The sequence below is a fragment of the Protopterus annectens genome, chromosome 3.part0 (genome assembly GCF_019279795.1).
Source record: "Protopterus annectens isolate FY-2018-M chromosome 3.part0, PAN1.0, whole genome shotgun sequence".
In the NCBI taxonomy this organism is placed as follows: domain Eukaryota; kingdom Metazoa; phylum Chordata; order Ceratodontiformes; family Protopteridae; genus Protopterus; species Protopterus annectens.
In genome coordinates this window covers 1,699,244,840-1,699,316,928 of record NC_056731.1, presented here as the reverse complement: position 1 = coordinate 1,699,316,928, position 72,089 = coordinate 1,699,244,840, and the positions used below count along the sequence as shown (strand labels likewise).

Sequence of the window (72,089 nt, the reverse complement as noted above, 5' to 3'; positions counted from 1 at the left end):
TTCATCATATGCACAGGGTGTAAACTTGGTATGCCTGAGTCTGCCACTGATACCACCAATTGACATGTATGTGTATGTGTGTTGGTGAGGGACAGCAGTACCAGGTGGGGCAATGTTGATGCAGTGTGTGCGTGTATGCGGTAGCCCTAGGTGTTGTCAATTCGCATGTGTGTATGGATGCACACAGTTCCACCTCATGGCTGCCGTATACCGGTGTTTGTGGACAGCCACAGACTGTACCTGCCAGGTCATACAGATCAGTGTCTCTGGCCACGGACACGGTACCTGTGCCTTGCAGGGGTGCTACGGACCGTATCCGGTACCAATCCAGACTGGGTACTGTCATCAGAAGCAGGTGTCCATTGACTGGACACAGATCCCTGTCCAGAGCCACGTGCACGTGGTCTCCTGGGGTGGTCTGATGACAGCACAGACCAAGCATTGCTGGGGCTGCTGCTGGCACTATGGGGGCGGCCGCGGCCCTGTTGTCATCTGCGACGACTGCCAGCTGCTGCTGTTGCTGGCATACACCCACGTTGACTCCTCAGCCATCCACCATTGCCCTGGCTCATTGACATGTAGTTGTGGAACTGATCTAATATGTCCCCACAACGTCTGTCTATGACATCGGTGAAATTACGGATGGCAGCCGCAATGTCACGCATACTGTCAGTCATGACTGTGCGACATGCTGTCAGCTCCCTCAGACCCTGTCTGGTGTACCATTCCAAATATGACTGTGCCTGCATGACAGCCCGAAACATAGCTGAGGTTGTAAGACCTCTGTGGGCACGTTTGACAGGGGCAGTACGCCCACGGATGCTCCCACGAGAACCCCTGGACATCTGTCTGTGTGGTACCATCTCAGGGCCATGCCCATCGCTGCTGTGTGGGGAAGCATGTGCCACAGATACCACATTACCCTGGTCAATGCCCACTATATCATGTCCATCACCTAGGGACATTGGTGACAAAGGATGTATTGGCAGGATGACTGTGCGCATTGATGGGGTTGACAGCTGTGTACTGTCAATTGGCTGACCAATGACGGACCCTGGCACACCTTCCTGTGCCATTACACAGATGTCATCATTATCAGTACCTGTGGCACCTGATTCAGGTTCCCTGCTGCATGACACCAGAGCAGCACCAGAACCTGTGGGAGGGAAACAGGAAACACAGTTTACAATGTCTACACAATGTTACCAGTGATGCACACATGCACACATGCACACGTGCACAGGTGCACACATGCACACATGCACAGGTGCACACATGCACACATGCACACATACACAGGTGCACATATACACACATGCACACATGCACACATGCACAGGTGCACACATGCACACATGCACACATGCACAGGTGCACACATGCACACATGCACAGGTGCACACATGCACACATGCACAAGTGCACACATGCACACATGCACACATGCACAGGTGCACACATGCACACAGTTGCACACAGTTGCACACTTGCACACAGTTGCACAGTTGCACACTACTCAGTATGTGAGATATCAACACACAGACACACCTGCATGCATACACAGAGCACTACTAAGTGAGCCTAATATTACTATTACTATCAAGACTATTAAAGGTATTGTTAATACACACTCACCAGCATGGATAGGCTGCATTGCTGTTACACCGGAGGGACCTGCAGAAGTGAGGAAATTAATGTCAGTGGGCACAACTGTGCCATTGTTACTGAGTATGATACAGGTCAGTAGTACAACAGTTGCCTTTCACAGGTCAGCTGCTGATATTGAGAATATCACACTTGCACATTAAATATTATGATGACAACTACAAACCAAGGACACACCACACACATGCATTAACTACCAGTGTACACAACAGTCAACTATACATATGGCATATTACCTGCACGCTCGTAGTCTTGGTGCTGTGTGGCTCCAGCCTCCATCATAATGCAGGTCTGCTGCTGTTGTTGTTGTTGGTGGGCAGGAGCCGCAACACTTATGAGTAGTCCCTCCAGTCTGGTGAGTGGGGGATGTGTAGCCACCCCACCACCTGTGGCAACCTGTTGCCTGTGTCTATCCGATGCACGCTGACGGACATTTCTGATTAAATCACTGCAGTGATGTCGTACCTGCTCATATGTCCTATTATGCGTGCCTATGTCATTTACCCGACGGACCAGGTCTTGCCACAGTGCAGCCCTCTCCTGCTGATTCTGGCTGGTGCGGGAAAAGAGTATTGCATAACCCCGCACCAGGCTCTGGTGTATTTCCTCATCCTCAGCTGCAGGGTATGCTGGATTGCGCTGGTAAGCCATGGTTCTGAAAAAGGAAATAAAATGATATCAGCAAAATATGTCAGCAGAATTTGGCACACATACTACACATGCTACTCGACTGTTGTGATACGACATATCTCACATATATAGCATTTGTCTGTCTATTGGTGGATACACATGTAAATGGCCAGGTATCAGTGCTCAGCCAACAACTGTGCAACAGTACCTGGCACACTCCATATGACATACTACCAAACCCCAGCAGTCAGAACACTGATTCAGGTCCAAAGCACCTCCAAACTCTGGGGGTTTGTATTGAGGTACTGTATGGGGTACATCATCAACTACTGTGATCTGACCACAAACTAATTGCCCTGGATATACATATCCCACCTCCACCACCAGCACAAATGACTACAGTGAATAACATTTCAAATCCAAACTTTACACTTCGTAAGACTGAGATGGTATCCTTTAAGCCCACTGGGCCAGTGGAAGCCACAACCCACAATGCTGACTCCTTCACAAATGATTTCTACGGACATCTCCGAGAATGCATGGATCATGCAATCCCATATAAGACCAAGACACTCTCCACAAAGGGAAAGCATCCTGTCTGGTGGACCCCAGCCATAGACAGATTGTATAACAAAAGATGGAAGCTACTGCAAGACAGGGCATAATTCCATAAAGGGAAGGCATGTCTGATCAGCACTAGTAAAGAGCTATGTTCTCTCATACAAACATCCATGGGCAACTTTGAGAGGGAAATCACCGGGGACACTACAGATAACCACAAGGCCTTCTTCAGTTATGTTAGAATCCTGGTCAGAAACCCTCCAATATGCTCATAGTTAGTACACAACAACAAATAATTCACTGAACCCACAGATACTGGCAACATTGTGGCAGACAGGTTCAGTGCAAGTTCCCCCCTCCCTCTCCCCCAAACTAAGACATACTTATCCCAGCTGAATGTAACCTCCCTGTCATCACAGATGTCCAGGTGAGAGCCGCCCTCAGAAAAGCTAAAAACACAGCGTTAATGGGACCTGATGGTATCCCCGGTTGCATGCTACATGAACTCCAAGAGGAGCTAAACACACATATAGAAGTGCTATGTAACACTAGCCTGAATACAGGATATGTACATGCACACTGGCGTACAGCAGCAGTGGTTCCACTCCACATAGGAGGCACCTCTACATACCAATACAATACAACACAATACAATACATTACAATACAATGCAATACAATATGCTATTGCCCCTGGGACTACAGCAGCATACTGTTCTGCTACCCTGACCATTGTGACACTTGTGATGTGATGGTACCTGCTCCTGTCAAACAGTTACACAGGGTGACTCATATGGCATATTACCTATCTGACTAACATTCAGCAGGGGTATGTGTGACATGTACTCATGGGGAGTCTTGCTTCTTAATGCTGTGTGGTTTATTGCAGGGTATGTCTTATCTGTGGGTAGGAACCTGTACCTCCGTCATGTGCTTTCTACTGCGGTGTCAAGGATGACACACAGTGGTCATTTAGGTTGTGGATGGTGTGAGGTGTTACTATGGTTTTTGGACATCTGTCATGGGTGTGCCTTAAGTATGTAAATCCAGGAGTGGTAACCTATATGTGGGTAGTATGTGTGTACTCTGTGGTGTTGTCAGTCACTGTGCATTGGTAATGTGTTTGAGTGCATTGTCACAGTGTTGTACATGTCACTGTGTCCTTCTCCATATCTGTAGCTGTCATGTGAGGTACATACAATGGCAGCCATTGTGTGGTGTGGAGGGGTACACTGACCTACATGTCCATAGCTGACACACCATGTCTGCTGACACATACCATGTGCAGGTATTCCAGGAATAGTGTGCCACTGTGACTATCATTGGGGGGACTATTGCACACATTTATGACCCTGTTCACCCCTAACACATGCAGTGGTGGGCAGCCAATCACATATCTGGTGGTTACTGGTGTAGGTGATTTGAAATGGGGTATGGTACTCCAGTTTCAACACTGGTGTTCACTCCATGCCTTTGTCACCAGGCACCTGTTGCAATACATCTGTACACATGTGCCTCACTCAGAATATATATACATCTCTCTCTTTCTATATATATATATATATATATATATATATATATATATATATATATATATATATATATATATATATATATATATATATATGTTTATATGTGTATATATATATATATATATATATATATATATATATATATATATATGTCTGTATACATATACACATATATATATATATCGATGTACATATATTGCTATAGATATGGAGGGGTGTGACAGAGAGGGGTGAGAGTGACAGAGGGGTGGGACAGGGGAGTGTGAGATTGTCATATACAGTCATATCTGTACATAGTCAGATCTGTCTCTCTATGTATATGTATCTACATATATCTATATCTGTATGTGTGTATTACATATATATGTTTCTACATATTCTATCTATCTACATCTGTCTATGTATTCCTACATCCCTCTCTATCTATGTATACATATATGCATATATATATATATATATATATATATATATATATATATATATATATATATATATATATATATATACATACATACATATATTGACATACATACGTATCCATATGATAGATAGGTATATCAACATGTTTGTTTACAAAACTGTATACACACACTAACATACTGCTAAACATACATAACTGTGAAACCTACTTTGTACATTGCACTACAACCTACATTCAACCTACATTGATATGTGCACATAGATGCCCTCACATACATATGTATGTACAGCCTTCACTGATAGTTCCTGTATGTCCCCTGCCCTATGCACATCTTCATATACATATGGATACAGACCAATGACACATATGGAGGGTTCACAGTATGTAGACTTTGAAAGTATTACTTTACATTACCTGTGTTTGTCACAGCTGCTTGCATTGCCTTTTGGTTTGGTGTCCTGCTGCTGCTCCAGTTGACAGATGTCAGCTTTCTAGTAGGTTTTGTTGAGTGTTTTTGTTTGTGTATGTTTTTTTTTTTCTCTCTCTCTCTCTCTCTCTCTCTCTCTCTCCCTAGCTCCAGAGGGTGCAATGAAAGTATTGCGTGTGTGGACTGGGAGTACAGCATGCTTTTGTAGGTATCTGCATATGTCCATGTGATGGCCTCTGCACCAATTGTTAGCCAGCATTTGCTAATTGCATGCAGCCAGTTGTGTACTGATTGCAGTTCTCACTGTGATTCCAGGACAGTGCTATAAAAAGGTATGTGAGATAGGCGTAGCCCTTTCAGAGTTTAAGGGCAGGGACCATGCTGGTATGCTGTGGACACTGTTCTGTGAGTGTAAAGGTTAGTATCTCTCTCATATGTCTGGCTGTGTTGTAGATTAACATTTCTCCATTCATTTCTCCAGTTTCCTGTACTAACTGTGTATGTACACTGACACCTAAGACTACTACTACTGTTAATGTGGGTGTGTGTGCTTTCCTGTGAGAGATGTGGTGTAACTGGTATATAGCAGTGGCTCTTGCATTTTGTTGCTATGGCTTCAATATTTGCCCTTTACATTCACTACTTGTATGCCTGCTAGGTGTCTTGACTGTAGTGTGTTGCTGTGGCTTTCCTATTTTTCATGTACATTCACACCTTGGAATGCTTGCTATATCTGCTAGGGTGTTACTGCATGCAGTGTGGTCTGGCCATGGTGTGGGCCTTGACATCTATTAGGGTATTTGAGTATGCTGCTGAGCAGGCCCCAGAGACTCTCAGGTGCATCTTTTATCTGCCTCATGGAATGGTACATATCAGTGGGGTACACCCATTAAATTGTCTGGTATTCTGCAGTTGTGACTGTGGGTTAGCATGAGCATATGTATTACTACACTATTTCTGACGTGCAAGTGGTGCATACTTTCAGTACTTCATAGTTACCATTGCATGTGTTGTAACACCTTTCTGCCTACTGTTTGTACATTTCACTGGGAGTCTGTGGGGCATCCCTGTAACTCAGTCACTGTTGCTATGTCTAGGCTCTTAACTATTCAAATATGGCAGTGTCAGACCTCTCAAGTGTACAGATATTTGCAGGATGTCCACATTTTTGCCTCATATTTTGGTCCATATCTCATAAACAGCTTTTTCTGGCAAATCACTCAGGGCTCAAGTCAGACTATAGTGACAAACATTTCAGTTTCAGACTTCATACCCTTCCAAACATCCAACATAATTGAAAACCTGTTACTCTCTCAACTGTCTAAGTTTGTTGGAGCAATATTTGGAATGTGTCCCTGTTTTTGGGCCTTTGCTCCACATTTTTTATTACTTAGTCCAGATGTGTTGCTGTAAGAGGTTGTGGGGTATGGGCAGTGATTATCCTGCTGTGAGTATGTGTGTGGCTTGCAAGGTGCTACAGTGACATTATTACCTAATAGCTACCAACTAGCATGGCTGTTTCTGTTCACACACTACTATTATAGAAATCCACTACATTTGACAGTAAATATACATGACATGCTTTGTGTACTACACATCCTATATTCCCTTTACATTCATTCCTTCTATTGCATGATATATTTATTGTAGCACAATGTTCTTATATAACAGTCATGGCTTAGTGGTAAGTCATGCAGACTACTGTTTCCAAGGTCCTGGGTTCGGGACTGACAGTGGGATTTTATTTTGCTTTTGAGCAGACTACAGGCCTTGTCATTCAGAGTGACTAAGGCACTTTTAAGCAGTTGTAACCGGGTTAGTGCTGGTTTGCGCAGAGCTCACGCATGCGCACTGGCGTTCAGCTCCGCGCACACCCGCTTACAACCGCTTACTCTTGCGGACACCCGCGCTAATTTCTTTGAAAGAAATGAAAATGGGGAGACAGGAAAGTGGTGAAAAAGGGGTCACAAAGAGGGTAAGACAGTAGGGAAACAAGCTCGGGTTTTGCAGGAGGGATGTAGGTAAGGCCCATAGCTGCCCATTTCTTCATCAGCAACAGCTGTACATATGTTTGTAATTTGGTGTGACATTTGAAACCTTCCACCCCTGAGAGAGGTGTAAGGACAACAATAATACTTGTTGTACAGCCAATTGTAATTGACAGTTTCCATGTCCAGCAGACATGTGTGCAAAATGGGCAGCTATGTATGGGCGTAATTTTTTTGTGGGTACAGAGTGCCCTTTTTTTTTTTTCAGGTGAGAGTGGTATGTCAGGTACAGGAAGTTGGTATAGCTGGGGAGGTAGGTTGGGTAGGTTAACAGACAAGACAAACAAGACGCATACAGGGGCGGTGTATGACACATGTGGGGGGGGTTACACAATTGACGGGGATGGATGTTTGGATATCTAGAGCCCATGAGCCCACAGATGGCAACAGTGGAACTGATATCCCCACCCATGGGCAGTTGCCACTGTGCCTTCACTGCCCAGGACGGGGCTGTGCTGGGGGCTGTGTAGGCTGGGCAGCAGGCACGCTCGTTAGTTGTGCCACCCGTGCCTCAAGCTGGCGTAGGGGCCCAAGAACAGCATCCCGGATCTCCCTACGCACCACAGTCTGGACATTACGGAGGGTGAGTGGATGTTCTCCTCCGGCCACACTTGCAGAGGGGGGGTGAGCCCCATCCCCTGCAGCGCTTCCACCTGCAGGTGGCACAGGGCCACCGGAGGAGGGTCCAGCCTGGGCACTACTGCCAGGTGCACTCGCCAGCTGAGGAGGGAGAGGTGGGTCCGCTGGAACCCGCCTTCCCTGTCATCCTATGTTTTGCATTATGTTATGACAGTTTGGGTTAGTAACGTACAATACCATTCACAATTAGTTGTAACAGCATGCATTAGTATTCCCATTAACCAAACACCCAGATATTCAAACCATTGAACAGCAAGCATAACACATGCATAATTTGAACAGCAATATACAGTCCAACAACATGCAGGGTTGATTGATGGCAACAGGCCATCAGGTTTGGATGTATGAACAGGGCAGATGCATCAACATACATGCAAATATGTATGAACCAACAGGACAAATGTCCAGGGGTGTTAACTGTGATTGCACATACCAGTTTCACGTGGAATGGATTATATGTGGTTATAGGGTAGGGTGAAGAAAATTTAATTAACAACTTCAAATACCAATACATATGCTGTACATTTCTAATAGCTGCAGATATATACACACTACAGTTCTGCCTACAGTTTCCTATGTGATAACTACTTCAGGTTGGTGATAGGAATGTTACTGCTACATCAATATACATTTTCATTTTTATTCATGCACATTCATATCTGGCTCTGTTCAGCTACATCATCCTGCTACATTTGCTTTATATAGCTATAGACAACTGTGGATGTTTGGTATTTTAGACAACCATACTATCTGCATATTGCAGACTGAGAGCAACATATCCAGATTTTGGGACACACATTCCAGCTGCAGTACCATTTTCAACACATGTTACTGTTTGGTTCTGCCTGTCACATTCATTTCATTCTGTACTGACTGCAGTATACTTTATTCAGGAGTTATTACTACTTTATTGGTAGATTCATAACTCTTTCTCACACTCTCTCACTTGTTTTATTTTTACAATTCAGGATGGTACTTAATTCTAGGCTTTATTGACATGTTTTACCTGTAGTTATAACAATCCTTTCCAACAGTCTCACTTCTGTCATGTTTCTGTATTTCAACAGGGATATATTTCACACTTGTTTAATTTTTATGTTTGGATTACAGGCTGCATCACACTTTTGTAATCAAGCAATACTTGCAAACCCTCTTACACTGTTACTTGCACATTTTATTAATTAGTGACTACACTGCACTCTTTTGCTAACTGTTATTCTTATATATTTATTTACAGTTACAGGGAGAGAATTACTGACCTGCCTGGTGGCGCAACCGTGCCAGCCTATCGCCATAGGCTCTACGGTTCGCAGAACGGACACCTGCAGCTGTAATATAAATAAAGTAATATTGCAATACACATCTCCATAATATCAGCTAGGTTAATTTCTTACATAAATAATTACATGTAACTTACTCAGTAGTGGGGCGTTGGGCATTTGCCGGGCCTCCTGGATCCAACGGTTCAGTTGGTCCTGCTTCGGTCTCTTCAGGACCGCATGGTGGTGACGGACCTGCTCACCAGTCCTTGGTATCCCTGTGGCACTGGTGAGATCATGAGCCAACTGGTCCCACGCCTCAGCCCTATATGCTCCCCACAGGACCTGGCCCTGCATGAGTTGGGCCTCATGATTGTGGACAAGAAGCCAAACCCTATTTTTGGACTCCTCAATGCCCCACCTCTGTGCTCGGAAGCAACTACCCTCACCTACACCTGACATTCTGGCTGCAAGTCGGTTCTACAATCGGTTATGCTGTGTATTCCTGCCTATGGGGCTTATATATGCTGTTTTTCCCACATTTATCTGTGACTGGCCACCTGGCCCTGCATGAGTTGGGCCTCATGATTGTGGACAAGAAGCCAAACCCTATTTTTGGACTCCTCAATGCCCCACCTCTGTGCTCGGAAGCAACTACCCTCACCTACACCTGACATTCTGGCTGCAAGTCGGTTCTACAATCGGTTATGCTGTGTATTCCTGCCTATGGGGCTTATATATGCTGTTTTTCCCACACTTATCTGTGACTGGCCATTTTGGAATTGTATCAGCTTCACAAAACCTGCTTTGTCATGCTCCTCTTTCTATTCATTCCTATATATATGCTATTACTGCATTTTTAAGTGCAACTGTCATGGCTTAGTGGTTCAGTACCTTGACTATGGTGCATGGTGTCCTGCGTTCGAACCTGGCCATTGCTTTTTATATTTTATGACTGTCTACACAGGCTAGGAGGTGTGTCTGTGTAAAGGCAGTTTTGATACAGCTTGCTCAACATTGCCCGTCGGTTAGCTTGTTGGCACGGTGCGCAGCTCCGCGCAAACGGATCACGCTGGTTTACGCGTGGTTTGGCTGTCAGCACGCATATTATGCTCACCTCAGCTATGGGCACACAGTTTCAGCGTGTTAAAACACTGCTCAACCCCGGGCACTCATTTTACACCTGTTAAACCACTGCTCACCTACGCGCACTCATTTTATACCTGTTAAAACACTGCTTACCTACAGGCAGATGTACTCAACTTGTTAGACTGTTGCTCAGCTATAGGCACATCTGACATTTTTTTTTTTTTTATTATCTCACATTTCTTCAAAATACATGGCCCATTTCATTACATTTTACATAAAATATAATTTTATATGTGTACATATATGTCAGGGACTTGTTTCGTGCTAATTTCACTAAAAATAAAAATTGATGTTGTGGGGGCTCGAACCATGACTGCCTGCTCTTCAGCCGACGTCTCTACTGCTACACTATTGCTTCTTGGCTTACTTTGCCTATTTAGTTCTTATATGCTTTTCTACTGACTGCTAACTGTGGCTAAGCTACGGGCACACCCACGCAAACGAGCGCACTCACGGGCAAACATCTTTACAATTTAAAAAAAAATTATAAGATGTTCATTTCTACATTTTATGTTCGTAGTCTGTGGGGGCACGTGTTGTGTTGTGTTTATTCACATTTACACGGGTTCTGCCGTGGGGGTTTACTTTCGGGACTTGTACTCTTCTGGGGGCGTGTCTGTTTGCAGGGCTCGGCCTATGGACACGCCCCCTACTGTCTTCCATGGACCGTGTTAGCCTTAGGTGTGATTCAGCATGCCCTCATGCATATGCATGACATGCTGACGTCACACCGTTTAACTGCAGCCTCCGTGTAAGTCTTGTAACTCTTACACGGAGGCTTCGTGAATCCTGCCCTGAGTCTTTTATTAAGTGTTATGATGTGTCTGAGGAAGTAATTTTTACGAAAACGCTTACACAGTACATTTTTGTGGAATTGGAATAATAAACAGACTTGTGGAATATTTAATAGTGTGCCTGTCTCCATACCTTGGGATTTTTTCTGATTTATATCTTTGGATTTTGCTCACTTTGGTTTGGGACTTTTTTGTATATATATATATATATATATATATATATATATAGTGTATAATAGCAAACAGTGAAATGTTTGAAGCAGAAAATATTGATCTTATAAGACCAAAGCATCAAGACATCGAACAACCAAAGAAAAAAATAAAATCATATTTTATTCAGAGGGGCAAGTCCTTGCACCCCATATACCCCCTGCAACTTATACATGCCTACTTGAAAATCATACTACAGTGGGAAAAAAACAAATTCCCACCCTCTGCTGTACTATAACCCCCCCCCCCCCCCCCAGACAGACACTGGCACTGTTCAATATTATGAAATTTATATCTCCTATGCCAGCAACAAACATGTACTATATTATGAACCTTCTACAAAACAAATAATTCTAGCACACACAGGCACATACAAACACAAACTTTAAGTATGCTTTGTTGTAGTAAGTTTTAAGTAATGTGCAATATTTTTTTGGCTATTTAGAAAGTATTTGGACTTTTTCCAGAGATCCCAGTTTTGCAATTATGATGGAAGGGTAGAGTATGTGTTATGTATAGGTTTTACATGTGTGTAAATGTGGCTAGGACATGCTGTTTTGTCCTTATGAGCATCAACAGATGTGTAAGGAACCTTTCTGTAATCTAGAGTATACTTGTATTTCCTTGTCCAACAGATTCCCTACACTTCACTGAGGAATCAAGAGACTGCCATGGCATTCATGACTGGACTGATTTCAGCACAGTGCCTGCACCTGTGAAATAATGTGATTATGAACAACTAACTACTTGCTGCGTAACAAAGGTGAAATTAATGCAAATATTAAATAGCAATTGATAACAGCAGTTGGACACATAATGAATCTATCCTGAAATAATCAAACTTTACACGGTTGCTATGATGAAGATTTAGAAAATCACAAAGTAACAATGATGTAGTTCTGCTAAATATTTTATTAGAAAGTGTTTTTTGCTCTTCTCACACAAAATGAACTGCTTTGCTTTATGGCTATGTTTTTTTTGTTTCATTACCAGGCTCTACCACACTGAACTCAGCTTTTTAGCAATAGGGCACACTAAGTGCTTTAAAATGCTGAACACTTTGCTTCCTTTGTTCTGTCCATGTGATTTATAAGCATTTTCTAATGTTTCACTTAACCCATAGCACACAGGCAGATGTAATTGGTTGAGGCATTTTTCAGTCTGTTGGCCTTCTGCCAACTTTATGTACTCTCCCAGCAGCAATCTGAGCTTCCAGTATTGCAGTATTCAAAGGTCAAATCAGCTAAGGCATCCTGTCACTGACATTTATATATTTCAGTTACGCAGCTCAGCTATACTATATTAAGAAAGAGAAGCCTAACCTGAATCAAGTTGCCCCATGTGAAAAATAGAAGTCATGACTGCGGATCAGAAATATTTCACTTCATAAAGATTCACTAGTCATTTTTTGTGTTCTTCATTTTGTATGTTTTTATACTGAGGCTAATATTCTATAATCATTTTGTGTGTCATGAGTAATAGTCTCATTTCTTTTCTAAAATCAAGTAACGTTTGCTAGAAGTTATGATGTATCTATATTATACTTGTTTTTATTCAGAGGAAATGATTTGCACAAGCGTTACTCACCTAACATTTTATCCACCAAATTGAAGGGTTATAATTAGGAGTGAGGGTGTGAAACCCATTTATGGCCTGAGTGTGTATTAATAAAGAAAAACTTCACAAAAAACAAGCAAGATGCAAAATAAGTGAGAATATTATTTATACTCTGTAAAGAAACATCAGACCAACAAGGCATCTGAAACATTTCCATATATACGTCACAGAATAGTAATGAGAAAAATAATAGCGATAAAGTTGTTGGTGGAGGGCTAGTGGTCACATTCTGTGGCAAATATTGAGCAGCTCTCAGATGACGTCCAAGCACTTACACAAAATGTGCTGTAGTGAAAAAATGTCTGACACAAATACCTTTAGAACATAAGATTCAAGCCAAATAAACTACTAGCATTATGCATTTAATCTGCCCCATCTCTTCAGTGGTTGAATAGCTCCTAAATGAAGTTTGGCAACAAACTAAGTTGTCCCGGGACATCTTCATTGGGGGAGTTAGGTTAATATTAAGGGCAGTTAAGTGGGTTGGGGAGGTGAAAGGGTTAAGTGGAGGCAGGGATAGTTGGGAGGAAGAGAGATACTGATGGGGAAGGGCTTAAGAGGTTTAGGCTAGTGTAGATGGGTTAAGCAGTCACATTTTGGTGTGAACTTTGCTTACTGGGGCAGGGTGAGTAGGTACACTGCCCTGATTAACATTACAAGGATGTTATGCTGTATTTAGTATGAATTATATCATGAATAGTTGTAATTAATAAAGTTGGTGATCTAATAAAGGTCATCAAATGTCATTTGGTATGATGTGTGTTATTGAAGGGGATCGGGACAAATTATCTTATTCTTTTTAATACATTTGGGTAATTCTTCATTGCATTTACAGTCAATAATCACACCTGTGCATGGCTTCATCTCATCTACCAGTGCTAATGTCCATCAGTTGCCCTATTGTGACCACAAGAGCATATTTTACTAGCAACGACACACACACACACACACACACACACACACACACACACACACACACACACACACACACACATAAAAAGGTAGAATGGCTACTTTATGAGTTGGCAACTGTTGTAATGTACAGACATATAGTTGTGCACAAACATGATTTTCTGGTAGAGTGTGTGATGTGGCCACATGGTAGGAGCATTTCTTATGACATCAGAATTTAATTAGTAGCTTAGCAATGCCAGAAAAAAGATGTCATAGTGAAACACAGTGCAATGATAACAGATATAGAGGTCTTGACATGTTTATTTATTTTATTTACATTTTGTTGTCCTGGTTAGACCCAGAAAGCCAATGGCCTCTTTTCAGATGAAAACCAAAATGGTATTCATAACGACCAGGAGAAATTTGGCCAGGGCACTAGGGAGCTTCCCCTACTCTTTTCAGTAAGTGTCATGGGATCTTTCACATCCACCTGGGCCACCACCAACTTAGACAGATAGAGCTTCAATTTAACATCTCATCTGAAGGTCAGCACACTCAGGATTGTGGCACCCCCCCCCCCTTATGCTGCACTGCAGTGGCAGTACTGGAAAATTTACCCAACTACCTAATGTGAGAAGAGAGTGAACAGCCTTCTGCAAAAAAGGTGAATGTGCTACCTCTTGAGCTACTGAGATGCATGGGAATAGAATCTTGGAAAGGATGATGTCTGTGTGATATGTAGTATGGTGACATAGCACAGAGATTTACAAATAACTGGCACCAAAGGAATGGAAAGAGAAAGCATGGGATGAATTCAGTATTATGCGCTGCCTTAACAACAGTACACTATTACATACCTAGCCATGTATAATGCATAATAAAAAGGCACAAAAAAGATGCATGCAAATTCCACAGCACAGTCATAAACAGGAAATATGCTTATAGATTCATAGGTGTATACTAGGCTAATGGCCACTAGGGCGCTTATAAGATTAGCTGTGTAGCCCAAGTCTGACCCACAAATCTGGTTTATATAGTGGGTGATTACTGACTCACTGTCCATCAGAGAGACATAGGCACCAGACCAGGGGCAAATTTCCAGTTACCCATCCATTGGTCAAAGTTGTGCCTAAATAGAGCTAATGAGAAAGTCTGCTTCAGATCGATGGGGAGCCTGTTCCAGAGAATAGGAATTATCTGACAAACATATCTGTCTTGCCAACATGTCCTATTTATGTCACAAGTGAAACTTAGGTCATCTGATCTAGTAGTACTGATGCTGTTTATTTTGCAGATGCACAAAAGGTTCATCAAAACAGGGTAACAGGATGTCTTGAACACTAGACAAAGGTCACCTCTCAGAAGTCTGTATGATACCAAGTGAAGAGACAGGGATTTGAAGCGAACAATGTAGGGCATTGTGTTTATTCCCTGTATTCCTTTTGTAAGAAACCTTTGCGGACATTCTATTTGCTGCATGTGTCTGTTCAGGTACGTACCAGTGGGGGCAATATACTCTGTGATGGATCTGATAAGGGCCAAATAGAATGGTTACATGTCCTCTCTTGACCTAGATGCTATGCACATCAAGGCTTTTGAAAACTTTCTTTCATGCATTGCATGATATGGGAATGACAAAATATAATGTGAAAGGTGAAATAAAAGCATTGGAAGATTCTTATTCCCATGTCATTTCCTCCATTAAATGTACCCCTGTGTAGTTGGGCATAGTGAGTGTAATTTGTTCCATTGTTTAGACATATGGAACCTGCAACTGCACATTGACCCATGACTATGACTTTAGACCAATGAGCTAAATCCTACTAATGAAGAAAGTGTGCAGATACCAAAAATGTATTTTGTGCTATAACTGTTCTATGGCTATGCAGAGGTAATGCTCATAGGTTCATAGGCAGGTACTAGGCTATTGGCCCTCAGGCCTATATAAGCCTAGCCAAAAAGATACCCTGGCTTTTGCCACCCAAGAAAATTATTTTCCTATGCCCCTGTCCAGCAGAGCCACAGAGGTGATCCCCGATGTGAATTTCCTATTTCCCATCCAGTGATCAAGATTTTTCTTGAAGAGTGCTAATGAGGAGCTTTGTTTGTTATAGATAGGTAGTTTGTTCCAGAATATGGGAAGTCTCTGGGACAGGAAGCTATCCCTCCAGCATTTTCTGTTTATTGTGGTGACAAGGTTTAGGTCCCTAGAGCATGTAGCTCAGAGGGATTGGGATTTCTTTAAGTGGAGCATGTCCAACAGCTCTGGGTTTGACATAGCTTTGTATGTTAGGCAGAGATCGCCTCTGAGAAGGCGATATGTGACAGAGTAAAGCTGGAGTTTTTTTAGATGGTCTGCGTAGGGCATCTGTTTGAGGCCAGTAATCCTCTTTGTGAGGTATTTCTGCGGTCTTTCCAGTTGTAGTAGATGTCTTGTGAGGTACATACCAAAAGGGGCATTGTACTCTATAATGGGTGTAATGAGTGACGAGTAGAGGGGAACAATGACCTCTTTTTTCCTGGATGAGAAACCTTTTGTGATTAGGTGTGCCACATAGAAGGATTTCCTAACTACTATGGCGATGTGATTATCAAAGGAGAGACTACTGTCCACCTGTGTCCCAAGGTCTCTTATCACACTTTTGGTGTTAAGTAGACTACCACCTATGTGGTAGCTCATGGGTACAGAGATTTTACCAAAGGGATGGCAATGCACTTTTTGGTATTGTGCTTGAGGCCATGGCTTTGACACCAGGCATCTGACTCAGTGAGGCACTTTTGTAGGATGTCCACATTGTTAGGAGTTTCGATTATGGCTCCTAGTTTGCAGTCATCTGTGAACTTTGTTAGCCAAAGACCTTCTGTGTTATCCTGTACTTCAGAAAAGTAGATACCAAACAGGAGAGGACCCAGGACTGAACCCTGCGGTACTCCACTTGTCACTGGTCTGAAGTCAGATTTAGAGTCTGCTACATTCACAGTCTGGGTTTTGTCAGTGAGCCAGTTGGCAGCCCATCTTGTGACATAGAATTTATACCTAGTTTAGTGAGTTTATCTATAATTCCAGAGTGGGGGATGGTGTCAAAAGCCTTGGTGAGATCTAGATAGGCTGTGTGAACCACCTTACCCTTGTCTATGGCTTTGGTGACTGCTTCAAAGAAGTCTATCAGGTTTAGGAGAAATGATCACCCTTTTACAAACCCGAACTGGGTGGGGTCCAGAGTTTGGAGATTACCAATGTCTTTGTTTATAAGTTCCATGATGAAACATTCCATGACCTTGCAGACCAGGCTCATTAGGCTAATGGGGCAGTAGTTCCCAGGGTCCGTGGTGGCTCCCCCTTTGTAGAGTGGGATAACTGTCGCTGTGCGCCATTCAGTGGGCACAAAGCCTGAGGTGAGGCTATGAGTGAACATGGTGCTTATCTGAGTGTTGCCATTGAGATTCTTGACATAGCTGTAGAATGCTTTGTGGTTGTCTTTAGAATCAGTGGAGATTTTGTTTTCATAACTAGCTTTGGAGGATTTTATGAGGGATCTCAGTTTCTTACTGAGGCTGACCTGGGAGTTCTTCCCGTCATGGGATTTTCCTCTTTTTGCAACAGTTTCTTTCTTCTGTTGTAGAGTTTGTTTATGACAGGGGATCACCAGATTGGCTTCCTTTTTTTGGAGGACAGCATCTTGGTTCTGTTAGGGATAGCACAATCCATGCACTCGTGTAAGTGCTTATAAAGTATATTTGTGTAGGATTCAGCAGTTGTACCTCTATTGTCCATCTGCATGGGTGTCATGAAGTTTGCCACTTCTGTCTTAAGAAGCATGAAGTTGGCTTTGGAGAAATGTTTTACGGTGGTTTCCCTAATGGGGTGTGGCGGCGGGATGTGGATGTCTAGGGTGATTAGCTTGTGGTTGGATCTGACCAATGAGGAATTGACCTCTGGTGTGGAACACCGGTCACCCATGTTGGTAATGACCAGGTCTAGGATATTGCTGCTCCTGGTGGGGATGTGGATAAGTTGATCCAAGGCGTTGGAATTTATGAATTCCAGAAAACGTTGAGCAAAAGAGTTGGTACATTAATAGTTTTCCCAGTTAATGGTGGGGTAGTTGAAATTGCCCATTATTAGCATGTTGGGTTGTACCCTAATATTTTCCAGTGTATCAAGAAATGAGGAGTGGGAATCCAGGGGCATGGTGGGGGATCTATAGCAAGTTACAATTTGGATTGTGGTCTTGCCCAGAGTTGGTTGCACTTGGATAATCTCGGATGCATTATGCTGAGCAACTAACCTGGAGGTGTGGATATCCTTAACGAATATGGACACGCCTCCATCTTTAGTGTTTCGGTCCAGGTTAGGTGGCCGAAAGGTGTGGCATAAATTATTGCCTGGTAATGCAGGGGTGCTCTCTGGAGCCTTGAACCAGGTCTCTGTCACTGCACAGATGTCGATTTTACCCATTTTAAGGAGTGCCTCGAGTGAATGCATTTTGAGGTTTAGACTTCTAGCATTGAGTAGCATTACCCTCAGATTTTGCTTGCTTGTACCTGTTACGGTGGTGAATTTGTCATTTGAAACTTGCCTAAAAAAGGCACTATAGGGGTGGAAAGAGCCTTAGCCAGTACTCGGAATCCCAAGGGTGACAGGTGCAGGCCATCTCTGGCAAAGCATTGTGGTCTGTCAATCATGTCATCATAGGCAGACAGATACTGGATCCCCTTAGAATGACACCAGAAGCTTAGCCAATTGTTGAAGTCCATCATTTTGTGGTATAATTCTGGGTGATGGCAGGATGCTACTCAGTGCTAGGGTCATACCTGCCTGGGCTACAAGATCTGACAGCTCCTCCATGTCTCTTTTCATGCAGTCCAGGGAGGTACATCTTAGGTTATTTACACCAACATGGACAATGGCAGAGTCATATTTGTACTTGTCGTGGAGTGACCTGAGTGCATGTGTTATGTGGCTTAAGCATATTAGTCATTTCTTTTTCATAGGAGATCTTCATTTTGCAGATTCCAAACAGATTGCTATAAGAACCATTTTGCTTCAAAGAGGGGAATAGTAACTCTGAAAGTATTATATTACATCATGACAAGACTGCCTGAACACAAATCCAAGCCAGTGGTGAGAATTCAATGTAGTATAGATTGAATGAATAGGAATTATTGATTGGATAATCAGTGACTGTAAAGTGCAAGTCTGAGTTGTAGCAGCTACTTTTTGCGACCAGCTCAAACCTGAGGAGAAAAATTATTTTTCTATCAAAGGTAGGAACTTTCCTGGGATAGTGGATGCTATGAAGGATTTATGGCCACTTTGCTTTCCTCTAGACTGATTTTTGACATACAAGAACCAGTCCTAATTTTGGTTTGTGTCTTCCTGGTATATTTCCATATTAGAATAATCTAGAAAAAGGGTGTTAACATGAAATTAACCACCGTCTTTACTCAAAGGGGAAAAGAAGACATGCAGTATTTTAGTTTGGCAGTAAGTGAGCAAAGAAGGAAGATACAGGAAAATTCCACTGGTCATGAACATGAATGTAATTCATAATTTCAGTTCACAATTCTTCAGCATTCCACTAGAGCATATTCTGTAACATTCTCCTGAGAAAAAATGAACTACAATAAAAATGCAAAATCTATTGTGTAAAGGGAAAATGTCACAAAGATATGGTCATGCATGCCCCAGTAGTTGCACTTGCAGCCAATGCATGTGACTTAGCCATGTCAGTGCATGGTATTTAAAACAGCACTGGTCATTTGAGTATCTACATGGCCTATTGTTTCAGTATTTTATACCAAACTTGCATGCTGCTGGAAATGGACAGTATTGAAGTATACCTTGCAGGTGACATGGCTGAGTTCTCCTCTTTATGTTGCAAGTAATCCAAAGTTTTATATAGTGCCTGCACAAAGAAAAATAACCTAACCATGTGATCTGCACAGCATACTGCACTATCACCCCCCCCCCCACACACACACACACACACACACACACACACACACATATATATATATACACGTGTGAGTTGGCGTTACTGATGTACACCTTGAAACTGTTCTCAGGAGTGTGAAACACCCATATCACTTACATGCATGCTCCAGTTGTGTAATGTCTACATGAATATCAGCTTTATCACAGCAAATGAGGCACCTACGGCACTGGTGAGTTGACCCTTGGGAACTTTAATTAGCCATCCTGTCATTTGGTCACAACAGGGGATTGATCTGCTTTTCAAAAATGAAAGTAAATCTAGGAGGAACACGTAATTAAATATCATATGTACAGTGTTGCATTTTTCCCAATCTGTAAGATATTATTAAATACCCTGATAGACAGGTCCATAGGGATTTGACCAGATCTTTGTGTTTTCTTTAAATTTTATAAGCATGGCCAGTATAGTTTCACTATTACGGTCAGATGAATCATTGAGGGTTTTATCTACTTGTACTGAAACAATTAAGTCAGCATTTGGAAGCAGATCACATTCCAGTAGCCAGCATTAGTAAGCCTGATATTGAAGCCGATGCCCACAATAAGTCTTATTACATTTGCACCATCTAATGGAAAATCACAACCACAACTGGTTAATTGTATCCATCACAAATGTGAATGGAAATACTCATAATTGTAATTCCAGTAAAACTTCCTCTGTTAATAGATATTTGGAAAATATGTTTTATTTTAATTGCATTGATACTCTTGCTCAATACAACAGTTTCTTACCTGATCAATTAAAACTTTGGAGGAAAGCAAATGACCAGACTTAAAACACTCCAGTCTGACTATTTCAAAGAGTGTATATGGTGTCAGAGAGCTATAAGGGACACGGAGTCACCTTCATACCTTCAGCTCATGTAATTTTTTTTTGATCTTTGCAGGTATAAATTTCTATCCTGAAGGATTTATTATTTGATACTTATAAAATAAAGTAAAAATTCCATGTTTGATAATCTCCCTGCATTGTGAGCTTAATAAAAACAGAAGAAAATGAAACTTGTAAGACATAAGAAGGAATATGATAATGGGACTGCATATCTACATCCTAAGAATAATTTGAACAAGTGAACATCTTCTTGGATGAACTAGTTAACAGAAACAGTTATAATGATTCACTTATTAATGGAAGTAGTATTCACAATGAAAAAAATATTTTTTTTAAACGGGGATTTTCTGCCTTTACAATAATCCAAGCAGAGGTTCCTCACAAGGAGGACTAAAGAGGTTGCTCACCAGGAGAATCCAGGGCCTCAAGCATCTACCCGACACAGACAGGCTAAAGGCCCTGTCCCTCTACTCAGTCTCATACAGATTTGTCAGAAGTGACCTCTGTGTGACATACTAAGCAGTCTCAGATCCTGCCTTGATTGGACTGCTGCAAATTTGCAAGTCAAGCTCCTCTTGAGTAACCCACAAGCGTGACCTCAACCTGGTCTATGACATCAATAAGACTTGTTAATGGGACAGATTTGTGTCCCAGAGACTCCCCCTTCTGTGGAATAGACTCTCTCTCCACGTCAAGCAGAGTACCTCATTAACCCTTTATAAGCACAACCTGGATAACTGGATGGGGAACAGAAAATACACCCCTGGGATCGAGTGTTGACTTGTCGGAACATGGGCTAAATTCTTGGCTAGCCTTGTAAGGGCATCAGGACCAATAGCCTAGTATCTTCCTATGATCCTATAATCCTATAGAGAATCAGTGCTGGCAAATTCCACCGACTGGATGCTGAATTCCAGTCATGTAACATAGAATATTGTACACAACAGGAATCAAAAGGTTTATTAGAACCAGCGAGCCTGATGGAGGTAGGATTAATTGTAAAGGAACTGCTGTTTATGAAAAAATGTTTTATTATTTTTTTTTAATTATTCATCTGAACATAGTTCTGATGTTCATTTGATATATTTAATAAAATAAAATTATTCAATAAATATTTTTTTATTTTGAAAAACTGGTCAATACATCATGAAACCAGATAAGGGAAGAGTGGTAGTCATAATGGTCAATTTTAATTGTATTAGTTAGTTGTTTGAATTAATTATGTCTGATGAATTTCATGTTGTTTCTCAGAATGAATGAATTACTTTATATACACATGTGGATTCTATTTTGTATGACATTTTGGATTATTGTATTTCCAGTCACAGATACAATCTTTAGTGGTTTAACACCCTTGGATGCCATATATTTTTGTTATCCCAAAGGTGCACAAGGATGTATATGACCCACTTTCCATGGGCAAATCCAGGACAGAGTCATTAGCAATATTTGTAGATGGTATGCTTAAAGGCATTTTGGATGTTCTCCCCTGAGTTCTTTATGATTATTGGTATTTTTGGATAAAATGCAAACTATTTAATTTGAGAAAATTATGATTATGATTACTGCATGCATTCATGATCATTTTATCTTTATACCCTGAGATATTGGTATGTCTTGGTCTGTTGAGATGTTACATTTTTTGAGAAAATAGATAACAGAATTGTGAATAACATTTCCACATTCATGGAACTGATTCTTCATAATAACTTCAGTTTAAATGGAGAAGAAGGAATAGCTTTTTTAGATGTTATAAAAGATAAAATGTCAGATTGGACCAGCTTTTCGAAACAATAATTAGATATTGAAACGGCATTGTCTTTGTCTGCTTCAAACAGGGCTACACAAAATCCACAAGTGAGACTGGCACAATCTGTGTCATGGTATGAGAAGTGGTAAATGCTCTGGTAAATATGGAAACAGGAAAAAATGTATCATGGAAGGTATTCTGGTGAATTTTAATCATGATTTTTGTGAGAACAGTCTTATGCGATAATCGGTTTACTGGCATTATTATGAATGCTGTCATAAACAACTTAAATATAAATAGACTTTTACTGCTGCATTAGTGGCGCTTTTCCAAAGTGGACTACTGTTGTTTATTAAATTACAGTAAGCTACAAACAGGGAAAGAGTTTTTTTTTTTTTTTCCTGGACTGAACTGAGTTATCAAGATGGGATACACAAGTTACATCAGTATTGTGTCACAATTAGTGACAGGCTACTATGGGTCTGTACATTTCTGTGAATTGTGAACAAGAAGTCAAAAGGTTTCAGGTTTTAAAATGTGGTTGCAGGGCTTTGCAGTGGAAAATGAAATATATCTACATGAGAACTTCTGTGGTCAATATGGTCCTTGATAAATTTGCAGTTTTGTGTCTGTATATTATCAAGTTGCTTCAAGCGGCTTTAGATGTGGAATACGAACATATATTAGAGACTGCAACAGTCTTTGACTGATTTTTGTTTTGCTTATATAAACAAGGATTGTTCTTTCTATAGCTCCCTTTGATGTTATACACTTTTGTTGGTTTATGTATACAGTTGTGTTAGCAGTTATCCAATATGCTCCTGGACATGTTATTTGCTGTTTGCCTGCTTGAAATGTTGTATGTGATTTCATATTTTTTTATAAAACTGTTGATGTTAGCAAGTGTTTAGCATGCTGTCTGATTTTTTCCTCAAATAATATTATTATTAATACTTGTATTACTTGCTGTGTGTAATAACTATAAAGTGAGGATTTTGTAATGGTACTATTTTAACATTTCTTGGAACATTTTATATAGCTATTTTTGATGATTATTATTAGTTTTTGGAAGTTACTGATTATAGAATGGATACCTGTATTAATTGCAGAGTAAATAAAAGGGATATGGATGTTTAGTTTTCAATAATATTTATTAGTTTGCTATTGACCTAGTTCTTCAGGATTTAGGGTGGTTATATATGGGGGTGGTCTTTGACTACCTTTAAGAGATGTGGGAATGGATGCCTGGGATAAAATGGAAGATTATAAAGCACTTGATTTCTAGAATATAGATTGTTTCTAGAATTTAGAGCCTATGACTCAAGATGCAGTATGTGGTGTTGAAGACTGTGTGAACTAATTACAATCACTATAGGGGCAGGTTTACCTTGAATGAAATGCAGGCAGGTCCAATGTATTATACATTTGGCATGGAATTCATGCTCTTCACTTCTCTGGGGTTATTTTGATGCAAAATTTGGATGTCTGTTTGCTTGATAATTATGACTTCGTTGACTGGGCTTCTATATAATTAGATTGAGCTATTGGAAGTGATGGTCAACAATTCTGAGCCCAGCACTGAGTTGTCTGTGGACAGCAGATCAGACATTGGCTTGTTTGTTAGATGGTGTATGGGACTTGGGAGCTAATGATAAAGGTATTAAATTACACTAAGATTCAACTTTAGTTTTACATGTAGGCTAAAACCAGTGACCTGTGTTTGAAATCATGCTTACTTTTATTGGTGTAAGAGTTTTATATGTCATTATGTTTTATTTATTTATTTTATTTTACATTTGTTGACCGGGATAGTCCGACTGGAACAAAGTCCATTTACAGCAGAGGCCCGGGGAGATAAGCTCCAAACATAAACAAGAAAAAATAGCAATTGAAATAAAACATAGATATATAACTGATATAAAATATAAAATAGAATTGCAGATAAAAGAGCAGATTGCAGATAAGAGTACGTTCAGACTAAAAATGGTACAATTATATAAGTAGGATATTTCATAAGGTTACACAGGTTCACATTGAATAGACATGTATACATGATAGAAATTACCCTTGGTATAGTCAGGAGACATTAACAACATCTAATAGATAAGTAAATAACATAAATGTTGTTGGTTTAGCCAGGCTTGTCACAGTGGCATAGCCAGTTTAATGCCAGATGTTGTTTAATTGTGGCTTTAAACTGGCATGTAGAGGAGAGCAAGGTCATGGCAACTGGTAGTATGTTCCAGATTCTACTTACAGAATTTGCAAATAGGGCCATGCCAGCAGCATTGTTAATTTTAGTTGTCTGTATTTGTAGCTTATTAGATGAGCAGAGCAGTCTTGTGTTATTATGGGGGAGGATAGAGTTTCTAAGGGCTGGAGTATTGTCCTGGTTATAGAGGATTTTGTTAGCTATTATCAGGAGGTTGTACTTGACAAGATTAGGAAATTCCAGCCAACCAAGCTGTTTGAGGTAGATACAGTGGTGGCTTCTGAATGGCAGGCCTGTAGCAAACCTGGCAATGTGATTATAACAGGTTGTTAGTCTATTAAGTTCAGATTTACTTATATTTGCTAGAAGGGGGGAGGCATATAGGAGTGTCGAAAGTAGGTGCGAGTGAGCAATGGCTATTTTAGCTGGGGGGGTGAGGAAGGCTTTGATTCTATAGAGTGACCCAAGTTTTTTATTGATGGTCTTGATTATCTGACTTACATGGATGTCAAAGTTTAGGTTATTGTCTATAGTGACACCCAGTAATTTTGTATTGGGGTCAGGGGAAATGACTGTCCTGTCTTTTGCATTTATGGTGAAGGAGAAGGGTACAGACCTCTGGGTTGGTGGGAATACGAACATTTTGTTTTTTTTTGGTATTAAGTAGCAGGCGACACTTGGAGAGCCAGTTTTCTATGGCAGTGAATGTAGACTGGGTATCCTTCTTTATATCAGTGGGAGATACGGCTGAGCAGATCAGAGTGGAGTCATTGGTGTATTGGATACAGCTGATGTTTGGTATGATAGTAGGCAGGTCATTAATAAAGATGGAAAACAGTAGTGGTCCTAATATGGAGCCTTGTGGTACTCCAGTAGTGTCTGGTAATAGATTAGAAAGCTTATTCTGCCAGAGGACAGTCTGTTGTCTGTTATTAAGATAGGATGTAAACCAAAGAAGGGCTTTGGGGTCTAGGCAGATGGTTTGCAGGGTCCTAATCATAAGATGATGATCAACCATATCAAATGCCTTGGAAAGATCCAAGAAGAGGGCAGACAAAGTGTGATTATTGCTGCGGTTATTGTTAATGGTGTTAGTGAAGGACAAAAGGGCTGTGGTAGTACTATGGTGTGGTTGAAAGCCATGCTAGGTATCAGCCATAAGGTGATTCTGGGTTAGGTGTTGCATGAATTGTTTATGTATACATTTCTCCATAATCTTGGCAAGTGGAGAAAGGATGGCTATGGGCCTGTAATTAGAGTATTCAGTAGAGGGACCTCCTTTATGTAAAGGAATAACATAAGATGTTTTCCAGATGTTAGGAATTTTCGCTTCGGATATGGTGTGGTTGATTAGAATCGAGATTGGATAGGCAATGACATCTGCTGACATTTGCAGATATTCAGCTGGGAGTTGGTCAGCAGAGAGTGTGGTGGGTTTTAGTTTTTTGATCAGTCTACAAATAAAGGAAGTTGACACAGGCTTAAAGCAAAATATGTACTCTTGATTATTATGTGTATTCCGAAGAGACATGGTTCAAGAACATTGTAAATATTTCTTCAGATGCTGCAGTGAATTGTATGATTGGATACAAAATTGTGAGGTTGTATTATGTTCAATTTAGAAACAAGTTGGCAATAAAGGTCATTTACAAAAGGTAAGATATTTACAAAGTAAAGTGGAGTGAATGGGCTACAGTCATACTGTCAGTACATAAGAAAGGTAGACTAGAGGATGCGTCATCATGGAGATGTTTCATAATTACTGTTAATTTTATATGAAAGACTGTGTAGTATTACCAACAAGGGGTTTGGGGTTGGCATAATGGTTAAGGTGTTTATCTCACTGTCACAAGGTACAGGTTTTGATTATCCACTTTGAAAGGGAAATTGGCTAGGCTTAAAATGGCCCACAAGGTCAGCTAGCCTAACACTTATCTCTGAACCTATGATTAATCAAATATATTTCATCCCTGACAGAGATTGGTGAAATTCACTAAAAGTGGTTTAGTACAAGCCTACTTATAAATTAAAATGGAAGAAGTTTCTATGAACAATTCAAGAAGTAAGACACATAAAGGATAATCCCAGTATAATCAGCTGATTCAGGGGCTGGTATCTGCATGTGGTATTTGGAAATAATGCAAAAGGAATGCTCCAGGTTTGAATGACTCCAGAGGAAGGAACTTAAAAACACACTTTTGAGTACTTTTGTCCAAAGCAAAGCATATGACATCATCAGAATAAAACATACACAAAATGCCCCATATTTAATACATGATAGTCACATGACATCTGGCAACATGAAACTGAAAAGGTACTACAATAATTGTTTACTTACACAGATGCAGATGTATAGTTCTTAAAACATGAAATTCCATTTTTATGAAATAAAAGGTGGAAAATATACCCATGAGTTTTAAGAGTAATTTCTGGTCATTACTGTGATTCCATTATCAATTTATATATATATATATATATATATATATATATATTATGCAGTATATATATATATATATATATATATATATATATATATATATATATATATATTATGCAGTATATATATATATATATATATATATATATATATATAGATATATATATACACACACACACACACACACACACACACACACACACAAAGACACACACACGCATGCTCACACACACACACACACACACACACACACACACACACACACACACACACACACACATATATATATGTGTGTATTTTTTCAAAACAAAACTGAAATGCATTTCAGTTGTAGACACTCAATAAGCAAACTGACAGTATTATAGGCAGTAACTGTATAAGGAAGTGCAAGTTTTGGCAAATGCATGCAATTGCCTAAAATCTTAAATTCCAAGAAAATCTATTTTTCCCAGTACTCACATTGCGCAGATTTGAAATTTATCAAAATTTCTGTTGGACAAATGGAAAATTCATAATCCTAGTTATTTGCACTGCTACTTAGATGATATTCTAGTGAGAGGGAAGAATGAGGTATATGATCTAAGCAACCTAGAGTCATAGACAGGTTACAAGAGCACTGAAATAGAGCAAACCTAAATAACTACAGATTTTTCAAAGTAGAAAAAAGTGTGCTGTGGGCATGAAATTCACAAAAGGGATCTATATACCCCCAAGACAAAATGGTGGTTGTACCAGAGGCACCTAGGCCTCAGAATGACTTTTGAGAATGGAAACTATTTCTGCATAACATCTCAGCATCAAATCCAATTATTGCATTGTCATGCAATGCTACTGATTGGAAACGGATAGAGGACTGCAAGGGTACCTTCAAGTATAAAATGAAATTGATCATGCCAAATGAAGTGCTTGCCCAGTTTGATTTATTATGCCTATTGTTCTGGCATGAGATGATTTACTTTAATACTCTGCTACTGTTCAATCACATGAACTGCTGGATAGCAGAAAGGTATGTAATGCTTTTGCTTCAAAATTACTGATAAAAATGAACAGAACTATGCCAAGATAAAAAAAAAAGAATCCTCTAGTCAAATCTAAGAAGTTGAGACATCCAAACAGTACCTAGGTGGGGGTAAGACTTAAACAGGATTTGGATCACCAGTCACCACTATTCACTTTCACCTCAAGAAAATGATACCTGTGATGACTAGTTACAACACTGATCCCTGATTTCAGAAGGAGACTCTTAGGAAACTGAGTGAAAGAGAACAAAATAAGACATGCTGGCAAGTTATCACAACTGTAATATGAAAAGTTTGCAGACCCAGCAACCACAAAGCTAATAGAAATGTGCTGCACATCAGTTATTGAACACTTACACATGGCAAATGCTACTATACAGAAAGAAACCAGAACATTCCAGCATGATAACAATGGCATGACTATTACTAAAATCATATTGTGGAAGTGATCCTTTGCTATACTCTACATTTGCTGCTAGCAAGGAGCAGCTGTATGTATGTATGTCACTGAACTTTGACGTATGCCTTACTGTGTCCAGTGCAGGCCTCAGGGCCAGTAGCCTAGTAACTTCCTATGATCCTATGTCAAGTTGCCCAAAAAGCACCAGTACTAACAGCAGTGCACCATAGGAAATAGTTGTCTGTCCCTGGCAAACTATTCTAACTATTCTTGGGAATTCTCTTATGGAGTCAGTGTTCCTACCAGCAGTGGATGTTCTCTCAGAATTTGAAGTATACTGGATGGTGTTAACATCTGAAAAGCCAGTATCTAGAGTAAGGACAATATAGAACCATACTGCTTCAAACATACCTCTCAACTCTACAGATTTTCACAGAATGTCCAGATTTTTGCCTCATATTTTTGGTCTGTTCCTTATAGAAATTGTATTTTTTTTTTGATAAATCACTGGGATGATCTGAAGATTGAAGTCACTAAATAATGACATGTATTTGAGTTTCAGACTTTACAACCTTCAGAAAATGCATGCTCATTAAACAATTCCTGTTTCTTATATTCCCTATAGCATACTCCCCTGATTGCCTACATTCTTTCAACATCAATGCAATGCAAAGATTAAAGGAAAATAACTTGATATTCTGGCATCGGTTTATTGAAAATAAGAGTATTAAACCATGAAAGTCTCATTTATGTAGTTTTGATAATAGTCAAGACAGTTGTTTATGCACTCATTACGACAGTTTATAGAAAACAAAATGAGAGTATCAATCAACCTAGAGACTGAATCTATACCTAGTTTGATTCAACTTTTTATTAGGTGTCTTGAAAAGACAGATAATCCAAAATTAAGTATCTCACCTATCTATAAGATCCTAAGAGAAGACAGTCTAACGTTTGACTCAGATTTTTGGAATTGCTATGTAAAGATTAAGGGAGAACAAATATCTTATGACTCCAAAAAACTGTTATTGAAATCTATGTATGGTACCTCTTCGTCATTATATTGGAGACTGTATACATGGAAATTTATGAATAGGAGTTTCTATACTCCACATAAAATAAATCTTATACTCAAAAACAGTGAAAGTAAATGTTGGAAATGTGATGAATTAATAGAGGCCAACAGGTTTCACATGTTCATTGAATATAGAAATGTTATTCAATACTGAAAAGACTTCAGATATTTTGTAAAGGCTTTATGGTCTGATAATTGTCATATTTCTAACTCACTAATCCTATTCAGTGTTCCTAAATGTAATACCTAAATCTCAGATTCAGTTACTCTGGTCAATTCTTGCAATTGCCAGAAAAGTTATTACTTTGAACTGGAAAAGTAAACAAGATTTGATGTTTAAAAAATGTATTAATTTAGCAAAAGTTGTTTGTTAAAAAGAACTGCAAACCATTTGTTACATAACTCTTAACATTACTCATAAAAATAGCATGGCAAAAACTGCAAAAGCTTTGGAACAAATACTGATAACTTCTCATGGATAAAATGATTGTTTATCATGGATGAATGTAAATATTGTAAATAGTTTTGTTATTATTTTATTGTATTGATGATATGTACATTTGCTTATGTTTATAATGAAATCAAAATAAAAAATGTTTTTGGAAAGAAAAAGAAATTGCATGCCAACACAAATCCTTTATTCTTGCAACATTCTAAGTTTATTAGAGCAAAATTTAAAATGTGTCCCTATTTTTAGTCATTTGTCCCCCCATTATGTCAGGCATTGTCCAGACTTCTTGCACTAAGAGGTTGAGAGGTATGGCTTCAAAGAATGCATTCCTTATTTGCACTGCTGAAATGGAATATGGTGTAGTCGAAAAAACATATGCACAGGTCAAGATCTAACAGATGGCCCAGATCAAACAGATGAGCAATTCATTTACAAGAAACAGCTGCTTACCTGTTATGTTATTAGCCAAGTGACTGACACCAATTTCACAGCCTTTGACAGGCCATTTGAAACCCAAAGCCATACAGTAAGGTAGATATCTGACCAGACATTCTGTTGAAGAAAGGATGGATTATCAAAGAGTGTATTTCAAAAGTGACAGACCAGAGCATTGAGAATAAATGTTCCCAGAGTGAAGGCTAAACACATTTGTACGGCAAGAAAAGAATAGACAACATCTTTGACTAGAGGCAGATCACTGATCTAAGTAGGTGTCACCAACAAGTGACTTAGATGCTTGCACATTGTCAGTGGATGACTCTTCCAAAGGACCTACCTATCAAAGCTCAGTAGAGACATGAAGATAAGTTTAATGAGACTTTCTCACAAGATATTTATAGGGACAGAGAGCAATCAAAAAAATACTAATGAAAATTCTTCGTGGAACAACCTCAACATTTTAAGAAGTGGTGCAGCAGCAGTGTAATACAAACTATGCTACAAGAAGCTACTTATCAACATCCAGTGGTGAGTTCATAATAGCAAACCAACTATTAGTTCTTATCAAATCCCATGTTATGTTACTTAGTAATCAGCGATAACTGCTTGCCCCCTGACCATCAACATGTTCAACTATCAAGGCCATTCATTCTAAAATACCTAATAGTCTGTCTAGACCCTGAAAAATTCTTCATGCATTTGAAGTTATGCTACAAACTTATCAAACCAGAGTCACAGGACTTTAGACAAGTCATTGCAAAACATACAGTAATAATAATGCCAAAGCTAGAATGCATACTATAAGTTACTAAAGAAAGCTCAATAAGATATAATGAGCACAAGGTACAAAGAAATAGGTTTGCAGAACAAATAGCCATTCACCCGCATAAACATTGTCTCTCCATGATTTGGTACCACTGACTAACATTGATGTGACACCCCGACCCCATGTAGAAATGGGAAAAATGTGGGGTGATGAAGATGATAATGGTGATGTTAGATAAAAGTATAACAATTTGTTTAAATGTATCTATTTACAGGATAACGTTACACATGCATAAACTGAAGCAATAAGAGTTAAGCAGTGTTCCTTACTGTTTGTACTGTATTAAAATATTACTGGACATAATTTATTACATCTTTACTACAGTGTACAGTAATAAGATTTGCAGATAGTATTACAATGTAAAATAAGTGTTGTGGCACAAATTCAAACAAAAGTCCTATATACATATTTGCAGGAGAGAGGTTGCATTAAACATATTTACAAGTAATATGTGCTTAATGGTTGGTCTTTGGTCAAATTCCAGTGTTTAGATAGATTATCAAAATGGATTCCTTGTCGATAAAGCAGGGCCAACAGTAAGTTTGCATAAGTTGGTCCTGAAGATTTTTCTGAAATGAGTTCAAACTGTTTATTTTCTAAAGTTTGACAGAAGATGGTGTTGATTTGCTGGGTTCATTCTACGGAAGATCTGTTCTGTCAAGGTTTGGCCAAATGGAGCTCTATAAGGACTTTGAATACCATTGTGCTGGGATCTAAGATAGTAAAGGGGTGTTCTGATTTTTAGTTTATTTCTCAGTGGGGGGCAGCCTAAAAGTAATGATGGAGAGTAGTAATACTGACTGAGCAATTATGGGTAGTAAATTTTCCTTTTTCAGAAATGCTTAGTGGTTTTCAGTGCTGGGAGACAGGACAATGAATCAACATCTGCTTTTTGAATAATAAATGTGTTACATGAGGAATTAAGAGCCTTTATGGAGAAGGCATATTCAAGTCATGGGATGAGAATATCGACTCAAGGGCTTGTTGTACTTGATGAGTAAGATGACTCCCAAAGAAATAATAGGCCTTTTGTTGGGTGCTGACTTTGTCTGCTGTATTTTCAGAGTGGACTTTGAAGAAAATGATGAAGTCAAGCATTAGTCCAAGGTACTTATAGTAATGAAATTGCATTTGTTTCCTATTGTTAGGGTAGGAGATGCTTAAGAGGGTGGCATTTATTAGTATTTCATGGTTTATACATGGATTATGTGAGTGTTGTTGGCAGTAGAGATGGTTAAAAGAGTGTTTTTAGGTGTGTCAAAAAGTATATAGATATTTTAGAGATGCTGAGAGACAAGCAGGTTTTTGTAAACCACTAGTTAAGTTTAGTAAAATATGCATAGAGCTCTCTTTGACTCTGCATTGTTAAAGTACGGTTTACCTTCATATTGTCGATCACATATGATGGACCGGCCACATCGTCGAACTGTTTCCATGAAACCAGAACTGCAAAACTTTTACAATGTCGAATAAATGTAAAATTATGACATTTCCAGCCGCACCACACCTCCACACCAGTGCTACCATGAGTCAAAAAGGGGGTGAGATTTTGTAATTCAGATAAGTGGTGTTCGATGTTTTGAACGGTCACACTTCAGTATTCATGGTAGCAGGGTCAACCATATTGTGATCGGCTTTATGAAGGCAAACCTTAAAGTAACATCCCTGAGTTGGTAAAGTAATCTACATATACATTAATTATTTCTGCCAGCTACTATTCCAGTTATGTTCATTGTATAAAGAGGACAATATACATCTAAGAATAAATAGGTGTGTTAAACCATCATTAAAGGCCTCTTCATCTGTGATTTTGTTATGAAACTAGATTAGGAAGATTCTGTCTCTGATGCAGTTTGCATAGTTCATAGAATCTGGAGCAAATCATTGTAAGTTATGGTGCTCAACATGTTCAAACACTCTACCAAGGTGAATAAATATATTCCCACTTAAACAACCTTTTCTGTTGATGTGAAAATGTTATCATTAGCAATATTGATTGCTGTCAGATTATTGTGGCCTGTTCTAAACCCTTGTTGAGCATCAGTGAGTATACAATATTTGTTCGCATGGTCAAACGTTTGTTAAAGTATTTTTTTAAACAGCTGAGTAAAGAGGCAGAGTACTGGTACTGGTTTAAAGTCTTGTGGTGAAGAAGTTTTTTTTTTAATGTATACATCTGTTTGTTCGTTGTATGGAGATAATCATGGAATGTTTAAATTCTGAGGGATGCAGTACCTATGTTTGAAAAGAGGATGAAAATGAGGAATAGAGGTACACTGAGAATAGAAACAACTATATGGAAATAAACACACACTATTTTGGATGGAGTTTGATTTTTTATTCAGCTTTTTATAGAGGTTTTCTCACAGTACAGAAAGAGATCAAGCTGAAGAGGAAAGTGGGAAGAGTATTTGGAATAGTGAGCAGACTGGGAATGATTAGGTTATTGTGTTTTGAGTATTCTGGGGAACTTGATTCATATGTTTTAGGATCCCTTAGGGTAATGGTATGTTGTGTGTGTGTGTGTGTGTGTGTGTGTGTGTGTGTGTGTGTGTGTGTGTGTGTGTGTGTGTGTGTGTGTGTGTGTGTGTGTGTGTGTGTTCATAAAGGATGGAAGGACCAATGCAGGGAGTTGTCTTTTTTTTTTTTGGTTATTACAGATAATCAGAAATTGTTAGATATTTTAGTGCAAGTGTTGTTTTGATGAAAATGGAGAACTCTGAGTTTGTTAGACAGGCACATGATATTCATAAAGTTGTAAGGAAATAAATCTGGTAGAGTACTTTTTTTTGTTGATGAGTCGGGGCTATTAGGCTTATTAAACAGCTGTATTAGCTATGTCTGAATGAGCAGTACAAGTGCACTTGGGTCTTTTTATAGGGCTGAGAAAATCAATGTTAAATCTCCTAAAATTACTGGGTTTCCATTTTTGCTAGCTTTTAAAATATTTTGTATAATGGCTTCCTGAAGTTTTGGAATAGGGGCAAATATAAACTAAAGTAATCATCTGTTTTGTGTGGATACTTAAGGGAAAATGTACAATAATCTAATCTGTGGAATCTCCTTATCTATAGTTAATAAGGGCTAATGAGCATCATTGTATTTCTTTCTACTAAGGTACTCATCTGCCTGTCATCAACTCTGCAACAGTTTTGAACCCTTTATATTCAAACTAATAGTGTTTGACATATATCCATATCATGTTACAAACGTCACATAACCCAACAATCCCACCCTTTTAACTCAAGAGTATAAAGGAATCATCTCCCTTTCTGGACTGAAAATCAGAGTGCTTTCTTTAAATCACCACCGACAATTTATAGTCACATTCCTGTAAACATCAAAATTCTTGACTTCCACAGATTAAGTCTGTCAGAGGTTGCTCTACTGGTTATCCTAAAATATTGCTCACATACTGCTCACACTAGGAAGTTAACTGTAAATAAAACTATTCTTGTGGCTGTTTGTAATAGAAGACATTTATAGTTTATTAAAAATAAAAGATACTATAAAAACACATTAAAACTTTATAATTATACAAGCTTATGGTCAAATACTTCCATCCTGTAAGTGTCAGGACTTTATCAGAACCATAAAAATCTAACTCAGGGAATACTCGTTTAACAGTTTAGATAAAAGTGTTACATGATTCAAACTTTCAATCAAAAACAAATTAACACAGAGACTGTGCCAAAACCTTCTTATACCAGTACTATCAGTAACATCAGCAATGCACATGTTAAAAACATATTAAGTTTTATCAGTCTCTAGGGGTTGAAGCTTGAATGACCTTTCTGTATTGAGGAAGAACTAATACAACAGCTCTTTCTTGCTTCATTTCCCTTCCACCCCCATTTCCCTAGCCACTCCTCAGATCATCCAATTTATCTCTACCTCCCTTTCTCTATGCATTCTTTACAACTATACCCTTCTGTCTTAAAGGTATACACCTATCTTCATTAACCCACTACTTTACATACTACCAAATACAGACACCTCAATACATCTGTGATGTCCCCACTATAGGCCAGTAATCAAGGAGCCTGAATCCTCACTACTGACACTGGAGAGGGATGTTCACTTGGAACAAAAATGGATACACTCAGTATTTCCAATGCAGCTCACTGCATCATGCATAATTTCCCTTAACAGCTTACAGGCAACACACTCAGTCCGGGGTATGGATTTCTCTATCTGTCTCCCTCCAGGTCCACAGTAAGAGTCCCCACTGGCACAGCTATAGAGTTGAGAGGTCAGCTGAATGTCCAAGTCAAGTTCTCCAGCACCATCTGTGTGAAACTAGTGCTTCCTGTCCCTGCTCCAAACAGCTGACACACACATACTCTTTGAGATTTGATTTTCACACATACGTACCTGGAAGAGGCTGGCAGAGATTTCCCAGCTATGGCCCCTTCTGCCCAGACAATAATGTAGTTATACTACCACCAGACACTCAAAAGCTAGCTACTCTAAGGCTCTTACAAGGGTACCCAATTATACTGAGTGGAATTAATATTAATATTAATACAAATGATAATGTTGACCAAACATCAAAGCTTTCAGGAGTGGCTGCAGTGTCGCAGAATAAAAGTACTCTCAAAGGTTAAAATGTTCTCTAAAGGATGAGCCACAATGAAAAGTTTAAATATGTTTAATAATAAATAACATGAAAATACTAGATATCTATTTACAATAAACACCAGAGTTTCAGCCACAGGAAATATTAGAATAACACAGATGAATTGATTCACACAGATACAGAAAAACAGTACTTAATTAATCTCACTATATTTCCCTGACTGATCAAAAGAATTACTATTCCCTGGTCACTTACTAGAGCAAGGCAAGATGAGGTAGGTAAGGGGTCCTTTTCTGTCAGCTTCCAAAACCAGACTGCTCTAAGACTTCAGTCTCACCTACTGTTAAACATTATTTTAGTGATGGATTACAGAAGGACATCACATACATCTAATCATCTGAATTCTGGTTCCCATGCAACTCCCCATTGCTAGAAACTGCCAGGAGTTAGCACATATGTGTCAATAATACACACACACACAGAGCCTTGCTAAGATATGCTGCAGCTCCTGGAAGTCATAAAACAATTTCAAACATCCACCCTTCCAGAGTTGCAATTAGTTTACCTCAAAGACAATAAAGACAGTTTCCCTGTACAGACTTTTTGTCTCTGGCTGCACGGAGAACTCTAAAATACAATCTTTATGGCCTAGGCCCAGTAATTTAATTTCAGAACATTTGTCAAAGTTAGCTGTAGCTGGACTGTAATTAACCTCTTCTCTTCCAGCATCCTCTGTTAAAACATATACATTTAATTCAGTTACAATACATGTATATTTCTTTTTGTGTCACTAGGTCACACTGTTGGGACATTTTTAACACAAGCAGCTTTGCAAATGCATTTTCAACACAAGCCTCTGTACAAATCAGTTTGACATACAAATTACATATAATTCTTTACAAAATTCCCAGCTAGCTGTGCTGGCATATGTTACACATCCACTGCCCAATGTCTCCTAGCATAGCTGGCTATACCTCTCATAATCCCACCTCTCATCCCTTTGAAGACTCAAGCTAGTTTTTCAAGCGACCCTGGAGAAACATTGCTTGAGAGGAGTGGGCCTGTCTCAGAATACATTAACTCATACACCATCTTGAGACCCCATCTGCATTGAAATTGCCAACCCTACTATGGTGCTGCACTTTCAGGTCATATGTCTGCAACCCTAGGCTCCACCATAGTAACTTGGCATTTTGGTGACTGAGTTAATGTAGACTCCTCCAGCCTCCTACTACAAATACTTAGCACAAGGGCCTCCCTATCATGGGATGGTTTCATTACGTTAACATGGTACAATTTGTGCCCCTGCCTCCTGCCTAGCAGTTTTACCATGTAGTTAACATCACTGACCTTCCTTACCACTTTTAAGGGTTACATCCAGACTGCTCACAGCTTATTGTGTCTGACAGGAATGAGAACCATAACTTGCTAGCTACAGCATACTCTAGAGCTTAATCATTCCTGTCATACCAGACCTTTTTCTGCTGTTGGGCTCCTGCCAGGTTCTCTTGGGCTAAGCCCATGAGCTCCTTAAGCCTTGTTCTGAGATTTAGGACATATGCCATAACAGACTCCTTGTGGGAATCACACTCCCCCCACACTTATCATGAATCAAATCTAAAGGCCCCCTCACCCTATGCCCATACAGCAACTCAAAGTGTGAAAAACCTGCAGATTCCTAGGGTACCTCTCTGTATGCAAACACCAGATGGGGCAGATATTTGTCTCATTCTCTCTTAAAGTGGTCTGCAAATGCCTGTAGCATGGTCTTTACTGTAGGGTTTAACCTCTCCACAAGACCATTAGTCTGGGGATGGTAGAGGGGTGTTTTTTATGTGTTTAACCTCAAAGAACATCCACAGACACCCCAGCAAGTCTTACATGAAATTGGCACCTCTGTCAGTTAGTATTCCTCTTGGGAAAACTACCCTGCTGAAAATCTCTAACAAAGCATTTGCCACCTTCTCTGCCTCCATGGAGGACAAAGTCATTGACTCAGGGTATCTAGTATCATAATCTACTACCACCAGGATATACTTCTTCCCTGTGGAGCTTGGGGTATGCAGAGGCCCCACAATATCCTTAACTACCCTCTGAAATGGCTCCTCAAACACAGGGAAAGGCATCAAAGGAGTCTTGAACTTGTATCCTGCCTTGTTGACTTTTTGGCACTGCTCACAGGTCCTGCTTTCCTTGACTAAACTAAACTATCCCTTGCAATCCCAGGCCAGTAAAAGGTCTGCATACTACATCCCTTGGTACGCGTTATGCCCATATGACATGCAAAATGAATGTCATGGGCTATGACTAGAAGTGCCAGATGGTAGGCTTTAGGCACTACCAACTGTTGTATTACTTCACCCTCTATCTCTCCCTCAGGGTCCGCTCTCTATACAGTAACCCTTTGTTCCAGTATACAGACTCCCCTTTCCTTTGAGAATCAAGCACCTCCCTAGCTAACTCCCTCAAGCCTCTTAGTGTAGGGTCTCAGAGCTGAGCCTATCTCAACTCTATCTTTGTGCCCCTTCCCAGCTCCACTTCCAGAGGACGTCTGGTATCCTCTGACAATGGTGCCTCACTGTCAGCCAAGTACTACCACTCACCTCTGCCCTTGTCACTCTGTCCAAGGGAACATCAGTACCTACCAGCAGCTGTGGCTCACCTTCAGGATCACTGCTATTGGTTATCTCCCTCTCTGAAACAGCCACCTCACCAGCCCTGGCATCAGGTGTGTCCTCTGTCTGGGTCTCCCCAAGTCATCAGACTCACATGCCTGTCTCCAAGCCTGACTACATATAACTGTATGCACACAATGTACTGCATTATCAAAGTCATTCCCTATCAAGACATCTACAGGGATATCCTCAAACACACCTCCTTGCTTGCTTCCTTTTCCACCATCCCAGTCAGAGTGAATCCTGGCCAAAGGCATTTAGAATGGGGTCTTGCCTAAAGCTCTAACTGGAGTGGACTGCCCAAGCAAGTACTGCTTCTCTTTAACCACTGCAGGCTTTACAATGGTTATGCCAGAGGCTGTGTCTTTTTAGCAGTAGCCTGTTGTCCATCCACTAAGATCAAAAATAAATGCTGGTGATAGATTGATACCTCTGTTGTCTCCAGAAAACTTGCCGCTGGCATACTGTTATTCCCACTTGCTCCCCCACCTTTTGTTCCCCACCTTGCCTCCATGGACATCTATATGATACATGGCTCCACTGCTTAAATTTAAAACATTTAACCCTTGATCCTGGCTGTGTACCTGAACTAGTGGCTTCCCCTGTTACTGGTGGAATCTGTAGGGGTGATTTAGGCTGCCTGCCATGGCTTACCTTATATCCATGTGCAGAACTGGGTATCCCACTTCCTGTGCAGTGATGCCCTGCTTGCTAAGTAGAGATCCTGTGCAGTGATGCCTTACTTGCTAAGTAGAGATCCCCCTTTTTCCCCAGCTCATCTGCAGAGTTACACTCTCGGTCTGCCAACCAGATTCTCATGTGCTCAGCAAAGTGCTAAGGGCTTGTCCCTCACCAAAATGTCTGCCAGCCCTTCAAACATGGTAACCTGGCACCCACTCACCCACCTATTAAAATAAGTGCTTAACTTAACAATATAATCACACACACTTTCATCTGCCTTGCATCTGTGCTAATGAAACTTTTTTCTATAAGCTGCAGCTTTTAACGTAAAACATTCAAGTAAACATTTATTTACTTTATCATAGTTTAAACAATCAATATTAGACAGTTTAGATACAGCAGTTACAGCATTACCATGGAGTAAGGGGGTCAGGAACCATACCCAGACCCCTTGATTAACATTATACTGTTTACATACTCTTTCAAATATATGAATAAAACTATCAAAATTATCACCCTCTGTAAATTGTGGAAGACATTTACTGACCTTTATTGCTTCTGGGGTTCAGTTATTCCCTTCCACATTACATCTATGACACTGGCAAAGAGTCAGCATCTCCCTCTCATGTTGATGCCACTTCTCATTTTCTTCAGCCTCCAAACACCACAGGCCTCCAGGTCAAGTCTCTTTAACTCCAGATGGATGGTTTAGTCCTCTGAAGAAAAGGTGAACTGTCCTGTTTCTGAGGGATGCAAATTCCCATCACTACTCTGGTTATCCTCCTGGTTGCTTGTCTGAGCTGTGGCTAAGGCCGAAATCATTTCCTCTTTAGTCAGGTTTGCATACACCAGTCTTTTGCCTTTACACACCTTGGCCAACTGGTTCTCTGTCAGCTTGCCATAATCCTCTGCTGACATCTTTGCCTGCTTTCCCTGACTAAACTAAACTATCAAAAAATAAATAAAACTGCTGTGAAAATGAAACTCTGTATGTTTAACATGTGGATGCCGAGAATACACACACTTTTAGTGACAACTGCTTACAGGCTACAGAAGTTCAATTAATATCCACATCACTGCTCACCAATATGCGATGTCCCCTCTCTGGGCCAGTAATTAAGGAGCCTGAATCCTCACCACTGACACTGGAGAGGCACGTTCTCTTGGAACAAAAATGGATGCACCCAGTATTTCCAGTTGTGGCTCTGTACATCAAGCACAATTTCCCTTAAGAGCACACAGGGAACACACTCAGTCTAGGGTATGGATTTCTCTATCTCCCTCCAGGTCCCCCAGTAAGACTTCCCACTGGCACAGCTATAGAGTTGAGACCTCAGCCAAGTGTCCAAGACAAGTTCTCCAGCACCCTCTCTGTGAAACTCGTGCTTTGTGTCCCTACTCCAAACAGCTGACACACACACTCTTTGAGATCACACACACACACACACACACACACAGACACACATACACACACACACACACACACACACACACACACACACACTTGGGAAAGGCTAGCACATATTTACTAGCTATGCCCCTTCTACCCAGACTATACGGTAGTTACACTGCCACCAGACACTCCAAAGCCAGCTGCTCTAATGATCTTGTAAGGGTATGCAATTATACTAAATGAAATTAATATTAATACAAATGGTAATGTTGACCAAATAGCAAGGCTTTCAGGAGTGGTCGCAGTGTCACAGAAGAAATATACTCTCAAAGGTTAAAATATTCTCTCAAGGACAAGCCACAGTGAAAAGTTTAATTATATTTAATAATAGATAATAAAAGAACATGAAATTACTAAATATATATTTGCAATAAATACCAGAGTTTCAGCCACAGGAAATATTAAAATAACACAGATGAATAGATTCACACAGATACAGAAAAACTGATATAACACCACAACCGACCACAAACTTTTGAACAATAAAACCCAGTAGCACAATGACAAGTGCCGGACCACCGATAGATTGATATCCAAAGTTTTTATTACAAAAATGGTAAGCGCTTTCGGCTGTATAATACCAGCCTTCATCAGGCAATTTTAAAACACACATTGCATTACTTTTAAACCTTGTAGGTAATGAGCAATTAATTAATTAACCAATGATAGTATAGCTCATAATGGTCACAAGAATTGAATTCGATAAGCTACAGCAGTCGGTTCATAGTCTTGCTCAACTGATACAACAAATGTCTGGAAACAATGGTGGTCTAAGGTTACCAAATTTCAGTAATAATAGAACGAATAGTGTTGACAGTACTGATAGTATCCCCCCAGGGCAATTGCCACCACAGGAACGGGATGAGTTGCAAAATATTGATATGGTTTTCAATGCTAATGAATTGCAGCAATGGCTTAATCAAGTGAAATGTAATGGTGGTGATAGAAACTCTAGTACACCAAGTTTTTCATCAATGGTGGATGAGTTCCATGACCTTGTATGGTGGCATCGTAAATTGGTGCACAAAAATTCTTACTTTAAAGAATGTATCAAAAGACAACAAATTCCTAAGGGCCTGAGATACTGGAAGTATCCTACAGTCTTAAAGGAGAATAATGCACTTCACAAGGAGTTACTACAACTATTTGATTGGCAGGGGTGTGAGTTCTTTCAAGTGTTAATAAAAAACAATTCAATAGAAATGGATGATCTCAATGCGCAAATTCAGGTTTTGGATACTAAAATCAAACAACAGTCGGCATTTAATGCATGTCATAATCAATATTTAGAAGTGTTTACCCAAATAGACAAACACAGTAACATCATAGTGGAAAGAAAAACCCGGAAATTGGAAAGAGATAGAGTGGACTATTCCAAGGGGTTGGCTTATCCAAAACCATCGTGAGGGCAATGGCGCAAAGAAACTATGGGCAACACTTCTCAATTTGGGGATGATAATGGCGGGCAAACGCAAGATAAAGAAAATAGTAACAACCAACAACTCCCTTTAGAGAATGGCAGTTCGTGCCGCTCGGAGCGGCTTCGCAACAAAGACAATTACAGGATGAGGAACAGCAGTTCGTGAGTATGGAGGAAACAGAGGACAGGCTCACAGAGCAACTGCAATTAAATCCAACAAGTTTGGATAATTATCAAAATAGCATTAATGCATACCAGCTCATCTCCAATACGAAGGGTGATTTTCACATTTATAATTATAGTGAGGCTGTCATCACTACTGAGCAAGCAAATATATTCAGTAAAGGCATCACTTTTGTTCCAAAAAGAAGGGCAAAAGTGACTGATCTTATTACAGAGTTAAACCTTTTCACCAGAAAAATCAATCTAGCGGTTTTACACCAGCAAGCTCCATGTATGGAATATAATTTTTTACGTATACCTAGTATCACAAATCCACCTCTCCATCCTAAAATAAAACTATTTGAGGAAATATGTGAAATTGACTTCAGGTATCACATTCATTTTAATAACAAAAAAGATAAAACGACGCTCACTAATTTTATGAAGGTTCAAAGTGACATGTTAAATGAATTAAAAATCAATGGTAATATCCGGATTATGCAAGCGGATAAGGGAGGTGGACTTGCTATAATGAATTTGTTTGATTATAATCAACAACTAACACATATATTGTATGATGATGCATACATGGAAGTTTCAATTAATGAAATTAACATTTCTTATTCTAGAATCGATTATACTGTTGAAGACATGCTGTGGCAAGGGCAGATAACCAATCAAGCATTTTCGTACATGCAAGTGAATAATCCCAAGATTCCAATAATGTTTGGAGCACCTAAATTACATAAAGATCTGCAAAGCCCACCAATGCATCCTATAGTAGACGCAGGTGGTTCAAAAACTTACTACATAGCTAAATATATTGATATAACATTAAAAGAAAAAATAAAAAGTTTGGAATACATTTGCAGAGACTCTTGGGATTTTCTCACTAAGGTCAACAGCTTAAATATTAATAATGTTGGTAAAATCATGTTTATCACGGTGGATGTGAAAGATTTGTTCTCTTGTATGGTTTTCTGATTTTTTCTTTGAGATTATACCAATACCTCAAGATGAGCTTAATGCTTTGGTTGATTTATTAGAGTTATTAGAATTGGTATTAACCAACAGTTACATCTTCCATGATGGGCAATATTTTAAACAAATCAAGGGGGTAGCGATGGGCTCTCCTGTGGGTACATTGTATGCAAATGTTATTATGGCAGTCTAGGAAAAGAGATATTTATTCTCATCAGAATTCATGCAGCATGTAGAGTTATATAGTTGATTCTTAGATGATTTGTTTTTCATTTGGAAGGGACCAGCAGAATTGATTAAGGTATTTATAAAATATACAAATGACACTACTGAATTTCTGTCTTTCACTTATGAAGTAGGAAATGACAGCATAGCTTATTTGGATATTCACTTACAGAAGGGTATAACACATAACTCTCTAAAGGCTAACATATACCACAAAAAACTTACTCTAATAAATTTTTGCATTTTGATAGCAATCATCCTCGACATGTAAAAAAAGCAGTTTTGAAAGGCCAATTGGTCCGAGCCGCACGTATGGTCACCAAATTCGATGTATTTGTGGATGAATGTCAATTCATAGCAAACATGTTTTTAAATAGAGATTATCCACAACAGTTTGTTGATGGAATACTTAATGAAGTAATAATAAAAATAACTAACGGGTTTTATAAACCATTGCTAGCAAATACAGCAACTGAAAGCATTAGTCAGCAAGAATCTATAGTTTTTAACCAATATACAGTAATGGCACAAAATAATAATAGTAGCAATCTTAATAGTGCTAATAATGATAGGCATGTCACAAAAGGCAATTTGGCATTTATTACCACTTATACACAAGATTCTGAATATATTAAAGGTTTGGTCATGAAGAATTGGACATTATTTAGGGGTGATACCCAATTGGAAAACATATTGGGAATGCAGCCTTCAATTATATATAAAAGGGACAAAAATTTAAAGGATTGGTGCAATACCTGTTCAAATTTAGACAGCTTCAATAATGGAGGTATGAGAAAATGTAACTTGTGCAATTATTGTTCGTATATTATAGAAAGTGAACATACTTATATTAATGGAATTTTGATAAAAGTAAAAGGAAAATACAATTGTAATACTTCTGGAGTAGTATATGCTGCAATATGCGGACAGTGTGCAGCTTATTGCATAGGAAAAACTGAACGTAAATTAAAACAACGTATATATGAGCATGTCTGTGACATCAGCAGGAAGTCAACTAATAATGCTTTATTTAGGCATATAATGCATAATCATACGCACAAATTTGGTTTCATAATATTGGAACAAGTACGGCCATCCCCTAGAAGAGGTCCATGGAAATTAATATTAGAGTCAAAAGAATACTGGTGGCAGGTTCATTTGAATGCCACACAATTTCCAGGACTAAATGGTTCTATCTCCATTACTAGTATATTATAACTTAGAGCTCTCAATAATTGATGTTTTATCATCCTAGTTATTATTTATACATATAGGTTTAGTATAAAGTAAATCAAATTATAAGTTTGATTGCATATGTAAGTATGTTTACATTAAAAAAATTAGTCTCAAACAATCGCTACTTAGTAGTGATATTTTATGTTTATGTTTATATTTTATATTTTAGACTTTTATAGATTTATATCTTAGGTATGTTCTAATACATAATGTATTTACATAGTATTTATGTTGGTTTTAAATTATTAGTTCACAGGCATTTGAAATGTAAATAGATGGATACCTTATGGTGAAAAGGTATATACTAATGCTGAATATTAATGAGCTATACTATCATTGGTTAATTAATTAATTGCTCATTACCTATAAGGTTTAAAAGTAATGCAATGTGTGTTTTAAAACTGTATGATGAAGGCTGGTATTATACAGCCGAAAGCGCTTACCATTTTTATAATAAAAACTTTGGATATCAATCTATCGGTGGTCCGACACTTGTCATTGTGCTACTAGATACAGAAAAACACTACTTAACTAATCTCACTATATTTTCCTGAATGAGCTAAAGAATTACTATTCCCTGGTCACTTACTAGAGCAAGGAAAGATGAAGTAGGTGAGGGGTCTTTCTCTGTGAGGTTCCAAAAACAGACTGTTCTGAGACTTCAGTCTCACCTAGTGTTAAACATTATTTTAGTGATAGATTACAGAAGAACATCACATACATCTGGTCATCTGACTTCTGGTTCCCATGCAACCCCCCATTGCTAGAAACTGCCAGGATATAGCACATATGTGTTAATAATACTCACACACAGAGCCTTGCTAAGATGTGCTGCAACTCCTGGAAGTCATAAAATAATTTCAATCCTCCACCCTTCCAAAGTAGCAATTAGTTCACCCCAAATACAATGCAGACAGCTTCCTAGTACATACTTTTTGTCTCTGGCTGCATTGAGAACTGTAAGATATGATCTTTATGGCCTAGGCCCAGTAATTTAATTTCAGAACATTTTTCAAAGTTAGCTGTAGCTGGACTGTAATTAACCTCCTCTCTTCCAGCATCCTCTGTTAAAACATATACATTGAATTCAGTTACAATACATGTATATTTCAGTGTGCCCTGCTGGAACATTTTTAACACAAGCAGCTTTACAAATACAGTTTCAATGCTTACATCTGTACAAATAAGTTTAATATACAAATGACGTATAATTCTTTACAAAATTCCAGCTAGCTGTGCTGGCAGATCTTTCACATCCACTGCCCTACTTCTCCTAGCATAGCTGGCAATGCCTCATATTGTCACAGCATCAGCACTAAACAGTCCAATATGGTCAACATCAAAAATCCCAGTCCTTAGCCTAATCATTCTTTCCTTCAACTAGTACCCAGCAAACACCAAATCAATCACCACTTTTTAGCTTCATTAAACTGGCACAAATAACCTACTAAAACTGCTCTGAAAACATCTTACCTTTCCCCAACCTACCCTCCACCTGCTTACCTCCAGCACCCTGTCATTCATAATAACCACATTCAGATACATCCCATCTTCCTTCTACAATCTCCCACATATAAAGCTATCCTTTGGATTACTAAAAGTCATCATTACCCTCATAATCCTAATCCACACCCTGCCCCATAGAAGCTGCATAGAAACTAATCCCCCTAGTCACTACCAATCAACATTCAACTTACATTAACTTTGCTCTCCTAAATGCAGATAGAATTAAAACAAACTTGAACAAATTCATTCATTCATTCATTCATAGCTACTCACAGCTCTGATATCCTAGGAATCACTGAATCTTGGGTAAAGATTGATACTACAACCTATGTCTCCCCTTCCCAAACTACAACTACCTATGTAACTACAGGACTGAAAACAGTCTAAGAGGTGATCACTGTCTGATTAGAAACAACATAAAACCCACTCTAGTAGCCCCAAATGACCCTAATTATGACCATGGCCCGAACTGATTCTTAGTACAGCTGTGCCTATCCACAAGGAAAACACTCAATATAACCATAGCATACCACCTCCCAGCAAGCCCCTAAAAACTTGCTCATCTAATCACAAACATTTTCACACACACTCCAATTCCAGCTGAAGAAGACATCATAATAAAAGACGACTTTAACACAAGCCTTCTCTCTCTCCCTCAGGCACAGCAACTCCAGATCTTCTGTCTGACCACAGTCTCTCACAATTAATAACCAACCTTACCAGACCCAGTCTAGTTTCAGGCAGCCATTCTGTACTGGACATAATCATCACCAACAACCCCCTCATAATATCATCCCTTCAGATTCACTCTCCCATACATGAACATCCACTGCCCCATCACATTAAATCTCCCACTGTACAACTCTAAACCTCTTCCAGTATTTGTAAACTTCAGGAACATAGCAAAAGAAAATGCCTCAGCCCCTAAAAAAAATGAAATGTATCAGCTGGATACAATTCCTCTAAAGCTCGGCCCCCATCACACTTGTTTTGTCATTTAATACCACCCTTCTCTCCCTCTAAGACAGTTTCTTTTCTCTAAACTCTTGCCAGTTCTTGCCTTTGGGTAAGCAAAGAACAAAAAATCTCTCTGCAGATTCACAGGCAAAGTGTAGCAGACCTGAAAACAGGATCCCACTGAAAAAAAAGAGAGAAATTCAAAAATCTTAGAAACTTGCCCAAAAAAACCTAGTTGGAGACATAAATCAAATCTGTTACATTCTTCCGGTCAGTGTTTCCTCCACAAACTGACGAAATTCTTATCTTTAGTACACTACATTACTGAATGAAAATAATAAAAAAAAAATCCTCCCCTCACAAAAACACAGTTCCATCCAAATCTAGCCCCATTAACCTACTTGATTTTCTTAAAGAGTTATCTCATATCCCACACTGACCCCCACTCAAATTCTTCACCTTCTCTCCCAGATCCCCACTCAATATCCCTCATTTCATCTTCAAAAGGATTACTAAGAAAGAAACTGCCTTGAGTTTTCTTCAAACTCAGACAACTTAGTACCGTGATTTTTCCATCTATGCCAACAGCAAATACTCCTCCTCCTTCATTACGTATATGACCCTCTGTCTCTCAACTAATAGAAAGAAGGACATCTGAATAGAGACAGAAATTACTTCCATTGCCAAAATTCCCCAGACCTCCACTGCAAAAGGCTATTGGCCAAAGGGGGTCATGGCTCACATCCCAACATGGAGCACTGTCTGCTCTCACTAGTTATTTATCACCCTGTCAAAGCTCTGTTAAAATTATGAGCAAGAACATTGCATTCATTATCTGCAACTGGTTCTCCAACAGTCTTGGAGAGAAGCCCATGAGATCCTTTGGATAAGCACATAATGGCTCAAATGCTGGATAGGCTGCAGACCATTTCTTTGGAAATGAAAGGGCTGCAGGACAGGATCAGTAAGCAGCAAGATAGCATAATACATATTCACCAGGAACTCCTTCATTTAAGAAATTATATGAAGGAAAAAGATGAAAAAATTAACAGCAGACACAAAAACATTGCAACTGGATGTCAAGGTGTCTCTCCAATGAGCTAAAATGGATGAATTGGAGAATTGGCAAAGACAGGGAATGTCAGGCTTTCTGGGGTTCTAGAATCAGTGAAAAAACAAGACTCAATTTGCTTTTTCTATAATAAATTCCTCCCTGCTGTTAATGTCCCCAACATTTTAGACTGGGAGGTGGATCGAGTCCATCAGGTGGGAAAAGAAGTCAGACTCAGCAAAGCAACCAAGGCAGGTGATAGTCAAGCTGTATTCTTATTCAGCTAAAGAAAGGATTTTAAATAATACTTATGCACTTCTTAGGGTGTAGGTGGATGGCTAAGGTATCCAAGTATATCTCCAGAAATCTGTTCTTAAAGAGGGCAGCATGTGTGCAAATCCACAGAGGAACATGAAGAAAATGGCCTTGGTGTCATGGATTGTTTATCCAGATGATCTTATGGTAGTGGAGTATGACCAGAGAAAGCACTTCACCAGCCTTTCAGATGTCCAAAATTTTCTTTGCTTTTTTAAGGCACCTATATCCTGCCTGATTAAAGCCCAACAGTGTGGATCTAGAGGGGCAGAAGTGGATGATGGCCCACACAGTCCATCTTCTGGATATTTACTTTTGTGCCATTCACCTGCACCAAGTGAGACATCTCTATAGCCAGATCATACAGCCAATACAGAGCAACAGTTGTTAAGTAACTTTGGTGGAAGTGCAACAATTATTGATGGTATCTTGGCCAGATATAGGATCCCAGACAGAGGCAAGATATGTTAGTTTTCAAAGGCATACCTAATTAGTTTCAGGGCCTCCCAGATTTGGAAGTGAGCAATTTCAAAACAGATGCACTCACCATGAATCAAAAAAAGCAAGGGGTTCAAAATGAACACAGTTAGGTACAGTGATTAACCTTGCCTGATACTTCTCTGTAGAGTAAATGGCAAAGACATCAAATCATTAGTCTCTCTCTCTCTCTCTCTCTCTCTCTCTCTCTCTCCCCACACCCCTGTTAATTATATATTCTAACTCTGAAATCACACAGTCCCCTGGAAAAAAAGGTATATTCCCCTACCCAGGGATTGTTGATCTGACATGCCTGTCAACCATCTGTTTAGTCATCAAAATTGTGTTGATTAAACAGATGTCAGCCAAAGTACCATTTGACACTGTTACTGGAATGCACATACACAGTACATACATGGTGGTGCAGCGGTAGCATTGTTGCCTCACAGCAAGAGGTTCTCCCATTCGATTCCCGGCTGGAGTGCGGGGAGTGCCTTATGTGTGGAGTTTGCATGTCCTCCCCATGGTTGGGTGGGCATTCGAAAGACATGCGTAAATGGGCGTGCTTTCACTGAAGGTTGAACACTGAGCTGGCACCTTGGCATTCATCAAAATGTACTGCCAATCATTAGCGGACCGGAGTTCTGCTGTGGCAACCCCTAACAGGGAAAAGCCGAAAGACAACAACAACTGGAATGCACATACACATCTCTCTTTCTCTCTCTCTCTCTTTCTCTCCATATATAGTAATATGTAATTGTTTTATATATACCATAATGTCAAATGTATAACACAGACAAAATAAGTTCAATAATCCGCAATGCCTGAAACATAAAAAAAAAAAAAAAAAAAACACCTACCTGCATGTCTTTAAAGCTCACAGGGAGGACATGCAGACTCCAAACAAAAGACGTTCCAGCCAAGAATCAAACTGAAGAATATCTTGCTATGAGGTGACAACACTAACTGTTACACCACCGCAGCCAATCCCTTTCCTGGTAAACAAATGGAAAATAGGTAGATAGAGTTTTATACATATATATATATATATATATATATATATATATATATATATATATATATAAATCTTCTTCTTTTGGCTTTTTCCTGGTAAGGGGGTGCCACAGCGGATCACTTGTCCGCTCATGATTGGCAGTGGAGTTTTTACAGTGTTGAGTTGCCACCCCAGCGCCCAGGCACACACACGCACACACTCACACCTAGGGCCAATTTAGTGTCCAATCCACATACAGCATATTGAGAAATCAGTATAGATATATAACTATATATTTCTCTCTGTTTGCTGCTCTGTGTTAATTATTATATTCATGTTCTCATTCTCTGTTTTGTCTGTTGTGCTTTGCACAAGCACAATGATTAATACTGGTCCTGTTGGATTACTGCATTACCCCGGCTAACATATTTAGTTAAGTTCTATTGCACTTTCTTGTCATTTTAGTATTTTGTTTGTTTTAGTCTATTACATGCTATCAATTATATTCTACCTATATGTATTAGTTGCATGCATAATAATTCTTAAAATAATGCTTGTAACAAAAATAAGTCAGTGATCCTGATGGGGTTTTAATTTTCAAACACCAAACTCACATTTGCAGATGTGTTCTATTAATTAATATGGTCTTCATTTTTCTAAAAAAATATGTGCTTTGTCTTAGTACAAGGCATACGAATTATTTTACAAATATAAAAAATAAAATATAACAACATTACACTAATGATGCTGTTGTAAGTAATATTAACTTGTTGCTTCTCCTAGTCTCAGATTTTTTTCTTGCTCTGCTTGGCTGTGGTTGTTTGTGCATGATAAGTATTTAACCAGACAGACTTTTCAGCATATGACAATAATCGCAAGGGTGTGGCTAAGGACATCCTGTGGATGGAGCTTAACGACTGAGAAAGCATGCATTTGCAGTCTCTGCAAACAAAGCTCTTTCTACAGGGTGGAGTTTGCCTTATCTGCAGCAGTCATAGTAATCCGATCCTGGAGAACAGATTGTAGCCACTGCCAGCAGCCCAGAGAAGCTGGGTTAATCTCGGGTATTCAAGGATTTGTAATGATGTAGCCAGTGCTGTAAGAAAGAGAGTCACATAAAACTGCATTTTGATGGAAGGTGCGTATCATGACATGTTTGATTTGTTGCAACTTGAAACAGTAGTGGTACATTTCTGTAAGGAGTTTATTTATACATTTAGACGATTATCTGTTATAAGATGTTCTTCATTATGTTACATGAATAATAATAATAATTCTACAGCAGGTAATGAATTATCTTAAGACTATCTAGAGCTACATAGTTACTCAGACTTTCTCAGCACAAGGCATACATTGATTATTATTCATAAACCATGCAATTCAACAGGCCTTAAGATTCCTGAAGTTTTATTGTTACAAAGATAATAAGTGAATTATTTTTTTTCTGATTTTTATCTTTAATTTAAAATAAACAGTTGGCTATAAAATATCTTTTCTTTGTAGCGTCACTGCTAGGCTTTTGTGACCAAAAATTAAATACCGTTCATTTTTCCTGAATATCTAGTTTCCTTATTGAACTATAAGACTATCTGTGACAGTGACTGTATTTATATTCACTATTCATATTCAAAAAAGCAATACTAAGTTTTCTGTTTCTAAATAATGCAGAGATGAAGGAAACCTTGAGCAGCTTTAAACAAATGAATACTATTAATGTAAAGTATGATTAGTCTTTGTTTAGCCAAGTTATCCTCCCTACAGAGGAAGAAGTTAATTAAATATTGATGTTAAGAAATGGTCTGCACCCTTATTTCTGATTATAGCAGAACCATTCAGTTTAATCAGCTAATTAAATCTAAAACAGCACAGTTCCAATCTGTTTACAGATACATACCTGGAATTAAATATGTACTTTACATCTTCATCTACTAAAAAAGTATTTATCACATGCATTTTGTTGAATAAGCTGCACAGAGTGTTTAAAATCCACAGTTCATTTGCCGTGTTTCTATCTCAGCGTATGAATATACAGCTTTTAAATGTGTCCTGTAATAATTTATTGCTTTGAACCTGTGTTTATGTTACTCAGTGATGTCAAGTTATCACTGAATATAATACACTGCAAATTAATTCAGTAGGACTGCATTCTGATATTAAACGCATGAGTAATTGTTTATTTTATTTTGACAGGAAATCTTGAAAATCACTTAGTGACTACTATAAAGAATTATTTTCATTTTAATGGCTTCTGTAGAGCTTCTCTGTATAAATAATAACACTCAAACATGTCTGCAAGATAATGGAAACTGGGAAGTAAACACATCCTTTTCAAAAAGTGAAACACACATTGCTCTAAAAACATGCTCATGTGAAAGCCAATGCAACGTCCTACATCAGACAGTTAAAAGGGAAGGGTATTATGACCCGCCATCTAATGAAAGTATTTTTCAAGGATCACACATGAAATTCACTTATCAACATTTTCCAGGAGAAGTAAAGATTTGCTGTGATCAAGACTTGGAGACATCCTTTACTTACATTGATGAAAATGTCAATCTCCACCGTGCAAGTCCACCAATATCCATAAAAAGCCACCCTGAACATATTAACCACAGTCCTTGCAGTGGCACCATAAATAATGTGTCTCAGGAACTATCCATGTTTTCTGATGAAGGAACTGCAACGGAAAGTTCAAGTAGCTCAGTTGATTATGGGTTCATTAGTGCAGTAATTCTCCTGGTTACTGGGATTATACTAGTAATGATTTCCTATATTGTACCAAGGGATGTTAATGTGAAAAAAGATACTGTTTCTGCAAGAGAAATGGAGAGACTAGAAAATGCAAGTGCTAAGCTAGGTGCTCACCTAGACAGATGCGTAATTGCTGGATTGTGTTTATTAACTCTTGGTGGTGTAATATTGTCTATATTGCTAATGATGACTTTCTGCTATGGGGAAATGTATAGATGTAAGAGGCTGGCCTCTTCAAAAGAATCAACAAAGCTGTATGGTTCCATTAATTTTAGACCAGCATCTGAATGCGCAACTCAAACATCAAAAGAACTGACAGTAACAGAGGAAAATAGTGCTGCTGTAAACTGAAATATCCATAATCTTTTGGATTCTAAAAGTGCTCTTTGTTTTTTTTTTTTTTTGTTTGTTTTTCTACTTCAAGATCTTTTTTGTACAGACATAAAAACATACACAGACATATGCATACATATGCACTTGTGCTTGTACACACACACACACACACACACACACACACACACACACACACACACACACACACACACACACACTCACTCATGCACAGTTACTGTATAATTTTGGCAATGTGTGACTGCACATTGGCATGTGTGTATATGCAAACATATGTGTATAGTAGATTACTTAGTTGCCCATGCTCTTCCTAAGCCAGTTATATCAGTTCTGTAGTAATTTGTAAGAAAAAAACATTGTACAGTACTTCTTTGGGTCAGCACTTACGTCACCTTGTAACTCATAATAGCCTCAACCTGAGTTACAAAATAATAGGTACTGCATGGACAACAAATCATTGTTTTTGACAATGTAGTCTTTTAAGTGATTATGAATATCCTAACAATATGTTATTATATTATTGGAGAAAATATATGGTCAGCCATGTGACTGTGATGTGCTTCATTACCCACATGCATTCTAAATAATGTAATAAACTGAAGAATTCTAAACTTTAATTGCTCTGCAGAAAACTTAATTGGCTGTGATCTTGAAATTTGCAAATGATGTTGCTATGATTATAACTATTAGTCAAATACAAAGCCTTCCTCATCAAATTAAAAGTGCCCACACAATCAAAGAATGCTAGTTCTAATCTTGGAAACAGTATATCCGTAGTCACAATTACAACTGGGAATTTCACTTTTCCAGACCCACAGTAACCTTTGAATTAGAATAGTAAAGATTGGGGATGTGGGGGATTGGGAATACTGCATGAGATTGCTGAGAAGCAAGCTCCACTACATAAAACCTTTTATTTATTTTTTTCTTGTGCTTTACATTTACTTACAACTGGAGTTTGATACTATGGGTTCTTTATACCAAGTATGAATAAACTAGTTGTTGATAAATAGTCTTACTTTGACATTATCACTGTCGTAATCTGAGCATTTGATATAGCAGGATACTTAATTTTTCACAACACTTTGAATATCAATTTATTTATGTTCTAAAACAATACTTATAACAATTATTGTTTTATATATCAACTTTTTGAATACTATTAAATGATTTATAAAACTAATACAGCAGAACAGTCACTTTTCAGTGAAACATCTCAGTTCTCTGAATGTGTATTGAATACTAGTAAGTGTTAATGCCTAAACACTAAGTGTAAAAACAGCAACACTTTAAATGGACAACAATTTATCAACTAAAATGTATGAAATAAAAACAGTTTAGACCAAGGTCCTAACTCATGAGAGACAAAGAACATGGCACAACATTTATTACTGCTTCCTCACTGTAGTTGCTTCACCAGTTTGATTATCAGCTGCGGTGCCCTTTGTTTTGAGTGTTTTAGTACTTTCCATGTTAGTGTGGCCTTTGTTAGGTACTCTGTTTTCTTCCCACATCACAAAGAGCTGCAACAGATGAACTGTCAATCTTCCAAGCTGCATGTAAATATACATTCCATTTTTGTCAGAAAAATATGTGTGTGTGTGTGTGTGAGTGTGTGTGTGTGTGTGTGTGTGTGTGTGTGTGTGTGTGTGTGTGTGTGTGTGTGTGTGTGTGAGTGTGCGCGCATATATATGTCTGTGTCTCATCAGACTACCATCCTACCTTGAATTAATGTTTCTCCCTTGTGCCCTGATCCAGCTTGCGCCAGGACAGGCTCCATCTCTGTTTTGAAACTGAAATGCACAGAAGCAGATTATTAGAGAATGGCTGAATGAAAAAAGAAGATATTTGGTATCCACTTCAGTTCCCCAAACTGACTGGCAGCTATAGGTATACAGAGCAGTGAATGTCAGCAGCACAGTTCAGGTGTGTGAGGCTCATTGGTTTATGGATGTCATATGTATTCTGCTTAAACATACCCATCCATAAAGGTGTTGTACACATCTAAGATCTGAACTGTAAGGGGATCCCCTTTAGAGTATGAGTTTTGTAACTGTTTCACAGCTCACCCCTTTCATCTTTTTATAGTCTGAAATACATTTATATGGAATACTGAAACTCCATAGAAGTGAAATGCAAACAATCCCAGTGGATGGCGCAGTGGTGCAGCAGTTTGTGTTGTCACCTCACAACAAGAGGTTCTCCAGTTCTGTTCTCAGCTGAGGTTCCTTCTGTGTGGAGTCTGCATGTCCTCCCTATGTTCATATGGTTTCCTCCAGGTGATCTGGTTTCCTTTCACATTACAAAGATGTGTCGGGAACATTTCTCCCTGGGTCTCTGCTAAAAATTGGCTTGTTCCAAGTCAGACTTTCTGGTAAACACATAATAAATAAAAATAAATAAATATGCATGACCTACCAAGCCTTGCTGACTTACATATAGTGCACCTGTATGATGTGTGAGTGTGTGTTTCTTGGTGGAGCCTGTTTCAGTAACGTAGTACATACACTATGGTTAAATAAAAATAAAAATACAAAATTTACCACACTAGTGGAAAAACAGAACCTTCCAGTCTCATCTCATTTGCTCACTCAACTGAGTACAATGAGATCATTTGGGAAGGACTACCCCCTTGCTTCTTTTCTCAGTCCAATCTCATCAGCTCAGTCTACTGTGTGCATAAATGACATTTGGGAAGGTCATCCCCCCGCCTTAGTTTCTTAATCTTGAATTATCTTCTGTTTCCTCCCTCTCCACTACAAAAAAAAAATTATACACTTTACTCAGCTGCTTTTACTGTAATTGTGTTATTCATACTTTATTACCTTATTTTGCTTTGCAGTGTGTTCTTAAGTGTTCAAATGCTTTTATTCTGCTGCATTTATTACTGCCTGTTATTACCCTAATTAAATTTATCTGTTATTCTAAGCATCCTAGTTTTGGTTTTAGTACTTGGGCTTCAGGCCATTTATTTTACATTTGAAGTTTTTGTGGTCTACCATCTTGTGGACAAACCCTTATCAAAGCCCCTTCTCCATGAGTCTGCCCAAGTCTTCAGGACACTATGTCTGGACAATTCCCATCAGTTTCTGCTGCCAGCCTGGTCGACATGGGCATACTGAGAAAGTGTAGCAACTGCCTCATGTTCACTGAAAGCCCTCTTCTCCTAGCACATTAGTCTTCTACTTGTGAGAAATCAATTTACATCACTAACCTGGAATCCATGCTCTCTCATGTCACAGTCAGTACTCCTGACAATGTGGAGATTGCCAGGACAAACACCACACCACTCACATCACATAGCCAAACACAACACACACCCACCTATGTACAGATCCTCAATAAAGATGTACCTAAACAGCGGATACCTCCAAAACACACTCACAAACATTCCACACACAACACCAAACACATCACAGACAGCAAACAACACAGCAGTGTCTCACAAACACAGTCCATAAGTCATAACAATAAACCAAACATACTAGTCATTGATGACTCAATTGTGAGACACACTGATGTCTCCCTCACCAGGCTCGACAAGAAAGTCATGGTCAGTTGTCTGTCAGGTGCCAGAATCCACCACATCACACATGCACTTAAGTCTCTCTACAACAGGTACAAGTATGACTCTGTCATTGTATATATTAGTGTTAATGACTTGAGACATACCTCCCTGGACTAAATGAAGAGAGACATAATTGATCACTCAGAGTATGTGCCCCAGACAGGTATGACCCTAGCCCTAAGCAGCATCCTAGCTTCACCAAGAATGATACCACAATATTAACACAAAATAATTGACTTCAACAATTGCCTTAGTTTCTGGTGTCATTCCAACAGGATCCAGTATCTGTCTGCCTGGGATGACATCATGGTTGATAGGCCTCGATGCTTTACCAGAGATGGCTTCCACCTGTCGCCCATGGGATTGCGGTTCCTAGCCAAGGCTCTTGCATCCCCCATTGTGCCTTTTTAGGCAATGTCCCAAAGACAAACCTTCCAACATAAAAGGTCTGTCAAAAAGCAAATTGAAGGTCATGCTGTTTAATGCTAGGAGCCTTAACCTGAAAATTATGCTATCCTCCCTATGCTGTGGAATAGAGTCCCGATCCATGTGAGGCAGAGCACCTCGCTGGCTCTGTTCAAGAGAAATCTTGACCTGTGGATGGGAGATCGTAGGTTTACCCCGGGAATCATCTCTGTGTCACTGCTGGACAGAGGCACAACAAACTAATGGGCACAGTATTTTTTCATATAAGGGGTGGTGTAAGCCACAAAAATTTGGGCTAGGCTTATAAATGCCTTAGGGCAGATAGCCTAGTATAAACCTATGAACCTATGAACCTATAAAATGCACTCATTGGAAGCTCTCCTTACACTTGAAGATGCCTTCTGTATGGTCATGGAAACCTTGTTAAGGAATGCAGAGAGCACCCCTGCTTTACCAGGCTATACCTCATTCCACACATTCTGATAACAAAATGAGGTCTGGAAGACTAAGGGTGGGGGAGTCTCTATATTCATTAATGATAGGCACACCTCCAGACTGGTTTGCCAGCATGATGCACTGGAACTACTCCAGGTGCAACTGATAGTTGGCAAGACACCCATCCAAGTTATAGCCAGTTATAGACCCCCCTCCATGACTCAAGACACCCACTCCTCCTACTTGGACCTACTTGACTCGATCAAGGTACCCCCTAACACCCTGATGCTTGGTGAATTCAACTACCCCACCATAGACTGGGTAAACTATTCCTACACTAATGCGCTCACCCAATGATTCCTTGACTTCATCAGTTTGAACACACTAGACCAACTCGTCTCATCCCCCACAAGGGGAGATAACATTCTGGACTTGGTTCTCACCAACATGGGTGACCACTGCACCACTCCCATAGTACGTTCTTCCCTGGTGATATCAGATCATGAGTCTGTCTCATTCAAAGTTTTTATCCCACCCAACCCCCACCCCAGCCATAACCAGGCTAAAAAATGTCTCAGAAGTTGAATACAACCTCCTAAGGGAGGGTATCAGTAGCTTCACACTGCCACCCCCTTAGCGGATGCAGACAACTATGCTGAACAGTATGCCAATGAAGTATACAAGCACCTGTGCAACTGCATGGACACAGCCATACCCAACAGAACTAAAACCTACTCCTCAAGGAAACACAAACCTGTCTGTTGCACATCCTCTATCAACAGGCTTTACAAGAAAAGGAAGAAACTGTTGTCCAAGGGTAAAAGGAACACATTCCCAATTGAAAAAATCCCTCCTTAACCTCAAGAAGAAAATTAGATCACAAGTGAAAACCTCAAAAGCCAATTATGAATCAAAATTAGCATCTGAAACAAAAGGAAACAACAAAGCCTTCTCAGTTATATCAGAAACCTCCATGGCGAAACCCAGGTTTGTTCCGAATTAGTACTTAATGATATTACTTATACTGATCCTGTTGACTTAGCCAACCTGCTAGCAGAAATGTTCAGGGTAAACTTCACCCCCCTGTGTCCCCCAAAGGACCATTCAGCATCCCCGATACTGGTCCTGCACCTCACATCTCCATAGATCAAGTGTTAAAGGCCCTATCCAAGGCAAAGAACACAGATTCCATGGGACCTTATAATATCCCAGGCTATATTCTGCACCATCTCCAGCAAGAACTAGCTTCACCATTCAGCATCCTATTCAACCACAGCCTAAGTACAGGCTTCATTCCAGCAGAGTGGAGAACTGCCATTGTCATCCCTTTGCACAAAAGTGGTGCCACTACTGACCCTGGAAACTATTGACCCATTAGCTTGACAAGTCTGATCTGTAAAACCATAGAGTGTATTATTATGGATCTCATAAACAAGGACATAGGCAATCTCCAAGCACTCGACCCCACCCATGTTCAGATTTGCCAAGGGCAGATCTTGCCTGTTGAACCTGTTAGACTTCTTTGAGACTGTCGCCAAGGCCCTGGATGAGGGAAAGTCAGTACACACAGCTTTACTTTGACTTGGCCAAGGCCTTTGACACAATCCCTCACTCAGGCATCATTGAAAGGCTAATACAAGTTGGTGTGTATCCCTGTCTCATCAGGTGGGTAGCCAACTGACTCACTGATAGGAACCAAAAGGTCGAAATAGGTGCCTCCACCTTGGACAGTAGACCTGTCACTAGTGGTCTTTCCCAGCAAATTGTCCTGGGACCCCTACTGTTTGGCATCTACTTCTCAGAGATCCAGGCAAAGACAAAAGGCCAGTGGCTGACCATGTATGTGGACAACTGTAAGTTGGGTGCTGTCATTGACTCCCCAGATGATGTTAACATACTGCAAGAGGTTCTTGCAGCAATAAATAACTGGTGTCAAAGTCATGGCCTTAAGTTAAATGCAAAAAAAAAATTATTATCATACCATTCAGCAAAAACATGGCCCCTACTGATTATCACATCAATGGCAACCCCCTAAGCACACAACCTGTGGTGAGAGATCTGGGTACTCAGGTTGACAACAATCTCAGATTTTACCATCATCTGGTGGCAGTGGTCAGAAAAGCCTTTTACTTGGTTCATCTCATAAGTAAAGGGATTGCATTCAAAAAACAGAAGGTTATTACTTCGCTGCACTCCTTCCTCATTAGCCCTATAATTGAGTATAACACCTACACCAGGATTCAGCAAGTTCTGCATGGTGTGCAGAAATAGTGCAAGAGCTGCTGCATGCAATATGGCCGATGAGTGATTCAGGACTGAGCACCTGGGACGTGCACGAGCACTCCAACACTATTCCTGCATGGACACAGCTCCTGTATGCTAATTACCACATTTTCAGGTGAAAACCATGCAAATGAGGTGAATTAGTGATCCAGGAAGCAGGCAGGCATCTGTACAGGAATAGTGTAACCTGCAGAAATGTATTTGGCTACTAACCGAATACATTTCTGCAAATTATAAAACAGAGGCATGACAGCTCCAAAGAAAGCATGTATTCAATGTAGTAGTGTCAAAGGAAAAAACTTCAAAGACCAATTCACGTAAGGTTAAAGTATGGCACCCTTTATTACTTGCAGCAAGGAGACAAAACATGCAGATACAGGATTTGTCTAAATTACTAGTGAGCAGTATGCTACTTTTATACAATTCTATGAAATGTTACTTTTCTATGGTTGACGTAGTTAGACACAGCTTTCTGTATTACTCTACAGAAAATGTTACTTAGATTTCCTGCTGACATGTTCAGATTTAAAACTCACTATGTGTTACATAGAAAATGTTACTTGGATTTCCTGCTGACATGACTGGATTATAAAAAACATTTGAGAAAAACAACCTGGCCTTGGGGCTTATTTTTAGCCCACTACAAACTTTATATTCTTCAATTGTGCAGTTCTAATATATATGTGTTAAATTTTACCTAGATTCAAGGTACATTTCTAGCTTAGGTACAAGTAATGCTGACTACAGTTTTTACTTTCAAGCAGCCTTTGTTTTCATTATCAATAGCTTCAGCAGCTGTGTACTTTCTCATGGCATAAGCAGAAAATCAATAACTCTTTGTTAAGTCTCATGACACTAGTAGAAATTAAACATTTATTATTATTTTCATGATATTAGCAGAAATCAAATGCTTCCTGTTAATTTCCATAGCATAAGCAGATCATAGCTGCACATATTTTCATGACATAACAGGAGTGGAATGTATCTAGTAACTGTGCAGATTCACACAGTGTGAATAGAATAAATGTATTAACCCATTTAAGCCTCGAATGCACTAAGCATGCATATTACTAATACATATTTTTCTAACATTTCCCCCTTTTAATACTTTTATTCTACTTTCAAAATAAGCATACACAGTTTTTTCTTCCCCTAACCTCTTCCTACTCAGGATTTGCAGTTAAGAGAGTCATTCAGTTTAAACTTATGAAAGCATTTTCAGTTTTTCAACAATTTTTCCAGTTCAGCACCTTATAAGGTTTCTGAAACTGACATGCCTATAAAGTCTTTAATCAGTCTTTTCATGCAGAGGATGCAGCAACAAACACATACCACCAGTAGGATCATTCCTACACAGATGGCAATCAGAATGTTCATCAGGATACTGCCCCACCCCCCAAACAGTCTCTGGAAAAAGTCCGTCAATGGATTTGGTCCTGGCTTGGTTATAGCCGACACTTGCTGAATTATCGCAAGGTGATTGCCTATCTCGTGTTTGTGGTTAGGAATATACAAACAGCACTCAAGTACCTCCTCTTGCCGCTAGGGTGAAGTCAAGAGCCATGCGGTTTTGAAGCACTACAGTTCTCATTGCAGTCAGTTCATCAGCCACCAATTCTAGAGTGGAAAAGGTTGCATTGCTCATTATTTCGAGAAGTTTAGGCAGTTTTCTCAGTTCCCAGATTGATTTTGTTGCTCCATATGCTGGCAATACACCTGCCCATGAGATGATGGTATCACCCAAGTCCATATGCGACAGTCCATTTTTCCCTAGGCTCACAGCATGATGGTTTTTCCAGCCCACATTGATTTGCCCCACTGGATTGACAGGCTTTTTGAGTTCTCGTCGAACATTTTGAATTTTCCCCTGAGGCAAAACTGCTGTGTGTCGTATGGCCAGAACCAGGTACCCCAAATAACAACTGTCAGACCAATTCTCAGGTAACCACTTGTATGCTTTCCTACCACATACAAAATAACGACCTTCTACTTTGGTAGCAACTTTACTATGTCCTGGCTCTGGATGAAACATTTTTTTGTCAGCTATAATCAGTTGTTTATAAAGATCAGCATTATGTTTTACTTCATCAATTGTCCTATGCAACAGTTCAAAAAATGAATCATAGCTTGTGTTGCAATAGGAACCTGTGTTATCAGTTTTATTGTAGCATCTATAAGGAACAGTCACATTGCAATTGCTAAAACCTACCTGAACTGTATCATTTTTGTAAAAACACACAGTCCCCTTCTGTCAAACAGACAAGTGCAATGCTACTTTATCTTGTGAGGTAACATCTGATGTATCATAGACTAAATTTTCCCAGGTCTTGTTGGCTCTTAGGGGGACTGAAGTTATCAATAACCCCCCCCGTATGCTGTTGGCAAAGCTGTGCAAATCCAGCAATTCGAAACATTGAAGGTCTCAGCATACACATATTTGATTGCCTGGTTAGTGTTGAAGTTTGGGTGCCATTCTACGTGCAACTCTCCACGTTTATTCAGTTCAGTTTGTGTGGCTGGGAAAAGGAATGGCCACAACAAAAAGATTATTGTCACTAGTACAGTTAACAGGATGATTATGCAATACTTCTGAGGAAACGGTTGTTCTGCATTCCTGTTTTCTCCGACTCTTCCGAGTAGTTTTATTTGGATTTTTCTAGATTCTATCATTTTTGCTTTTGACATATGATCTTACTCTCTGCCCTAATAGGATCTTCAGCACCGATGGTTTCTTCACTGGGATTGAAACGGATCAGTCCTATTTATCTGAGCCCCCCCTTTGTAGCCAGACTTTGTGCTGAGGGCCCCGATGGAGAGGTAAGATTTTTATCCAGTTCAAAGTTATTAACTAGTTTGCAGTGCATCAGGTGGATCAACGAGGCTCGCTCTACAATTTTGACTACAGTGGGTGTTGAAAGAAGTACCTGGTATGGACCTTCCCACCTTGGTGATGACCAGTTTTTCTTTTTTATGGCCTTTATCCACACCCAGTCCCCTGGGATCACTGCCACTTCCGATGTATGGTTTGTTCTTTATCTGAAACAGAATTTGACTGCAACAGATATTTAGAATTCAACAAATTTCTCATATATTCAGGTAGTGTAAGATCAGCATCCTGGTCTGGGGACATGAGAAGTTTCCACTGGGGGTGTGTAATAAGCCCTTCCAAATAGTTTTTCAAAAGGAGTCAATCCTTTTGTAGTCGGAACAGTTCTCATGCTCAATAGTGCCAGGGGCAAACAGTATATCCAGTTCTTCCCTGTCTCAGTTATTAACTTTCTTAATTTATTCTTTAATATTCCATTATGCCTCTCAACTAGCCCTGTAGATTGCAGATGGTATGCACAATGATTTTTTAAAGAAATACCAAAATGCTTACTTAACTGTTGTATGGTTTGGTTTACAAAGTGTGTACTGTTGTCACTGTAGATCCTTTCCAGAATGCCGAATCTAGGGATGATTTCTTTGACAACAACTTTTGCCACCATAGTTGCATCTGGATTTTTGGTTGGAAAGGCTTCCACCCATCTGGAAAACATATCTACAATGACAAGACAATACTTCTTATTTTCACATTTGTTCAATTCTATGAAATCCATACAGATAGTGTGAAACGGATACGGTGGTGTAGGGAAACTCTCTTGCTTGGGCTTTAACGCCCCTTGTGCATGATGTTTGTTACAAATCTGGCACATCAAACAAAATTTTTTAGAGTAGTTTGTAAATCCGTACATTGTGAACACCTGGTTCACCAGCTGTACCATCCCCCCTGTTGAGACATGGCACTGCCCATGGCTCAACAAAGCTGCATATCTGAACAAATTAGATGGTAGTATCGGTTTCCCTTCTTTACAGATGTACAGCCCCTTTTCGAGAATTGCTCCTCGTTTTGCCCATCTTTGTTTTTCAGCTTGCATAGTGAGTGTCTGCATTGTTTTTAACATTTCTAAGTCTAAAATCTCAGAGGGTTGTAGTTCCTCATTTAAAAGAAATACTTCTTTTTTTTTTCAAAACAGGTTTATTGTTTTAACATATAAGAGAAATATCATAACAATTTTATACAAGTAATTAAAAATAGGTATTATTATAATATTCAACAAAACAACTAAAGTATTTACAAAGACATCCACTACAATCAGATCAATTAATTAAACTAAAATACCATGCTATTGAAAATTTTGTAAATTATCCCATACAATAAAATAAGATGTTTTTCTATTTGTTCTAGTCCTAATTGTGTTTATTTCCATATGGCACACTATATTCATAACATTTTTAAATTCATTGAACGAAGGAGGTGTATCTGAAATCCAATTTCTAGTTATTATTTTCCTAGCCACTGCTAGAATAGACCATAACAAGGGAAGCTTAACCTTTTTAACACTTTGAGGTACAGGTGTGTTGAATAATATAAGAGATTTAGAAATAATGAAATTATCTGTAAAAAGAGCCTGCAAAAATTCATTAATTGACTTCCAGTATTCTTTCAATTTTATACAGTCATAAAACATATGAGCCCAGTCAGCATTAATTTCTACATTACATCTCTTACATAGATTATCTTTATTATTTATTTTATTCATCATCAAAGGTGTATAAAAAGATCTATGTAAAATTTCCATGTATAAAGTCTCCAGACAATGGAAGACATAGTTCTATAAGCAGATTCCAATATATATTGTTTATCTTGTTGATTTGGTGGGTCCCCATTAATAGAAGTGAAATAATTCCAGTATGAATCTACACTGTAAAAGTTTCTTGTCTGATAACTTTATGTATGTATGAAAGTTTACCTTTATCAGAAACTTTATGTTGTAAATTTAATATCAAGTAATCAATCAGTGTTGGAATAGATTCTTTAACAGTTATAGACATTAAATCTATTTTATTAATGAGATGTTGTCTAAAGGTCTGAACCTCTAACCAGCAAGTTTCTCTTAGATCAAATTCTTGTTTTAAGAAATCTAGAGTTTTAACTTTATTATCAGATATCAACTGATACCAGTACTTTAGATCATTATCTATAGCTAAATGAGTTCCTTCAGATGTAGATGACAAAAGCATACCCTGAGTATACATTATAGGAAATACAATAAAATTCCATTCCCTATACTTAGGGTGCATGAATATAAAGTTACGATAACTAATAATAATATTTAATGGGTAACAAACCATATGTTTAGGTGTAATAGGTGAAGTACAAAATTCCTTTAGTAACCATAACATGGAGTTATTTACAATCATAGTTTTATGTGTTAAGGAGATTTTCATGAAGTGTATACTAATTAGCTCCCAATAATCTTTCCATTTTGTGACATATGACTGATCTATTAATAAAGTAATAACTTTTACAATAGAAGAGATAGTATATAAATTAAAGTCTGGAAAAGAAATACCCCCTTGAGACCAGCTATTAGTATGTTTCTTTAATGCAATCCTAGGTCTATTAGGTGCCCATGAGAAATTTAACATTAGTGTGTTCAGTTTCTTGATAATTATTTTTGTAGGTGGAAGTATTATTGATTGTATTAAGTATAAAATCTTGGGGAATATTATCATTTTAATAATTGTAAGTCTCTCCTCCATAGTAAAAAACATATTATTCCAGGTATTAAAAAGATTTTGTATATTAAGAAAACAGGTATTATAATTATTATATATAATAGATTTAATATCTTTAGATAGTATTATACCTAAATAAGTTATCTGACCTGAATTGGGTACATATTTAGTAAAATCACTAATGAGAATATTTTTCGTGTATATATAGGTAGTATTTTAGTTTTTCTTCATTGAATATTAAACCAGAAATACTTTTAAAATTCATCATGTTATCAAATAGAGACTGTATAGAAAAATTAGATCCTGCTGATGTAATTAGAACATCATCTGCAAAAAGTTGAATTTTGGATGTTGTATTTTCATCTATTTCAAAACCCTCTATGTCAGTACTGTTTCTGATCAAATTAGCCCAAGGCTCCATTACTAAAGTGAATAATAGTGGAGAAAGTGGACATCCTTGTTTCGTACCTTTAAGAATGGGTATTTTTTGTGAAACATATGTTCCTACCTTAATATAAGCCAACGTTCCTTTGTATAAATGTTCAATTAGATTTACAAATGCATCCGAGAAGTTTGTGCACTTCATTAAGGTAAACAGATAGTCCCAACTTACTGAATCAAATGCTGAACTTATATCAAGACTAATAAGTGTTAAATCATTATTTTTCCTATTTGCAAAATCTATTAATGTTAAAGTTCTTCTTATATTATCAAAAGTATTTCTATTTACAATGAAGCCTGTCTGATCTATATCTATAATGCCGGGAATGATTGTCTTCAATCTATCAGCAAAGATATTCATAAACATTTTATAATCAACATTAAGTAATGAGATGGGCCGATATGAAGAACATCTAGTTGGATCTTTATTAGGTTTTAAAATTGGCGAAAAAAATGTATATTGCCAAGATGGGGGGGGGGGGTTATTAACTCAGTTTGGGCCAAAATAAAAACCTTATGTATTAATGAATATGTATTTTTAAAAAGAAATACTTCTGAAGCTGCTTGTTTTGCAGCTGTATCAGCTCTCGCATTACCTTTTGAAATCCTATCTTGTTGCTTGGTGTGCATTTACAAATGGCTACTTTCTGAGGTAACTGAATAGATTCTAAAAGATCTAAAATAAATTGTGCATGATTGATAGGTTTGTCAGTAGATGTTATCATTCCTCGGTTTTTCCACTGTTGCGCAAAAACATGTACAGTAGAAAAAGCGTACTGGCTGTCAGTAAAAATGTTTACACATTTACCCTTTGCTAAGGTACATGCCCATGTCAAGGCAATCAATTCTGTTGCCTGTGCAGATAAGTTGTGTGGTAAAAGTTTTGCTTCTATAATCTCAGTATCAGAAACTACTGCATATCCTACTAGGTTCTGTCCTGCAGGACCCCTTTTGCACGAACCATCCACGTAGTATGTCACCTCGGCATCATCCAAGGGGACATCCGTGAGATCTTTTCTAGGTAGTGTCTTTTGCTCAATTACCTGCAGGCAGCAGTGTGTTGTGCCATCTGCAGGGGTTGGGAGCAAGGTAGAAGGGTTAAAAGTCATGCATCGTTCAATTGTCATATGAAGTTGGCTCAACAATATAGTCATACAGGAAAGATGCCTAGCAGGGGAAAGATATGCCAACTTTTCTTGTAGTAAAATAATCGCAACTGCATGAGGCACTCTCAAAGTGAGAGGGTGGAATAAAACTACTGAGGCCGAAGCCTGCACTGCCATTGCAGCTGCAACTACTGCTTGTACACAGTGGGGTAAGGACCGTGCCACTGGGTCTAGTTGTGATGAATAGTAAGCAATGGGGTTGCTTGTCCCCATGTTGTTGTGTTAACACTGATGTCATATAACCTTGCTTACAATCTACAGTTTGGAAAAAACGTTTATGGTAGTTTGGTAATCCCAAAACTAACGAGGACGCTATTAACTGTTTCAGTTTGCAGAAAGCAGATTCTGCCTCTGGTGTCCATTGTAACAAATCCTGTGCTGCCATAGACTTCGTATATATCAGGTCAGTCAGAGGTGCAGATTACAAGGCATAGTTTGGAATCCAACTCTGGCAAAAATTAGTTGTACCCAGGAAGGACATCATTTCCTTCTTGGTAGTGGGTTTTGGTGCTTGCAAAATTGCTACTTTTCTGTCCTCATCTAATGTTCTACCTTCTTTGGATATTACATATCCTTGGTATTTGACTTGTTTTTCCCAAAGCTGCAGTTTATTTTTGTTTACCTTATGTCCTTCAGTGGCTAAAAATCGTAATAGCGCTACGGTATCTTCTTTACAATCTTGCTGGGTGGGGGCCGCCAGCAAAATGTCATCAACATAAAGTAAAAATATGACTGCCTCTTGGTGGGGTAAATCCCGCCAAGTTGCTTGCCATTTCTTGTGAGAATATTGTTGGACTTTCACAATATCCCTGTGGCAGTCGCGTATATGTATACCTTTTCCCCTGAAATGTGAATACAAACCAATACTGGCTGTCAGGGTGTATCAGTATCGAAAAGAACACATTGCTAATGTCTACCACAGAAAAATACTTCTGTTGAGGTTTTAAATCATTCAACAGGGTGTGTGGGTCTGGCACTGTAGGTGCCCTTGGTATTACTGCGTCATTTACAGCTTGTAAATCTTGGACCATACACCATTCTCCATTTGCTTTTTTAACAGGAAATAAGGATGTGTTACATGGTGAATCGGGAGATTCTACCAGTATTCCCCCTTTAAGTAAGGCTGCTATAATAGGATTTATTCCTGCCTCTGCATCTTTTCTTAAGGGATACTGTCTTTTCTGTGGTCTGAATGCTGACTTTGGCATGATAGTTACTGGTCCCACTGTACGAATAAGTCCTACATCTGACTTTCCTGCTGACCAGAGTCTCTGGTATATTTTGTAAGGCATTCTCTTTCTCCTTTAATAGGAGTGCTAATCAGCTGTCCTTGCTAGACTGCAAGTGCACGGCTGGGTGGGTCTGAGTTATCCAATTCAACTTCTGTATTTGTATTCCCTGTTCTGACATTTCTAATTCTGTCTGTTTCTCCCATCTCGTGACTTTTTCTCCTAGGTCTGCCCATTCTATGTTTTTGCTCTTGGTTAAGCTAACATGTGGTAATCGATTAGATTTATAAAGTGTAAAGAACTCCTAGGGCAATGAACAGCTGGCTACACTGTTCCCTTCTGTGTCCCAGTACAGATTACATAATATCAATCTGTTTGCATGATTTTTAAACAATTCTTGTTCATATTCCTTATCAGGTCCTGGTGTGTTACAATAATACAGGGTACAGTGCAACAGGTGTTGCTTATCAATGTCAAGGGAGGGAAACTTGCTGATGGCTACATTCATTAATTCTTCAGTCATAACCAAGTCCTGGCTGTACCAATAAAACATTTCACCCTCTGATTGCACTGCAAAGGTATCAATTTGTCACTGTGCTTCCATATCTTGCATGGTTGGGACTACTGCTATAACAAATAGCTGCATAAGGTCTCTGCCCAAGAGGTTTAGTGGGCATTTTGCAAAAACAACAATTTTGCTTTTCTGAGTCAATCGTGAAACAGGATCAGTTATTGCAATGTTACGGGAGAGGGGCTCCTGATACAGCTGTCCATTAGCTGCTTTTACCAGTATGTAATCAGGTGACTCTGTGTTTTCCCTCAGTTTGGAGGGATGTATCAGGGTTCGTGATGCCCCTGAGTCACACAAGAATTTGACTTCCCTCCCTTCTACCAAGAGTGTAACTTCTGGTTTCGTGTCTGCTAAACAGAGCTCCAGGCTCAATAAAGCTAGGTCTAATATTTCATTTTCTTCACTGTCACTAATTTCTTGCACTTCCTCTATCTCTTCTGTCACATCCTCTACTCCCTCTATCACATCCTCACTTGTCCTTTCTTTGCTAGCCCCTTCTAGTGATTCCTGACTACCATATAGTCAGTCCTCGCCCTCCTTATCTTCCGTGGTTGCCTTCTTATTTTTCCTGCAATCCTTTGCCAAGTGTCCCTTTTTCCGCATTTGAAACATTCACCCCTTTTCTTTCGCCCTTCAAAGTCCTCGGATCGCTGATTAGATTGTTTGTTTCCCTGTGCATTTTTCTTGCCCTTTTTCCCGGACTGTACTACATAAACTTCTGCTCCATCTTCTACAGAAAACACTTGAGCTTTCTTTTTCTTTTTGCTATTAAAATGCCCTTCGGCATGCCTAGCATATTCAAATAATGACTGTAACCTGCTTGTACGATGGTCTACCATGTGTTTTGTAATAAAACTGCTTATGGGTGCAATACTGCCTTTTAAAAATGCATTCTTTAACTGCTGTTCATATGGGGAATTTTGTGTTTGATCTTCAGGAACCTGCATTCCACAGTGATTATTAAAACATTCTAATAGTCTGGCATAATACCGGTCAATAGTTTCACCTTCTTGTTGGATGCATTGATTAATGCAAGTCCAGTCTGCCCTAGGCTTCCATTTTTCAGAGATGCAGTCTGTAAGACTTTTTACTCTGTTGTCTAATTCTGCGCTGCTATGTGGGAGGGGTCTGTGTGCAGCATCACGGGGATTCCAGTTGCCACTAATCATGTGCCAATCTGGCCCCACAATTTGTCTAACTACTTTTTCTACCTCTTCTCCATTTAAGTTGTAACTCAGCCTCATTCCTTGTAAATCTTCTGAGAATTTTCTAAAATTAACTTTTGGATAGGGAATTCCCTCAGTGGCTTTCTGGATATCTTCCAGAGTCCAGGGTCTATATACTAAAATAGTTGGGTCCTGATTATCTTGACCTGCCTGAGGATTAGGTACTTCTATAAGTGGGCATATTTCTTCTTCACTCATAGACCGTGAATTTTTAACCATTTGATATAACTCAATGCCTTCATTTGAGTTACCTGCCCGTGTTCGAGACCTGGTCCCAATGGGATCTCTAATAAACGGTTTTACTTTTACAATGTCTCTATTTTCAGTGACAACAGGATATTGTGGGGGTGGACTAACCTGTTCACTTGCTTCATATTCTGGTAAGGGAGGCGCAGGGGCCAATGCTATTACTAAGTTATTGTCCTCCTTATCTAAAAACATTGTTTTTGAATTGTTGTTCTTTTGTTCCCTACGGTTTACTTCCTCAATCCACCTGTGTGCCTGAGGAATTCCTAATTTGCGTTGCTTTTTTACCTGACCATTGGAATCGATTTTAAGCTGTTTGACAAGTTTGATAAGCGAGGATTTTTCTAATTTTCCATCGAATTCATATTTATTAACCCATTTTGAATAGTATTTAATATTGTCGGCGCGCTGTGACTGCATGTATTTTGCGTCTTTGGTTAACGGCAGATTTTGGGGTCTTTTTGTGCAATTATTACCCGTTTTGTTCTACCCTTTTGATCGTTACGTAACTTCTTTGATTTTTAACATGGTACCACGGATTTTGTTATAGTCTCTTCAGAATGACTGCCTACTTATTCTGTTTCTCCTGATCTATGACAAGACAGTAATCTTTTCTGTCCCTGACTTGTAAAATACAGTCCTGACAAAAACAATACAAATCTAGAACCTGATCTAAAACAGAAAGCAGAAAAAAGTAGATTCACCTTACCTGAGCCTACGTGATTGATCACCAATTCGGAGACCCGTCCTTAAGTTGCAGATCAGAAAGTGGCTGGCCTCTTTTGTAAGACAATTCAGTCGGAGGGCTTTTCAAATAAGAAGAACCGATTTGGTTTCTTCCCCGTACGGTTTCAACCACCTGACCTGTCTGATCCGAGGTGAATTGAGGGTTCCGGTCCAAAGGACCAATCTGTCAAAGGAAAAAACTTCAAAGACCAATTTACATAAGGTTCAAGTATGGCACCCTTTATTACTTGCAGCAAGGAGACAAAACATGCAGATACAGGATTTGTCTAAATTACTAGTGAGCAGCATGCTACTTTTATACAATTCTATGAAATGTTACTTTTCTGTGGTTGACGTTAGACACAGCTTTCTGTATTACTCTACAGAAAATGTTACTAAGATTTCCTGCTGACATGTTCAGACTTAAAGCTCACTATGTGTTACATAGAAAATGTTACTTGGATTTCCTGCTGACATGACTGGATGATAAAAAACATTTGAGAAAAACAACCTGGCATTGGGGCTTATTTTTAGCCCACTACAAACTTTCTATTCTTCAGTTGTGCAGTTCTAATATATATGTGTTACATTTTACCTAGATTCAAGGTACATTTCTAGCTTAGGTACAAGTAATGTTGACTACGGTTTATACTTTCAAGCAGCCTTTGTTTTCATTATCAATAGCTTCAGCAGCTGTGTACTTTCTCATGGCATAAGCAGAAAATCAATAACTCTTTGTTAAGTCTCATGACACTAGTAGAAAGGAAACACTTATTATTATTTTCATGACATTAGCAGAACTCAAATGCTTTCTGTTAATTTCCATAGCATAAGCAGATCATAGCTACGCATATTTTCATGACATAACAGGATTGGAATGTCTCTAGTAACTGTGCAGAATCACGCAGTGTGAACAGAATAAATGTATTAAATGTATTATAAATGTAATGTATTAACCCTTTTAAGCCTCGAATGCACTAAGCATGTATATTACTAATACATATTTTTCAAACAAGTAGACATGCCAGTAGCCAAATAGATGGCCATTGGCATGGAAAATAGTTGCCAAATTATAAAAAAAAACTTTTTTTTTGGCCGATTTCAGTCGTTTAA

General features: G+C 38.9%; 1 protein-coding gene across 1 annotated transcript; it reads left to right on the top strand.

Annotated features, from left to right (window-relative positions):
* The first annotated feature begins 50,909 nt into the window (after positions 1 to 50,909).
* Positions 50,910 to 53,714, top strand: TMEM74 (transmembrane protein 74). Its single transcript, XM_044065736.1, has 2 exons — positions 50,910 to 51,133; positions 52,186 to 53,714. The coding sequence occupies exon 2, from the start codon at positions 52,237 to 52,239 to the stop codon at positions 53,095 to 53,097; it is 861 nt and encodes a 286-aa protein (XP_043921671.1). The 5' UTR covers positions 50,910 to 51,133; positions 52,186 to 52,236; the 3' UTR covers positions 53,098 to 53,714.
* The last annotated feature ends 18,375 nt before the right edge of the window (positions 53,715 to 72,089 follow it).

What these genes read in the sequence shown, in the direction of transcription:
- TMEM74 (XM_044065736.1), top strand. Translation starts at nt 52,237, where the DNA reads ATGGCTTCTGTAGAGCTTCTCTGTATAAATAATAACACTCAAACATGT.